Below are 60,948 nucleotides of genomic sequence, written 5' to 3'. Positions count from 1 at the left end.
AGTCCTCGGCCAACCCCTTGAGGGCACCGCTGGGGTGGAGCCCCCACTACAACACATGCTTACTGGGAAAAGACCTGCAGGAAGCAGCACGTTTAGGAGAAATTCAGTCAGAAAAGAAAAATTATTTTGACATGGGCAGAAATGTTTAATGCTGTAAAAACGACCATCTGTAGACTGAGATATGTTAATGTCATCTTAAAATAACTGGATTGACGTGACGTCATAATTATTTATTATATGACAAACTTTCTTGCCATACAGTTGAAAAGGCGCATATGTGCACATCGCAGCAATAATTTAGTGACACCTAGCGGGAAAAAATTGAATCACCTCAGGTTTCTCTAATTTTCTCATATTGAGTTTTCAACGATTTTGCATTGTTAGAAGTCTGTGATGACTTGGCATGTTATTAATTTCTTTTAAGTAGTAACATTTGTAATATTGTTTTAGTATAGGGTGTAAACTTAATGTTGTTACCAGTTTGGGGGTGAAACTTGATGTAGGACTTAAATTTGATGCCCACATCAATTCTGTGATCCGGTCCAGTTTCTTTCACCTGAGACGCCTTGCTAAAATCAAGCATATGCTGTCGAGAGCCCACCTGGAGCGGGTACTGCATGCCTTTGTTATTTCTTGGCTTGATTACTGCAACTCTCTCTACGCAGGGTTGTGTCAGTCAACACTGCGTCGCCTACAGGTTGTGCAGAACAGCGCTGTCAGGCTGGGACCAGGAAACGGGACCACGTCAGTCCAGTTCTGGCCTCCCTGCACTGGCTTCCGATTTGCTATCGCTCACAATTCAAAATACTCTTCTTTGTTTATCATTTCTTCCAGGGTGGTGCTCCCCCCTATCTGGCCACTCTCCTGAACAGACACTCCCCATCACGCGCTCTGCGCTCCTCTGACCAAGGCCTGTTCGCTGTCCCTCGGTCTAGGTGTCGTACCCGTGGGGACTGGACTTTCTCAGTCCTAGCACCGTTACTCTGGAACCAGTTGCCACCCTCAGTTAGGCTGTCCCCTTCTCTGCCAGTCTTTAAGAATCACCTAAAAACACACCTCCTCCGCTTGGCGTTTCCAGATCATGTTTGATTTTGGCCCTCTATTATGTTGAATCCATTCCACAGTTTTCATTGGTACACTCAATCCATCCACTCAATCCATATGTGTTTCACACATTTGTCCTTTACCGGACTGTTTCATCTATCTTGTAATTTCCATTTTGTACTTTGTAATTTGTATTTTGTAATTTGAATTTCTTTTATTGTTGATTTATTCAATATATTTACTTAACTGTACCATGTTCAGCGCTTTGGGCTTCCTGACAGGGTTGCGGAAGGCGCTTTATAAATAAAGCTTTGATTGATTGATTGATTGATTGATTGATTGAAAACTGGAGAGATTTGAAGAAACAAGGCAAAACAAAACAAAACATTTTCCTCACCCTATTTGGTATTTTGTTTGTTGTTGTTTTTTAAAGATATTAGATGTCTGTCCTAAACCCACCAGCTGAAATATTCAAAAGGTCTTTAGAAAGTGAAGCTGTGTAGGCAAACAACAGGAAAAAGTCTGAAGACAAGGGAGAGCTGTGGGAGTTTTCAGGCTGATGCTACTGTTTTTATTGGGGGTTGGCGTAGAAGATAGCCATGGAGGATGAGGAGAGGGACACATATCTGGAGATCAGGCTGTTGAGCATTCCCTGGTTCCGTTCTCAATGTGACACTAGGCATGTCTCCATTACCAGAACTTCAGGGTAGTTCCTGGGATAGGGAACTTGACCAGGAGATAGGATGTCCCATTCCTCTCAGCTGTTGTGTCTCCATTCAGCCCTTTCAGAACTTCCACAGACGTCGGCATATCATGACTACTTTGGCAGTGAGTGATGTCACTGATCAGCCCCAAAAAGCACCCAAAGTAACATTAATAATAATTAAAGCATTTATTTTATAGAAGTATATCATAATTTTAATCCATTCAGAGGACAAGAGCAGCTCTGACTTTTGTGAGACAAGCCCCGTTAATTAACTTTGTATGTCATGACTCTCATTTTTCTGCCTTCATTCAGCTCACCTGGTCCCTCACCAAGCTCTTGACAAGCCCTGTTTCCCTGGCAACCACCATCAAGTCATGGATTTTATCAATAGGTTTATCAATAACCCATTTCCTATAGTCGGAGAGAAAAAGGAGACAATGAACAACAAGTCAAGCAATTATAACTGTGGCAAGATGCTCGAGGCAAAATGCACCGAACATCTGGTCACAGAGTTTATTTATAGAGAGAGAGATTGAGTGTGTGTGTGGGAAGTCAAGAATGTGTGTGTGTGTGTGTGTGTGTGTGTGTGTGTGTGTGTGTGTGTGTGTGTGTGTGTGGCTTCTGTGGTTGTGTCTGAATGAGTGAGCAGGCAAAGAGGCATAGAGCAATACATTTACATTCAGTTGATTGAGTCAATGATCAAGAAGTAATAAACATAAAATTTTCAATAACACACGCGTAGAGGGGAAAATATTGTTGCTTTTAAGCTTAGGATATTACCTTTACTTATGACCAATAAGATGTGATATTCTATATAAATATAGGACATCAACCTTATTGGTCTTTGAATGTTGAATCAGAAGATTCAAGGGTTCTTTACTTTTTCAGTGATCAAACACACTTTGTATTAATTCAGACAGAGTCACGTTTACAAAAATTGAAAAATTTATTTTCTAAACAAATTAAAACGTGACAACTATGAACAAGACGAATGTGATGGGTGAATCTAAGTGGATGGAATTTGATGTATGATGACTGAATGGTGAACCTTGTATCTAGAAGAAACTGAGTTCTGGGTGTTAAAAGAATTTGGTATGCATTAAACTAACAAAGTTGGTTCTTATCAAAACAGCATCAGACACAATCTTGTCGTGCCTACGTACCCAGATAGGAACCCCTGTGGTAGATCCAGAATGTCGGGAATCTGTGTGGACCCCCAGGTACCGAAGTCCGCAGGATCAACCGCAGTACCACTAGACCGGTCTCGAGTTGTTCCCAGGTCACAACAAACAGGTTGGTTGCGTCTAAGACGGATGTTTCTGAATAGCTGAAGGAACCATTTTGCTGTGTCAGCTGCAGCGGGCAAGGTTTTGACAGCTTGTCAAGAGATGCAGTGGTTACAGAGTTTCCCTCGGTGGCCAGTCTGGAGTTCTGCTCAAAACTAGTGATTCTGTTTTAATGTTCCCATATTATGATTACATGGCCAGTCAGGACAAAAGAGGTTATGAGGTGTTTAACAAACAAACCTCAGAACACACGTCTTTTCCAGATACAAGAATGTTCTAGTTCTGTGGATAAAGGATCTTTATGTGCAGTGACGTTAACTTTAATTTATATCTTATGAACATTGTGTATTAGTGTAGATAGTGATTCACCTGTTAAACCAAACATTACTGATCATAAAACATCAAAATGTTTCATTGTAACCACAAAATTCATTTCTACTTCATTGAATTAGGCACAGATTATTCAAACATTAATAGTATTATTCAAATAACATTTTCTCATTCAACCATATGTTTATTTAATGATTATTTAACTTATGAGTTGTAAAAGTTCATCTTTCATGAGAGTGTGCAATCCCACAGTCTTATCAAAAGAAGGGCTTGTTTGGGAACATAGGCTGACATCTTGTACCCCCTGAAATGTCAACAAGGACTGCAGAATCTTCTGGCTTGTTGGAAGATAGAATGTAAAATCCACTTTAGAGAACGGAATTATGTCTGCAGATGACCGGTGGCACGTAGGTCAATATGTAGGTGAAAACTGACCATTTCTGGACATTACATATGGAACTGAACTTCAGTTCAAGCAAGGTTTCCAAGCCTTCATGCTAAATTAAGCGCTTGTTGGGGGATCAGACCAGATCTTTCAATGGAATACTTTTAGCTGCACGAACCATCCTTTTCAACAACCATTATTTGATGGTGGCACAGGAGTTAAGTGCTCGCCCCGTAATCGGAAGGTTGCAGGTTCGAGCACCACTCAGTCTGTTGTCGTGTCCGTGGGCAAGACACTTAACCCCCCTTGGAGGGACCGGTGGTGCCAGTGCTCGGCAGCCTCACCTCTGTCAGTGTGCCCCAGGGCAGCTGTGGCTACATTGTAGCTCATCCCCACTAGCATGTGAATGTGTGTGTGAATGGGTGAATGACTGACTGTGGTACTTGGTGCAACAAAAGAAAGATAAAAATAAGAGATAAACAAATATAGGAAGTAAGAATATAATCATGATAAAAATAATAATATGAAGTGGCATACTCAGAGAAACGTATATTGCTAGCCTGGCAAGCCAGACTAAGTAAATGTATTATTTAGTCTGGCAACGCTCCATTGACGGCTCTCGGTTGTGGGGCGAGTTCTACCGTTGTCTCTCAAATGATCTCCGCATGCTACTGGACAATGAATGTGACGTACTCTTGTTTCACTCTGTTGCATCATCCCACCCACCAGGCATATAGAGTGCCCTGATTGTCCCACAAAGCGGATAAAGCTCTGTGATTTGTTCACTAAGCAGATAGAGCACTATGATTGGCCCACCATTATGGACCAATCACAGCTCTTTATGTGTTTGAAACCCCTCTAGAGAGCTGTGATTGGCTAGCCAGAGTCCTGGTAGGAGCTGCGGAGGTTCCAATGGAGCGTGCCTAGACCAAACTTTGCAAAGCAAGAATTTGGTCTAGTTCACTAGGCTAGGCAAATGTAGGAATAATTTTTATTTATTGTTTATTTAACCAGGAGGATCCCAATGAGGGCTGCGCAGTGGCCAAGTGGTTAGAGCTGTTGCCTTGCAGCGAGAAGGTCCTGGGTCTGATTCCCGGCCTGGGATCTTTCTGCATGGAGTTTGCATGTTCTCCCTGTGCATGCATGGGTTCTCTCCGGGTACTCCGGATTCCTCCCGCAGTCCAAAAACATGACTGTTAGGTTGACTGGTCCGTCTAAATTGTCCTTAGGTGTGAGTGTGTGTGCATGGTTGTTTGTCCTGTGTGTCTCTGTGTTGCCCTGCGATGCACTGGCTCTCTGTCCAGGGTGTACCCCGCCTACTTGCCCATTGACTGCTGGAGATAGGCACCAGCCCCCCCCCCCCCCCCCCCCCCCCCCCCGCGCGCGCGACAAAGCTGGTTCAGAAGATGGATGGATGGATGGATCCCATTGAGATTAAAATAAACCTCATTTTCATGGGAGTCCTGGCCAAGAGGCAGCAAAAGTTACAGTTACAAAATTTGCAGTTACACACTGAATGGGCTAAATATTAAAAAGAAAGCTATGCAAATAATTTGCACCAGAAATTTACACTTGGCATCCCATAGTTTTCACACTTTTGGAGTTCTTGTTTTGCTAAATCAGTTTAATTTAAAAATGAAGATTTGTCGCTCTCCAGTGTCAAGAAGCTGGAACTACTTTGTGGTTCTGGTACACCATGGAGTAGAGAACATTTTAGCCTCCTTATCTCAATAAAAATGGAAAGAAAATGTTTTGCCCTGTTGGGAATTATAATGTGAAGGATGAGGAGTAGAAGGACAAGAGGGAACTACATTTAAAGTTACTTAGTAGTCATAATCCTGTAAATTATTTAAAGAAAGAAACAACACCATGGTGTATTTTTTCGCTACGGGGAAAACTCACTCTAATCGTCTTTTTCTCTTTTTTCTAGCTTCTTTCGAGAACGGTTATCTGGGTGGCGCTGACTGTAAATTGACTTTTGTTGCGCCAATTGCGTATCAATAGTTTTACGACAGTAAATCGCTTTTGACCATGTTGCTAGGATACGCCTTCTACTCATCAAGGTTCTACCGTCTTTCCTGCTGGGAGGAATGTAACTGTATCGAAGTAAACGGTCATTATTGCACCATTCTCACGTGTCTCCCTTTAAGAGGGACATGCTTGTAAGTTGAAACGCATTTCTATATTTAAATTCAGGCTTTATTGTTCGCTTAATGGTGCTCCAAGTGCTGTTTTACAGTCATGGCTAACGAATAAAGGCTAATAAACGCTAACAGTGCAATGGATGGTAGCTCGCTGTTATTATTAGCTCTAAATTATGTTTACGGGTTAATTTGAGGTTGTACGAGGCTAATATTTTAAAACATCTACTGCATCACAATTTACCCATACGTGTTTTGTGTGTAGGTGATGAAATGAGTGTGTTGTTTGCCAAAGAGCTAGCTAGCTTATCTTAGCTATATAGATTTTTTCCTGTCTGTCTGGGCTTGTACTGTACTATCCAAATTAAACTTTAGATAAGACACTGAACAGACATCTTTTGCTTCATGAATCACTCGACCTTTAGAAAGGTAGGTACATTTTTATTATAGGCTCAAGGTCCAGCTTACATAAGAAAAGGACAATAAAAACATGAAAGTAATAGCAAAACAATGACGGTTCAGTTTAAAACATGGATCTAAAAATCTTCAAGTGTTAACAGCTTCAGCTCAAACTGATTACAAATTGTAATATTAATGTTTGACAAAAGTAAAATTAATAAATTTGTTGATGCATTTAATCTGCGGGCGCATTAATGCATATACTCAAGACAGCCTAGTGAGAATGTTTAGTCATGTGAACAGTGAATGAAATCATCTCAGAAGCGTAAACGTGTTGTGTGAACATAATAACGTAAATTCAGCTTTAATAATTTTCATTCTATACAAAATCTGCTGCGTTTAGAAGCATTAATGTCAGTATATCGGCATCGGCAAATATCGGTTATCGGCCATGACGGTGATCTTAATATCGGATATCGGTATCGGCCAAAACATTTCATATCGGTGCATAACTACTTAAAGTTATGTTGGAGCTTTTATTTTATTTTATTTTATTTCATTTTTGCAGTTCAACCTGATTCACTTTGTATGACCTGTCAAAGAAAAAGTGATGGATTCTCAAGAAAGGTAAAGCATGCATTAAGCACACCAAAGTTTTTCATTATACCTGGTAATAAGTATTTCAGTTATAAAGTGAAGTGTCATAACTATCCTCTGTTACTCTTTTATTGCCTTCTTTCTGTTTTGTTGCAGTTTGTCTGATGAAGTCAAGTCAGATGATGGAGGGAATGAAAGGCGACAAACAGATGAAAAAGAGGAACTCTCTCATATAGCGCAAACATCTAACAAAACTAAAGACTGTGTACCAGTAGAGAGTATACCAGATGACCTAACTTCTCAGAATTCAGTGATCTGTGGTTCTGCCTGCAGAGTGGAGGAATCTGTTCTTGCAGACAACAGAAGTAACCCAGATCTGTCCCACAGCTCTAATGGACAAAAATCCAAAAGACCCAATTCACCTGGTTCTCCACCAGTTAAAACAACCTGTGTTGATACGCACTCCCCAACTCCAAAACTCACTCTTAATCTTAGTAGTAGTCCCAGAAAAGCTGCAGGCACACCCAGTGACGTGGAGATGATGAGTCCTGACAGTCCAGGTTGTAAAATCACAATTAACACCTCTGCACATACATTTGTTGATGGAAGCACTTGTGCAGAAGAAACAACGCAGACAATGGAGTTTCAGCTGGAATCCCAATATTCTAACTCTGGAACTTCCGCCAAAGAAAGAGTCCGTCCAACTCCCACAAGCAGCGGAGGTGTTGAGATTGTAGATTGCAGTGGCCCATCTAGGATGAGCCCAGACCCAACTGAAACCCAGTCAGATGCAAGTTTAAAAAGGTACCTTTAAACATTTGTACTTCTCTGTGTCACTCTTTAATCTCTCATGGCGAGTTGCTGTTTATTTAACGTCACTTACACACTGATCGCTGTGCTTCAGCAGGGATTTAGACAAAGCGTGGCTGGGGACGCCCATAAGTGAGTTCAACCGAATACCTCAGTGCGCTCCTCCTCTGTCGTACCTGAAAGCAGCACATAATCACACTGTCACAATCCGGGTGAGTCACCAGCACTTGTTTAATTTTATATCTTTCTCCTTGGTAGAGAATTTCATTGTTTTAATTAGAAGGGAGAGGTGAAATGACATGGTTCATTGGAAATTTATTTGGTGTTTTAATTAAAGACAAGACAGTGTAAAACATGTACTGTGTAGATGTGGACAGCATGAATAAGGAGACGGGAAATGGTACTAGGTGGAGCTGAACCGTCCTCTGTTATTCCCTCTGGGCCTCTTGTCAGTGGAGATTCTATCAGCCTGTCCTCCCCTGGTAGTCCCACAGGAACACCGTCGATGCTCAACAAGCTCACATCAGCAACCATTACCATCTCACTGCACTCATACCTTTAAATCACAACAATAATTATGGATGTTTAACTATTTTTTTTAAAATAAAAAATCTTATGAAAATATTTTTTACCACTTTTTAAGCCTGAATACTTGTTTTTTTTAATGGAAAATAAGCCTTAAAATGAGGCATTAAGTCCTTTCCACAGTTCAGTATCCTAAATTTGAGGGTTTGTTTGGTTAAAAAGCACAATTTTTTTAGACAGAAAAAGTAAATATGTTTTACTCCTTTAATGCAAAGAACTGTCTTGTTTTTTTAATTGCCTGTTACAGACAGATCTATTGAGAGAGGAAGATGTCCTTGTCTCTTACCCCACTAAGTTCAGAGATGCGTGGGATGACGGGATGGTGAAGATGCCCTGCTCTGAGAAGAATCTTTTTCCTGTGGAGACTGAGGTATGCTTGTTAAAGTCTTGTGTTTTTACTGAATCACAGCTTTTGTTTTTATCAGATTAAAAAAAAAAACGTTTCTGGGGACAAACACTGGAATCAAACATTTTTCTTTATGTGCTGAAGGATGGAAGTGGTGTCCAGAGTCGGTGGGATCTAATCAAAACTGCTCTGACGAGAGGGTTCAAAAGTTGCCTGGATGTGAGGGTAAGACAGCTGCATCTGACAGTAAGACAGCTGCATGTCTGTCTGGCTAATCCTACCCTCCAGAACTCTTCAAATAAAGCATTTCAAACGCTGAATAACACAATTTCCTCTCCACCTATCCTGCAGAGCTGAATAAGTGTTCATAACAAAAGATGGGCAAAAAACTAAAACATTATCTTCATGAGCAGAATTTTACTGATAATCCCCTCAAAATCGTTCAAACATACAAAAAACTGTTCCATAAACAACCACATGGTGGCAGAGTAGACAACCGTTATGTTTTAGATTAAGAAAGAAACCATAACTAGTGCCTGAAATCTTTATTATGCTGAGCCTTCATTAACCTGTTATTAAACCACTTGCATTAAGTTTTTTTTAATTAATAACTTCCAGTTGTGACCCACAGGATGCAATTTTGAGGTACCACACGTCTCACGCAAAGAAATGGGACTTCACTGCCTTGAATCTTCTCTGCACTGAGGTAAGCGGATCGGAATACATGACGCACACACAAAGCATTTTTAAAATGAATCGTTGTTACAAGCTGTGGTTTAAGAAATAAAAAATGAAAAACACTTGAAAATCAAAGTAATAAAAAAAATTTACTCTGACGAAGACCGTAATGTTGAAACATTAGTTTTTTTTACTTGCGCCTATTAAATATACCTAATTTGACCCGGGTGCTTCAGCTTCCTTTTACTTCTCTTCAGGTGGCAGTCCCAGCTGTTGAGCACTGGCACTCATTTGGATGATGTGCCTATTTGTCTCTTCTAACTAATAATGAATTAGAGTTGATGTTAAAGGGATATCTGCTTATCTTGTTCTGAATGAACAAAGGAATCCTTAGGCTTCTTACATTTCCATGAATGATTCAGTGGGACTTGATGCATCTCAATGCATCTGTGCCCTCCTCACCTCCCCTTCTGGGACTATGTTGCACTTTTAGGGCAAAGTATTTCAAACTGGCCCAAATGAGTTACTTTTGATTATTTATATGAATAAAAACAAATAATCTTTCAGTAGGAAAAAGCTGATTTCTGCAATGAAAGCACAGCTTTTGTACAAAATTACGCAATTTTTAAAAAAATAATGTGAAATAAAACACGAGGGGTTCACTTTGACAGTATTGGTATCTCATAGATTATGAAGTACCATAGAGAAAAATAGATTAATAGATTTAATAGAAATGTTTGTACTAGAGGTCGACCGATATAGATGTTTTGATTGCAGATACCGATGCCCATACGCAGGAGACCTGGTCAGCTGATGGCCGATTTGTACTGCAGGTTTTTATGGTTGATATCGAGATGTTTTCCATCTTATTTTCATGCTAAAATGTCACTAATAACATCAGTTGATGCAAACAATTTCTGAAGATGAATCAGTTTTTGAATTCTGAATTTAACTAAATGTTAAATCTTAACTTTGTGCACTTCTCAGTGTTAAAGTCAGAATGGTTTATGCTTGCTTTGCCATGCACTGAAAAATAAATGTTATGTATTTATTCAGTCAGTGAGGGACAGTAGAAAAATTAAATTCAACTTTATTTATAAAGCCCCTTCTTACCCCCAATCAAGGGGACGCAAAACCTTAATAAATCATTGCAATCTTTCATTCTTTCAAAATAAATATTTTTTAAAATTAGTAGAGTTTTACTTTTCATGTTTTTTTAAATCCAGTTGTTCATTATAGTTTTCTTTCCAGCAGGGTAGTTTTATGCTTATTATTTTATTTCTGGCTAAGTTAGTTCCCCGTTTGGTAAAATAAATAGTCATTATATGGTTGTCATATCTGACAGCACACTATACTCGTGATAAAAGATAGTTGAGCTTAATGTCCATGTTTTCTCATCACAAGTTACTTTACTAAATTGAGATAATTTCTCAAGGCCTCCCCCCTTAAAATACTTTCTCCGAGTAAAGCAGAAAGCTTTGTAGATCGATGGTTTCGCCTTTTATAGCTGAAGTTAATTTAATTAAAACCACCCATTAAATCTGTAAAAACTCCAAGTAAAGCTGGCTTCCATGCTGCCGTTTTGTCAGTGACTGTTCACTCTCAGCACGGAACAGAGTGGATGCATTTTATAAAGCTGAATCTGCTCCTCAGGAGAAGGACAAGTTGAAGTGTGTAGGTCGCAATTGAATAATAAAACAAACAAACAAACAAAAACAATAAATGATGAACAAGAATGTACTTCTAAACCTGCAGAAAGATGGAGAGAAGGCAGTGCAGGCATTGTCTGGCCTACAGCTGGCACCAGCACACAACTACAACTGCCCCCCAGAACCCTCAGTGTCTAGGTGCAGAATAAAATTAGAAGTGGGCACAGCACTCGAGGTGAGGCAGAAAGATCCCCCCGCCAGGTGCCATTGAGTGTGCTTACCCCCAAGGCATTAATAGGCCTTATCCATCACCCAAACTGGCATGGAATGGGACGGATCTGGTCGCAATTTTTTTTTGTTCCGATTGTAAAACCGGTCCAGACAATCGACCTTGACCTCGCCAGTCACGGAACTTTTTGGGCTCCCTTCTGTTGTAGGTCCAGAAATTCCTGGAGCGGTACGGTTAGGGTGGAGCAGCAACACAGTCTACTGATTGGTTGACAGAAATACATCACTACTTGCAACAAGGAAAACAAACAGAGTTCCGTTGTTTGTATTTTCGTTAGCTGAACATAAATGTGAAAAAATTGCAGCAAGTAGCAGCAAGTGTTGGTCACCTTCAGAGTTCCATACATTTCTCACCTTCATCGTGAGAGTCCACAGGAGCTAGAGGAATCGGTAGTTTTTCTCTCAGTGGATGGCAGCTGAAGGATCAGAGTCGGCTCAGTGTCGGGCCAAGATGAAGAAATTAAAGCCTGATATAGTTAATGGTTAAGGACAGAAACAGCCAGAATGGATTTTTTTTTGTTTTGGATGGGATAATACACGACGTTGCTACGACGCGCTGAATGCTATTTATAGACGAGGCAGCAGAGGCAGGCTTCTGGACTTAGCGACTGCACTCTGGAGTCACATGTGGAAGCATTTTGTTTTTGTCTTTAGCTCTGTAGACCAGTTATTGCTGCACAGAAATACTGAATAGTTTCACAACATTTAAAATTGTGGATATTGTTAACCCCGCCTGCCGACAGGATGGCCCAAACTGCGATCGAAATGCTCGTCTGAAAATTCCAGACCCATACTGGAACATATCGGTCCAAAAATAACCAGACCTGGCTGTTCCAGACCTGGCAATGGAAAAGAGCTGTAAATGTTCATTTGCGTGGAATGTCATTGGTGGAGGTGATTAATGTGCGCATAAAATTGGGGTGCAGGCCGCCTTGGGACTGCAGAAATGGCAACCTTACCCACACCCCCTGACTTACTCACTCCTAGGGCTGGGTAATATGACGTAAAATCAATGTCACGATATATTGAGGATTTCACCTCTATAACGATAAATGAACGATAACTACAGGTATGTGCAGAAACAAAGGTTGTCTACTAGATGGGGCTGTTACGTGTATTACGTTTGGTCAAAATTTTACTTGACTCAAGGTGGTACAGCTTCTTAGAGGGACACGAATGTTTCCAACCTACACACATCTTTTCATTTTTCTATTATCAAATTTATTGACATGGGAAAAATGATCTCGATAAGAGTCAGAAATTTCGATAACGATAAATTTTAGGTTTATTGCCCAGCCCTACTCACTCCCTAAGACCCTATGTACATGTTTGTGTGGTGATGTAAAGGAGCTGGAGGAGGAAAATGTCTGATGAGGAGGAACGACTGGGTCCTGAGCCCTCAAGGGGGCCAGTTCCTCCACTGGCCCCAATAGGCACCCTCGTTCCCAAAGTCCATCTGTGGCATGGAGACCCCAGCTCATCCAGTCAGGGCCCAAAGCAGCAGCATTGCAGAACCCCACAGAGCCCCTGGGCCACCAACTCAGCCCCACCCCAGTGGAATATCTACTCCCATCCCTGCATTCGTTCAACGTCCAGACTACGTAAGACATAAGACACCTAGATAAAGTTAGGTCCTCCCCCCCTCAGACATCCCCTTCTCTCGTGATGGAATGGAATGGAAGTGTTCCTACCAGTTCAGGTGGAACCAGGGTCCAGCCAAGACCCCCGAGCCAGGGCCAGACACCGCTGTATGCCTCTGTCAATGCGCCCCAAGGCAGCTGTGACCACATCGTAGCTCATCCCCACCAGCGTGTGAATGTGTGTGTGTGTGTGTGTGTGAATGGGTGATTGACTGAGTGTATTGTGAAGTGCCTTGGGGGGTTGTAGAACCCTAAGAAGGCGCTACACAAATACATGCAATTTATCATATATTGATAATCTTTTACGATTCTGTTGTTTCACATATGTTTTGGAAAGAGTTTAGCAATTTTGTTGTTAAATTTGTGTATCTTACTGCCTAATGTTTTTGAACGTGGTAACGTTAATTATATAAATTGTACGTCCAGCCACTGATCTAGTGTGACGTCATTAACAGGCTCAAGACCCCGAGCTGGCCAGGAAAACGTAGTATCTAATATGGCGTTCCCCAAAGATGCGCCCTATGTATTTTAGACACGATTTTAATGGTTATATGGTACAAAGCCACCAATACAACAACTGGATATTATTTTATTCATTTTCAACTATGCTTCAATATATATTTCCATGGATTAGAATAGAAGAATAGAATAGAATAGACTTAATTGATCCCACAGCAGCACCAACTCTTAAGGGAATAATTTGAAGAAAAAGAATAATAAACTGTCTTTTTAATAATTATACAATTATTATATTATTACTATTATTAATTTACATTCAACTAAAGCTCTTATTGCTCCAAATAAAAAAAATCAAAAGTTTAATTTATGTCATTGCTTCTTTCTTGGTGAGGAAGTTAAAAGGTTAAAACAAGTGAATGGGACCTTTAGTAACGTTTCAAGGGATCAGCTGTTTGTTTGCATTAATTTTAGTGTTTTTTACTGCACTTTCTTTTTATATGAGGCAGTTTATGAAACTTGGGTAATAGCCAAATTTGTCCTCATCTCACATATTGTCGAACCTTGGTTCCTTCTCCCTGTCAAAATGCAGAAGTGATTAAATAAACGAGATAAAATAAAGAGACAGCCAGAAAGTGTGCTATCCGAAACAAAAAAATATATAAATAAATGAAAAGAAATGCTGTGAAATGGGATACCTCAGTAAATTTCCACTCTTTCTTTTTGCCAAAGTTGTTGAAAATATTTTCCTTTAAACATATTTATTGTGAGTTTGACTTATAACCATTGTATATCCTAGCCAAGACCATCATATTAAATTTTGAGCGACATTTTTGTAGCCCAGAGGTAATTGTATGGAGGTACATTGCCCCTGGGCCAATGATTGGCACCCAGCTCAATGTGTAGTAACCATAGGGGAAAAAAATTATCCAAATTATGGCTTGTCTGTAAATCGTCTTAGTGTTTCCCTCTCAGCCAAATTAAAATGTCACTTGTGTCACTTTCTGATGAATGTCTGCGGGCTGTACAAGATAACGGTTCTAGAATAAGTGTTAGTGATGCTCCTCTTATCTATCAACATTCAGCAGCAAGACAAAAACAAATACGATTGCTCTCATTCACTCGCTTTATCTACCACAGTGGTTTAGAAAAAATAGTAATAAAACTTCATTGAGACAACAAATGCATTAGAAAAAAAACGTACCTCTAAATTAAGCCTTGAAATCAAGAATTGTGGACCTGTGGCTGCCAATAAATACAATTTATCTTGAACCAAAAAGACAAATGTGTTATCAGCCATTAGTCTTTCAGTACATTTGGCCTGTGGCCAGCTTGTTGCTTTAGCAGTGAAAATGCTGTACTATCATCTTTCTGACCTTATCCTGCTGCATCACCAACTACCATCTATTAGTCCCACCGGAGCACTTTATGATGTCTGCCAGCTCATTACTTCTGACAGCATTTAGTCAGACCTGCTCTGTAGCCTTATAAATGCTCCAAGCCAAGTCAACCACAGAAGACTTCCTCTTGAAAATCCAACCAGCCTGCCACTCTCCCCACAATTGGTCATTTGCATTTACTCTAGAAGGTCCATTTAATCAGCGCATGCTCCTCTGCTTGCCTTGATAAAACGAGACAGGTGATTGATGACGGTGACATTCGAAGCCAATAAACTCATAAATGATTGTGTTGTAAATCAGGGTGTATGATGAAAAACCTGGGTGTTTATTTTAGAGGGAATTGCCCGTGGATGCTGAGGTAAGCTGCAGCTGAGGTATGGATGCCTCAGTCATCGCAGTCATTCTCAGATTGATGGTGGTTTCCACTAAATAAGGTTCTGCCCAGTCAGTGGCTCTGCTGCAAGAAAATGTTGAGATGGTTGACATCTCAGATGTAAAACATCACCTCATTACAACGACAAACCCTCCACACCTTCACAGAAACTGAGATTTTGCTGCTTGAAAGAGCATTCAGTAAATATTCCTGTTACTGGGTTATGACCCCAGACTTGCTGTCATAAGGCAACATTTATTAGAAGTGTCATCTAATAGCTGTCTTCTCATCCTGTATATGTGAATATATAGTTTGGCCACAAGTCATTGAAGCAACCCGTTCGTGGGGTGGAAGCTATGGTTATCTTTAAACTGTCTCTGCACACATTTAGACAGCGCTAGGACCAATCAGAGCTAAGAAAAATGGGAAGTATTCATCGCTATGGAAATCAGTAAATGGGACAACCTGCCATACACCATCAAAGAAGCAGAAGAAGAAGCTTAGGTGTTACGCTGGCCAAATAAACACAGAGCCTTGTGATTGGCAAGACACCGTGTGGGCCACAGGTAGACTTGCTCAGACTACAGTGGAGCGTGACTAGACCAAACTGCAGAGCTAAATCTTTTGCAACGGTTGGTCTAAATTTCTGGGCTGGTCTTCTCATGGCTTTTGCCACATTGGTATATTATACATATTTAGCAAACCTATTTATTGTAATTTATTGTAAATGTATTGTACAGGATTGGGCAAACTTTTATATCACACTTTGATTTTTGTCATTACACTATTACATAGCAAATAAATTAATATATTTGAATTGTTAAATAATCTATGTAATATTTAAATTAGTGCTGCAAACTAATTATCATCATTATAATCAATAATCCCACTGAAAACAAATGACTGTGTTTTGTTTCTCTCCAGTATCTTGAGCATTGCGAGGTGCAATACCTTTTTGACACCATACTACCTTCCATGGTTAAACTAGCTTTGAGTGCTCCCCACCTCTGCACGATGGTAAGTCTAGCCTTTTTAGTCGTTGAACACTTTTTGTGAAACCATATTTCATATTCACCCTGATAAACCTCAGAGGACCCTACGTTAATTCAAATTGAGCCGGTTCACGTTACAGGTCATTCTAAATGTCAACTCTGTTTGTCTTTGTTTTTATTTTATAGCAAAACAAGAATTACAAGATTGGTATTTTTCTAATTACATCATCTGTTTCAGAGTCTCCAGTTTAATTTAATTTAGGAAATGTAACTCCCACTCTTGGGAGAATAGGAAAAACTCTCTTGTAGCTTCCTGAGCAAGTAAAGTGTGCACCAGTGTAACAAACGTAAAGAGTTCCTGAGAGAGATTTCACCTTAAAAAGCAGTGCATTTTTGCTGTTAAGTGTTCTGGGCTTGCTCTGTGGTGTTAGCCGTGAAGCCCGATGTTTATGTTTGTGTTATTAGAGCTTGTATTGATTTGCCAACTGGGCAGCCTTGGGAGACTCTTTAGTCCTAATCAGTGAAGATAGATGGGCCTCGTGTATCTGCCTGAACAAACCTGATGGGGAGCAAGAAAACCGGAACCTTAATTACTACCACCCATTTACCTAATGGAACCCTCCTTATCTCCTGTTTGCTAGATCACTAAACTAATTTTCTACCCTCATTAGCCCTGCAACCTACACTTCTACACCCACACAACCATTTTCCCAACATCTTGGCTTGTTTATGTAAAACTCAGCATTTTATTTTTAGAACTGGTCTTTTACTTTTATTACGTTTGTGTTTCTCTTTCTAGCCAATCCCTTTACTCAAGTCAAGTATGAATCATTCCCTGACTATGTCTCAGGAGCAAATAGCCTGTCTTCTGGCCAATGCCTTCTTCTGCACATTCCCTCGGCGAAACTCCCGCAAGTTTGAGTACAGCAATTACCCCGAGATCAACTTCTACAGGTAAAGGTACACTAATCTAAAAAGGCATCAAACACTTCTTATCTCACATTAGGTGGATTAATTAAATTTATTAAGAAAAATCAAACTGTAAAACACACATTGACAATAGAAATTGTATATTTATGCATAATTGTTAGCAGTGTTGGGAACGTTACTTTGAAAAAGTAATTAGTTATAGTTACTGATTACTTTGTCCAATAAGTAACTCAGTTACTAACTGAGTTACAAGATCATAAAAGTAACTAATTACCAACTAAAGTAACTACTTAGTTACTTTTTTCATTAAAGAATGCAAGAATTACTACAATAGTAAAATATAAATGACTAATGACTGAACATAATAAAATGTATGTCCAAATGTTTTTATAAACCTGAATAATTTAAACAAATAAGCACTTAACAGGAGGAACTACTAATAGGAGCATTACACTAATCTAGACTATTAATAGGTCACTGTGTGATATTTAACAAGACCCCAATCAGCTAACATTTAAAATTGCAAATAGAAACACCTGTAAAGGTTCCCGAGCCTTTAAATGGTATCTCGGTCTAGTTAAATTACAGAAATAAATGTAATTTTGCATTATTTTAATTTATCCAGCTTCACATAGTTGTCTTTTTTTAGCAGCATTTCTGTTGCTGGTAATCTAGTAATGGTTAAATAAATAAATAAAATCCTTTAAAATGACACTAGAAGAGGCACAAGCCTGATGGAGGACTTACATTTACTAACTTGGGTCAGACCCAACCACAGAAGAGCTGAAGCTGGGTGGTGAACACACACAGGTAGTTCTGATAACACCTGAGCTCCATGACGTTTGAGTCTGATGCATCAGTGTTACAGCGGGACTAAAGACATGATCAGGAACAGGTTACAGCTGGATGATCTAGGAAGGTAGAAGATCAGGACGTCCCGCTGTCACGCTAAGGGCACGGCTGCAGACCCGCAGATTCGCTGCTGCAGCAACAAATCTGCGGGGGGTCTGCAGCCGTAGACTATTCATCACGTCTTCCTCGTTCTTCACGGGCCGTGATGCTCTTAAACATCTACCTCTTTAGCTCCTGATCAGCTGATGACCGCTTCAACACACCGCGCTGCTTAACGCATGCATTTTCTTATCAGTAACAGAAACGACGTTTTGATAAAAGAAGACGTAATTAATTAGTTTGCTCGTTACAGAAAGAAATAATTTTATTAACGCGGTTATTTTAAACAGAGTTATTCCCGTCATTGCTTTGTTGTGTCTCCAGCAGCAGCGACAGAGACAGTGAGAACACTGAGGGTCTCCGCCCACCCGGCCAATCATCATGGTGTTTGTAAGTGCGTTAGGGTTAGGGTTACCGACACCTCTCTCTCCCTGGCTGCAGCTGAAGTGTGGCGGTCAGAAAGCCTCACACTGCTGATCAACGTTCGACAAGCACAGAGTAACGCACAACCTTCCGTCCCCAGTAACGGTAACGGCGTTGCAACGGCGGGAAAAGTAATTAATTAGATTATTCCGTTACCTATAAAAGAACGCCGTTAGAAACGCCGTTATACTTAAACGGCGTTACTCCCAACACTGATTGTTAGGGACGTCCCGTTATAACTTTTTCACTTCCGACACAATACCAATGTTGCAGCCTTCAGTATTGACCGGTGCCGATATCAATCTGATAGGATATCTGCACAAATCATACATACATTTATCTATTCCCTAGTGTGGAATGTATGAAATGCTTGCTCAGGTGATATTACTCAATTGGAGAACAAGAGCCAATAACAGTAAGTATGAAAAAAATGACAATTTTTTCTTAACCATTGGTTGCAAAAATGTGAATCTTATTCTGCTTATGTCGGATATTTTTGATGCCATCCGAAATAATCCGATACACTGTTTTTGGGCTGATATCGAATTACTTCCGATATCGATATCAGAATGGGACTTCCCTAGTAATTATACTGAAATGTACAAAATATTTTGGTTTAGGAGATGTCTGGAATGATCCTGCCATTCAAACTAAGCTGGTTTCCACCAGGGAGTATTACTGACTTTAAAAGCCTCAATAGATAAATCTGTGTTTATTTTTTGTTGATGGCCTGTAAGTTCGGTGTAGAATTTAGCGATGGTGTTGGATAATAAAAGTACCAAAAAGCTCCTTTTTCATTTTTATTTTATTTATAATTTTGGCATCTTTCAGTGGAGTTCTTTAGAAGAGGTTGACACCTTTCGCTGGTATGCCCCTTTGGTGGGATGGAGATCAGCATAGTGGAGTAAAAATTATTCTTTCTGTTTCTATTATGATTTTGAGGAATGCTAGGATGTCTAATTTGAAAAAAAAAAAACTTATTTATTTACCATTTTATTTTTGGTTTGCTTACTCATGCCTGTTGGTCTCTGACGTAAGGTCTCTAATGGTGGAGAGAGGTTGTTGAGATGTGTGTGTTACAGGTGAACATGTTCAGTGACTGTTGAAATGAAGGTAGAAGCATTTATTGATGTAGTACATTTCAATAAAATTCTTGACATGTGAATTTATTTGCACCACACAAAAGACATATAGTAAATGTTACTTTGCATTTAAATTCTCAATAAGAAAATTGATACACTGCTTTTAAATATCGATTCAGTATCATTACATGAGTTATTGTGAAATTTCAGTAAATTCATAGTTTTAGGAAAAAGCTGCCTAATGGGGATATATAACTTTGTGTTTACCTGGGTTTTCACATCCATAGTAGTATTTGTCACATCTAAATGTTGCCTCGCTGCACGAAGGTTGCAGGTTCGAAACTCGGCTGCGGCCTTGCGTGTTCTCCCCATGCATGCGTGGGTTTCCCTCGGGTACTCCGGTTTCCCCCCAGATCACAACATACCCTATAGTTTATAAATTGTAAGTCGCTTTGGATAAAAGCATCTGCTAAATGAATAAACATAAACATAAATGAAAATATTTAAAGTAACACAGAGCAGTTTTCTGCTCCTCCTCCCTACTGATTGAAAGTGGAAAAACAACTGTCGTAAACAACCCTGCTACAGCCTGCTGTGGCTAGTGCTAACAACAAGCTAACACTAACATGAGCCAACTAATACTAAAACACACAAAGTAAAAGGATCCATACTGTTGGGCAAAAAAATTATATTGCTTACATGTCCAGTAGCAACAAAGCCACAAGTCTGTGATATTGTGCCTCCTTTAGCTCCCTCAAACTAGTGTAGGCCCAAAGAGCCAAAGCTATTTGCTTTGCCTCTGAAGACATTACTCTCTGGCTTTTACTTCGAGGCTGCACCATGATGCCAACAAAAAAGGAAACTCGTATCTTTTCTTTGTCTTGTGCTTTTAATTAACGATTAGCAAACTGAAAAAGCAAACTGCTAGCATAACAGCTAACAGCTGGATAAAGCAGGCAAAGACCTTCCCCTATAGAACACCTACCCTCTCCACAAAACTGTTAAGTGCAGTATGGGGCCAGTAAAGAGCTTCAGAGTGGTGTCAGAAATTAAACCAGCCAAGTTTTTAACCCAATCACTGAGGTCCATGTTAACGTTGTAGCTTACAGTTTACAAACTTTACTAACTATAGCGTTACTTTAAAGCTAATTTCAGTTTATATGAATATTTCTGTAAGGTATTTTTAGATGAACTGAAGGTAAAAGCAGATAATAAGAATGGCCAAAGATTGCTCAAGTTTTATACTGCTATTCTGAATACAAATAGTTTCAAAATCTAAATACCTTGTTCTCATAACTAAAGTTGGTTGATTTTGACCTAGCTAGTTTATGTAACAATGATTAATGAAAATGACAGGAGACATGCCATCAATAAGGGCAACATATTACTCAAACTGTAAAATCCTGATACTGTGTTAAATTCTTGAATACTTTAGTTAACGTCTTTCCCCAAACACTTGAATTAGGACTGAAATTGTAGAAGTCTGAAATATAGACTCAAATTCTAAGTGTGTGGCTCAGAGATCAATAGCAAATGAAGGCAAGAGTGAGACACAGGGCCTTTAAGAGAGCTATGAGATATTGTTACCAGCTTCATTAATGGTGTTTTGGACAGTAAAGGCCTCATTATAACCAGCATTTTGTCCAGATTTCACCCCAAATCAATTTTCTCTTGTTTCATTATGCACCTTCTTCTTATTAGAGACAAAAGGGTTTCTGAATCATACTTTCCAGTAATTGCCTGATATACGGGAGTTGTTTTAGTAAAACTGTAGTGTACCAGCAGTGCTGCCTGTTAGAATATAAGTACATTCTCAAAGTGGCTGTTTTTAAATTATTTGTTAATTTGCAAGAGTCATAATAACTTCCTCAAGTTCACAATGGGAATTTGCATTCTAAAGAGTGATGTGTGTAATTTTATTGTATTGATATCATATTATGAAGTCCCCCTTTTGTATTTTTTGAATGTAAACCTCGAACTTTCACTCTGTAAGAGTGCCATAATAATGTAAACACTCATTCAGTTGCAAACTTGGCTTTTTCAGAGCCACTTGAGCCTGTTCTCAACATTTTTGCCTGCAGCGAAAAACAGAAAAGAGCAATGGTGAGGGTGGGTGGATGGAGGGGGAGCTGTGGTGTGTCTGAAAAGATGAAATAAGACAACCACTGCAGTCTAAAATTGGCCCAGGATCATTACTGGCCCTGTCTTTCTCTCTGTAATTGAGGGAGTGTCCGTCACTTTGCTTATTGGCTACAGTAGCTCTCTGTCTTGGACACGCAGGGCAGCAAGCAATCTGCTGATTGCTGTTTTGGCAGAACTGTCGAGGTTTGTCTTCAGTTAAGTGATGGATGGATTCAAGGAGCAGCGTAGAAGGCAGGATACTTCTGTAGCTTGTTTTTTCAGTTTGAGAAGAATGCGACACGGATCCTGTTTAACAGATTTGTCAGCAAGAAGCCCTTTTTGATAATCATTAGAAAAAGATCAGCTGCATTTGCAAAAACAATCCCACACAAAACACCGTATCCATGTGGTTGATAAGTGTTGGCAGATATGAATCAACCGTTATTCTTTAAATGGAAATTTATTTGTGTTTGAAAGCTTTAAATAAACTTTTAAAGTATAAAAATGGTTTATTTTATATGCAGGAATTGTTTTTCATAACTACATTTTTTTTATTTAGTTGGCTGATGGGCTTTTAGTGCACCAGATTTTTCATTTTATAGTTTCCCTTTGTTTTAATTCTTGACCGATTGGAGCAGAAAGCAGCAGGAGTCAGAACAGAAAGGTGGACTGTAATTAGTCATCAGCTTTGGTTTGTTTTTAATAGGAGGGTGCCTGCGTGGGCTGATTGAAGCGACCCATCCAACACTTTCCCCCTGATCTTCCACTCGTTATTTATTTAGTAACCTCAGTGAACTGAGACGGCGCCTCGGGCAGTGACATGGTCGAGTTGGAAGAGACATCACGCTAGTTAAAAAGCTCGACTTCACTCATGTTGCTGTAGTCTGGTTGTTCAGTGACTTATGGATGATAACTGAGTGAAGCATGAATGGGTTTTATCATTAAACAGTTAGCTTCAGGTTTTTAAAATATAAACTTGTTTAATTTCGAGTTTCCATTTTCTTTTTTTCTCAGGTTGTTTGAAGGTGCCTCAACAAGAAAAATTGAGAAGTTGAAAACTCTACTTTGTTACTTCAGGAGAGTGACGCAAACAAGTAAGCTCTAAAAATGTCTTCTTTAAAAAAATCCTGTTAAAAGCTGTGCTATTGCACCTGTGACGTTTTTGTATATTATTTTGTAGAACCCGAAGGTCTTGTTACATTCACAAGACAAACACTAAACCAGCCTCCAAACTGGGAAAGGTAATCACCAGTTTAAGATTTAAATAGTTATTATTTTATGAAGTCGTTTTTTTGTCTGGATGCACCAATGGTTTATGTCTTAGTACATCTTCAATATTTCTTTTTTTTTTTCAGCTCTCAGATTCAGCTGACACGTCTACATATCACCTGTGAGGGGACTATTGAGAGTGAAGGATACGGCATGCTCCAGGTAAGATTTGATTTTTAAATTAGTTTTTTTGTTTGAAATTAGGGGTAGACAAATATTGGTCAGCCGATATATCGGGCTGGTATTTACTGTTTTTTTATACGTCCGTTTCGGCCAAAAATTGTCCTTTGAAACGCCAATTTAAAGTCAGGCATATCCTCAGACAGCCCAGTGCTGTTGCAGAATTTGATTTAAATATATTTTTACGTTCACGATTAACATCTGCATAATACATACGTACTCTAAATTAACTTTATTTTAATGTCTGACTTTAACACTGAGTGAACTTTAACACAAAGTTAAGATTTAACTGTTTGTTAAATTCAGAGTTCAAAATGTGATCCAGCTTCAGAAATTTTGTGCATAACTGATGTTATTAGTGACATTTTAATAAGGCTGGGCGATATGGCCTAAAATCATTATCACAATATATTGAGGATTTCACCTCGATAACGATAAATGGACGATAACTACAGGTATGCACAGAAACAAAAGTTGTCCACTAGATGTTTTACGTTGAGTCACATTTTTACGTGACTCAAGGTGGTACAGCTTCTTAAAGGGACATGAACAATGCCAACCTACACACATCTTTTCATTTTTTTAATTATCAAATTTATTGACATGGGAAAAATTTTCTCGATAAGAGTCACAAACTTCAATTACGATACATTTTCTATTTATCGCCCAGCCCTACATTTTAACATGAAAATATGGTGGAAATTGTCTGGATATCAATCATGAAAATCGGCCCAAAAAATCAGCAGTAGATATCAGCCATCGACTGACCATATCTCCTACATATCGGGATTGGTATCGGCAATAGAAAACCCCATATCAGTCGACTTCTATTAGAAATATTAACCAGAGAAATCAGGGAACACATAGAAATATGACTTGGGTAACGATGATTATTATCCAGTTCAACCTGGTCTTGTTTTCATCTTAACCCATTAAAAAAAATAAACCTGCCTTTGACCAGTTTGCAAAAGTGCAAATTATTTGAATCAAAATTGATTGTATAATTTAGTGCCTATGCATTTAAGTAAACACTTGATTCATCCTGTTGCATTAGCCCCTTTATTCTCTTGTATGACTGGTGCTTTTGGTGAAACTCGTGTTGACAGCATATGTACACACATGAGTAGCTCAGAGTGGCAAGGGTGGAGGAGAGGGCCCTTGGGTGCAAAATAAGAGAGGAAGGCACATGAAGGGAAAAAAACGATGAGGGCGAGGTCTTTCACCGGGATGACCCAGTGGGCCAGGAGTCCTACAAGTGGATTGACGGCTACCTTTGCAGGCCGGATGCTGGTTGTGTGTTGGGCTTCGATAGGGCAGAGTGGGCTGTCATCCTGTCACCTGGTGAGATTGAAGGGTGGGGAGGTGAGATTAGGGCTGAACCAGAGGGGGAAAAAATAAGTTGGGTGACTGGTTTGAAAACACACACTCTTACACATACAAACACACTTACTGTCACACAGATTGACGAAGCTGTGGGCCACCGGGCAGAATCTTCACCCCTGACGGGACGTATAAGTATCAGCATCGTGACTGAATAGACTGCTCTTTTATCTGTGCCATGAAAACAAGTACAGGGAATGAACGACTTAAAGTCACACCTAAATTTTTCCTGTGCTGCGACAGCAGATAAAATACTTAAGCAGCTGAAATTCTACCTGGAATTTGTAGAATTTGTTTGGCTTTAGTTTTTTGGATTTTTATGACGGTAATTAGAAATAGTACAAAGATGTACAAAAAGCAGCTTTCATACAAATGTCAGCATTCTGCTAATGCTAGACATTTTTGTATGATAATAGATTGTAGGCATCTAATTGGGTTAATGCTTTAAAGGTTCATGGGTCACTGATTCTCATTCTTTCAGGTTGATGCAATCCTTAAAGGTACACAGAGGAATAATTTTACAGTGAAATAATCACAAAACTATCTTATGTTGCAGTCATGTTTAAAGGAAACAGATTTCCTTTTCAGCCACTAGAGGGTTGTCTGTTTTTCTCCCTTTAAAAAAATCTGAAAATGGACATAGTCTTTGTTTGCAACCTGTGACAAAATGCTGCAGCATCTGCCTTTGTAACTCAACACCGGCCTGCAAAAAGATCCACAGTGGTGGGCAGTATATTAACTGGTAAATGGAGCAGCCCAGAAGTTGTTTCCTGTAGGAGGATCTTTTGTGACGTCAATGTTTGTGTTTCTTGCATTGCATGATGGTAGTGTGTGGCAAGAAACAACATATTTTGCCTATAATTCGGTTGTTTTGCACGTTTGAAGAGGATTTAGCAAAGCAAATGGATCATTCTTGCTGTGTGGTTGGTTGTTCGGCCCGTGGGACGCATGATAAAAAGTTTTATTGGAATTTCCTCCGTAAAACGACTGTAAAATATGAAAGAGATGATAGGAAGCGACCCAGAAGAAAGCCAGGACTGCTGCAGCAACAGTTTGTGAGGCTCATTTAGTTCATGGTAAGTCCTTGTGGCTAAGTATTTGTTAATTGGAGAAGATGGGTTTTATAAACATTCATCATTGTGTATTTTTAAATCCACAGAGTCATGCTTTTTTCCCCATTCTGATTCAGGCATCTCAACCCGCGATCATTATAATAATAAATAAAGAAATAATTAAGGACACAGATGAACTACTTTGCAGTTGCAGTGAGGATTTATCTGTTTTCTTTGACTTTTAAAAAATGGGACCCAATGCCTCCCTGCTTGACACTCAGCTTTAAGGGGTGGGATTGGGGGTTAAACCACCAAATAGTTTCAGAGTGTCTGCAGCTCTCGGCTCCCCATGGAGATGGGTCGAATGCGGAGGACAGTTTTCACCACACTCCAGTGTGTGTGACATCTATGGGACTTTAACTTTGCCTCTGGAAGCTAATCTGCCAGCTGCTAATCCTAACATCAACACTGAGCTACTTGCCGATATTGATAGCCTTAATAATAAAAGTAGTGATTGCGATTTCATTACCTTTAGCATATGTGTGTCATGTGTTTACTGGAATGTTACAAACACTAATGTTTTTTAACACTATGTAACAGCTGCATGATGATTGAATTAGCTACCATTTACACATAATCTGATTAGTTGACTAGTTTCCAAAATAACTGGTGTCTAGCAGTTATCATATTAATAATTTGTGGCAACTCTACAACAAACCTCATATGTAAAAAAAAATACTGAGGATTAACAAAGGTCAAAGTTTATTTCTATAGTACATTTTTAACAGTTCACACAGCCTCAAAGTTCTGTACAATAAAACATAAGCAATAAAAACAGTAAAGGACTAAAATAAAAACAAGACGCACAAAAAAATAGTAAGAACAAATAAGCTAAAATCGATTTAAAAGAAAACTCAAATGCCCGAGTCAACTCACATTAAAAGCCAGAATAAAAAGATTTGTCTTCAGTAAAGATTTAAAATGCTCAAGACTGTGAGCGGTCCTTAAATGCAAGGGCAGGCTATTCCATAATTCCATTAAGGCCATGTCACCAAGACAAGATCTTGGAATGATGGACAGGGCCTGGAAACTAGAACCATGGTTCTGGTTGGAACATGGGGAGTCAGCAGCTCAGAGATGTAAGGATGTACCATTCATTAATTTAAATACACTCAGTGGGGTTTCTTTTTTCCTTGTGGACCAGCGCTGAGTATTGACTGCAGGGTCTGTCAATCATTTGGATTCTGCACAGCTGCTCTGTGCTTTGTTAATTGTGGACTTGTTTGTGTTTTGTCATGACAGGAACAATTGTTGTTATTCTTAGACATTTATCTTCATCTAATGCGTATTGTGGCTCATGCATGATGAGAAAATAACAGTTGTTTGTTCAAATATTGGGAGGGACTGTTAACAGCACCTCACAGTTGTGCTCATCTTAACTGAAATAATGCTCATCTTTACGCCAGAGTTTGTGGTCACACTCAACATGCCTGCATCATCTTTATTTTTTTTTTTTCTTTAGGTGGACTTTGCAAACAGGTTTGTAGGTGGTGGGGTCACAGGACACGGACTGGTCCAGGAAGAAATCAGGTTCCTCATCAACCCTGAACTCATTGTTTCTCGCCTCTTCACTGAAGCTCTCGAACACAACGAATGCCTCATCATCACAGGTGTTTAGTCTTTTTCCTTTCTCTCTCTCTCTCTCTCTCTCTCTCTCTCTCTCTCTCTCTCTCTCTCTCTCTCTCTCTGTTACAAACACACACACACACACACTCTCTCTCTCTCTCTCTCTCTCTCTCTCTCTCTCTCTCTCTCTCTCTCTCTCTCTCTCTCTGTTACAAACACACACACACACACACTCTCTCTCTCTCTCTCTCTCTCTCTCTCTCTCTCTGTGTCTGTTACAAACACACACACACACACACACACACACACACTTACACACACGTACACACACACACACACACACACACACACACACACACACACACACACACACACACACTCTCTCTCTCTCTCTCTCTCTCTCTCTCTCTCTCTCTCTCTCGCTCTCTGTCTGTTACAAATACACACACACACACACACACTCTCTCTCTCTCTCTCTCTCTCTCTCTATCTCTATCTCTCTCTCTCTCTGTTACACACACACACACACACACACACACACACACACACACACACACACATACACACACACTCTCTCTCTCTCTCTCTCTCTCTCTCTATCTCTCTCTCTCTCTCTCTGTTACACACACACACACATACACACACTTACATATATATACATTTATATTGTAATTTACATGAAATCAAAGCACCCTTGACTTTTGCTGTTTTATTTATGCGGTTTACTCAACAAATTTTTTTCTTCATAAATGTTTTTGTGCTTTCTAATTTTTACCTTAGACTATATTGTGTTTCTCAGTTATTTTCTGTGATGACCACCAGGATACATGTAGGTTTTTGCCCCCCAGCTGGAAAATGTGTGGGGGCGTGTTCTTCATCGGGTAATGGACTAGATTCACATAATTTGTTTTAGATCATATTTATTCTTTAATTTTTCCCAAGCAGAACTGCCCACATAAAATTTATTTTGTAGATATTTATTAGGCGAGGCCAACATTTAAACACATATACCCTGTTGCTTGCATCTCCCAGTGAAAAAAATAAACTTTGGACTGACACAAGAAGCATCGTTATCCTGTTTGATGTTCTCTGGTCTTTGAAATGAAAACATGTATTATAACTTAGCTGTGTGTCAATTCAGAACTCAAGAAATGATTTTATGGATTCTCTTGGTGGAGAGTTCTTTGAACGTGCTTTCATCTGAAAGAATGCCTGATACATGAAAGTGATTAGACCAGGATCTTGGACCTCTTTCACTGATTTGCGCCGCTGTAGTTGGTGTGTCAACAATAAAAATGAGTAAACTAGAGCTTTACGAACCTCTCATCTGTGTTGGTGATTCCCATTAAGAAACACACCATGTAAAAATCAACTCTTTACTCATTGACGTCCGTTTCACATGACGCCAAGTTGTCTCACGTATCTCCAAAGTGACCTTCATTGGTAAGTCACTGTCCCTCTTCTTCCCTTCCATTATTCGCCTCCCTTCTTTGTCCCCCCTCCTCTTCCTGTCCACTTAACATTATTACATTTGGACAGAAAGGAATTTATTGCCCAACTCAGGTCATCGCTCCACTAATGGAATGAGCCCATTGCGCCATAGATTCATTAAAACCTTAAGAATATTCTCTGCACGTAAGCAGTGTTTCCTCTTAAACGCTTGTCTCTCTTTATGTTGGTCTCTGTTGCTTCTTAACGTGAGTCCTCAAGTGCATTTAAAACTTAAGCTTGACGTTACTTGAAAGATAAAATGTAAATGTGCGTGTCCAGGGGGAGGTTTTAGATCGGAAGGTAGAGATTTCTGATGTAATCGAGTGATGGAAGCTGGTATGGCAGGATGCTGTCATGGATATTTGCCAGATGAAATTGGTTTAAGGTGAGGGAGGAGGTCAGTTCCATTGATGGATGGAGTGATATAGATAGCCTGTTCCTAATAGTTAGAGGTCGCTTGCGTTTTAGAAAGCCCCCTAACTGGATGAGTTTGCAGTGTTGCAGTGACTTGTACCGTAAATGTGTGTTGTTGTTTTTTTTTTTACTTAATCGTAATTGGGTCTATTTGCAGAAAAAAAGATTTTGAGTACTAGTTTTCGTGCTGGAAAATAACAACATTAAAAACTCTTCAGGGTTTACTTTTCCCAGAGAAGTACCTGATATGTTTTATAGTATTTCACGTCACATAGAGTAAGTAGTACATCATGCCATACATCTGACTCCAGTTAAAAGTTTAGACACACCCATTCATGCATTTTTATTTGGGAGGGGTGTCAGATGTGCACAATGAGCACATTTTAATTTCAAATGCTGTAAACATGCAATTAAGTTATTCCTTGAACAAAAATCCATTGGATTCTTGAAATCATAGTTGCTTAGTTTTTTTTTCTTTCAATACTTTAGTTGCTGGTGTGAACTCCATTTGGCCCTCTTTAAAATATCAGCAGCTCCAAGCAGAGAAAGAACTGTCATAATTCTCCAACTTTACCAGTTGGACAAATAGGTGGGAGAATAAATTTTTAGTACAATCAATACAAACACACTAAGAATAACTCATATAATTCTCCTGAAAGCAGTGGGTGCTGTTGGCGGTTTTTCAAATTCTTAGTAGAGTGTTTATTTATTGTTCTGGATCAATTTTGTCACTGCAGACTGAGAGACAGAGAAAAAGGTGCATTTGAATGTTTCCTTTATAGACCTTATCCTGTTGGAAATCTGCAATGTTTATCATCTTTGATATACATTAACATAATTCAGGCTCTATATAACGAGAACAACATAAATGCATATTTCTAATTTGTCCAACTTACCTGAAGTCCTTGTTGAACTCTGTGAGGATAAGACACATTTAGATGTGAAAGTGGAAACTACTAGAAATGTCATTACTAGTGAAAGTTCAAATATTAGCTGTATTTTTATTCGTTCTTTAAAAAAATACTTGAAATGTAATGTTCTGGTTGTCAAATCTTTCTATTCATTTTCAACTGAAATATAATTTTCTCCTCTCTACTAGCAATACTTTGAGCAAAATGTATTGAAAGAAAATTACTCATAACATAACTTTACACCAGATGTATGAGCAGCATGTTATGGTATTGGCTCAGTATACACACACAAAAAAAAAAACATGGCACCTCTCAGATGCCTCCAGAACAGTGTTAATGTGCGGCTGAAGACAGGCTTGGGTTCTAGTTTTGAAGCACCGTGCTCTCAGAATGCATCGAGCTCTGCAGTCAACATTGAGATAAACAGATTCTTACATAAACTGTTAGTGCAAAGCGTCCAGTAGATTTGAAAATAAAGACAAATGCAGAGTACTCCTGGAGTGTGGGGTACCAGGCCCCTTGATACGGGCTGTTGGGTCCCAGTATGACTGGTCTGCATTGCCGACAGTCGTACTTTTTCCGGGTGAGAGTTTGTTTGTAACTGGTGCTGTTCATCTATTGCTCCTCTGCAATGAGAGCAGCCAGTTGAGGTGGCTCAGGCATCTGGTTAGGATGCGTACAAAATGCAACGACAACCTGGAAGTGTCCCTGGTGAGGTTTTCCGAGCCTATCCATTTGGGAGGAGACCCAAAGGAAGACCCAGGACAAGCTGGAGGTACTATGTTTCTCGGCTGGCCTGTGAACGCCTTGGGATCCCCTCGGAAGTCTGGATCTCTGCTTAGGCTGCTGCCACTGCGACCCGACCCCAAATAAGAGGATGAAAATGGATGGATAGATTGGATGGACAAATGCAGAGTTGCGATAGCTTGAACGTTACGTCTTTACGGTAACCGAAGAGCTCATTTGCTTGCTGCATCTTTCAAGGAGAGCATTGGTTTGTTATTCAACATGGATGATGAAGCTTTTATCCTGGCAGTGGAGAGTCACAACATTATATGCATGAAGTTTTGAGTTTCCAGAACAAAATTACATCACAAGAGACAAAATTTTGCATTTGTAACACTGAGCTGATAACAATAGATTTAAAAAAAAATTTAAAAAATCAATTCTTGCCAATAAAATAATTTACGGTTTATCACATTTGATAAATGTTTTACAGGCGTAACTATGGTTGAATTATTCTGCACTACTCTGCACTTTTGTGCACTATTCACATCTATTCTTATTGTGGCTAGAAGCTTTTAATTTCAAAGCCTAAAGCAGATTACTTATTAAATCAATGGGGTTTATCCAATAGAAGCCGATACTGTATACTCACATGGGGAGCATAGAAAGCACTAAATCTGATTTAGGAAATAAGGCGCTGAAACAGATTTAGACCCGCTGTGTGCTCCGACTGCTGGGCGCTGAATAACATAATGCCACCCCCTGGCTTTGTCTTTCCTGTCCCCTCAGGATCTGAACAGTACAGCAAATATTCTGGTTATGCTGAGAGTTACAAATGGGTGGAGAGCTACAAAGATGAGACACCCAGGTATTTTTCTGTTCCCATGACGAATTAAAACATTTGACTTACTCTCTTGTAAAAGGAAAAAGTGTTAGAGTTGAAATCAGATGCTCTGTTTTTGTTTTATTTTCAGGGATGACTGGCAGAGGAGGTGTACAGAGATTGTGGCCATTGATGCTCTTAGATACAGACACTTTCTAGAGCAGTTTCTTCCTGAAAAGATAACCAGAGAGCTAAATAAGGTGAGAAAAATCCACCAGTTGTGACTCATATAGGACTCAGAAGTGGAAGAAAAATTGGCCAAAACTTTACAACTATGCATTATTTTTTCCAGGCGTATTGTGGATTCTATAGAAACAACGCTAACGTCAAGCACCTCTCTGCGGTAGCTACAGGCAACTGGGGCTGTGGAGCTTTTGGTGGCGACACAAGACTCAAAGGTACCTTTGGTAGACAAAGTGCAAAGAAAACAATAATTTTACATAAAAAACTGGAGTGTAAACCTGTACATCAGAATACTTTGGATTCTTAATTAGCAGAAAATGTTTGTAACTCAGACATGATCATCCACTCATTTGTTATGCTTGTCCAGTCATCGGCGCTCCTGCTGAAGAGACGCACAGATGCTGGTATGTCTCAAACCCTGTTTAGTCATTTAGGAGCTATCCCAATGAGCCAGTCTCCCATACCTCGTCCAGTGATTGATTATTGAAAAGGGACGCCATAAATTTCAGCTGATACATTACTCTGTGGGCTTACACAACATTACTTTTCATAAACAGAGGGTGTATGCTGTCTGCTTGAATGCATAGGGGACATTATTGCCATTGACATGATGGGACTGTGTTGTACTGGAACACAAATCTAAGCAACATATCGCATATTTCCAACAAATCTAACATAAAATTAGAGTTACTTTGCATTAGGGCTGCACGCTTTAGACAATGCGTGATAACAGCAATTAATATTGTGATGATGATATGACTTGCAATAATCAAACAAATAATTAACATTAGTACAAAAAAATCAAAAACAAAGAAATTAAAATCAAAAATTACAAAAAAATATAAAGAAATAGGAAAAGCAAAAATTGTAATGAAAAGATGTGAAGAAAGGGGAAGAAAAAAAAACGAACAAGAAAAAGCAATCAGTTGATCCTGGAAAAACAGAATCAGCAGAAAGATCAGAACAAAGCTAACTCAGGTGTTTGCTAACCATCCAAAGAAGTGTGGTCCACCTAGGGGGTGTGTATCTAACATACCTGATTGGAAGAATTCAATCAGGTGAAGAATTGTGTTTGATTTGTCAAAAATGTCACGCTTCCGTTTGATTGACAAAATGCTTTATGTGTAGCAAACATTTGAGCTGGCCATTCATTGCAGTGATTTTTGTTCTTTGCGAAAATCATGTAGCGCCTGCCAGTGTCACGATGGCGATACATTTGCGATGTACTGTTCAGCCCTACTGTGCATACATTTTTTGGTAAACAGAAAATATAAAGTACCCTGTAATCCCTGGAACAGCTTGAGCTGGTATTTTAACTGTAACTGTATTTTACATACAATTCCTCAAGCTGACCTGAGATATGTGAGCTACGTAACACAGAGTTGTTGTGGATATTAAAAACATTTTGCAAATGAGTTGTATATCTTGTATGCTTATCGGGCAAAAATCTCTAATGACTATTTTAAATATTTAAAAGCTCTGAGAGCTCATTTTCCATAGACTCAAAGATTGAGTGCTGTTAATGAGGCTGTTCTAGCAGCGGGATATTATTTACTCTTCTGAAACAAATAGCTTTTACTGCTCATTTAATTTCTACTTGAAACAATACCTTATCTTGTTGATTGACCAATTACTTAGTTTGACATGAGTTTCACTGGTCAATGATGTCTTTATAGTCAAATTCTGAAGCTAATGATGCTAATGCATGTGAATAATGTTGGATATATTTCCCTTTAGCCTGCCACTTCTTTTCTTTTCAGCTCTGATTCAGATGATGGCGGCCGCAGAGGCTGGGAGAGATGTAGCATACTTTACATTTGGAGATGCTCAGCTCATGAGAGATGTCCATGAGATGCACACTTTTCTCACTGAGAGACAAGTCACTGTTGGTAAGACACACAACAAAAATATTTACAATTGGGGATCTTCTAATCATATTGTTTTGACTCCAATCCGAGTCTAGACCATTTGATTTTTTTGATACCGAATCCCTATCCGATACTTCAACAATGTATTGAAATAAGGAGAATACGTCCAAGTTGTCATTTAAGTTTCTTATGTTGTTATATATTATTTTTTTATGAATTTCATTTCCTCAGTTTATCTGCCAGAAATGTTTTTTTGTTGTTGCTCTAAATAGACTTTCTCGCCCAGATTTAGTGAAAAATCTAATTATCCTGTAGACACCTAGAAGTTCATTGCATCTTTTTTACAGGTTTCAGGAAGGTTTTCATCTTTGAATTCACTTAATTCCTGAAATGTTGAGTTCTTCCAGTGTCACAAAAAGCAAGGCAACTCTACCACATCAAACAGCACCATGTTTCCCTGTTATTACTGTATGGAGCTTTTTCTTGGTGTAAATAACCAGATCCATGTCAGCTTTGGTTTCTTTTGTCCAAACCACAGATCCCAGATGATCGCAGCTTTTCACTCCCCTGCTGACCAACATTGTGCCAAAGACAATACGCAAATGCTCTAAAAATAATCGTATCAGCCATGTTAGAAATGGGAATCCTTCAGGGCTTTTACACCGCACACAGGTCATGCGTGTGGACATGAATACAGAGACAGTGTCTATAGAAATAACAGAATGCAAGTGATTCCACCTCATGAACCATAGCTTCCTTCCCTGCCATAGCTGTAGAGTAGATTACTGCCTGAACTGACCCCAGCCTTGCCTCTCCCCTCCCCCTCTCTTCATTTTTCTTTTCCTGACATTTATTGAAGCCTTTCAGAGAAATGCCCCTCTAGCCATCCATTTCCTAAAGTGGAGCTACAAAGGGGAGAAAAAAGCTATGGCATGTGCGTGTATGTGATTTATAAATGATCCCAAACTCACTTACATCCCCCCCCCCCCCCCCCCCCCCCGGTATAGTTTTAGTCTTTACTTCTTTGTTTGTCAGCCTGTTCGTGTGTTTAGTTTCTTTTGCCCAAATTTTATGTTTTCCACTGTAGCACGATGGATTGGCCACAATTTTGTTAAATGATCAATAAGCTGTGATATTCCATATAAATATGAATTATCAATCTGATTGGCCTTTGAATATTTCATTTAATATTACCTTAGGTTCTTTGGACTATTCAGGGAACACACACCTCATATTAGAGTTAAGGACATAGTTTATAAAAAATCAATTCACTCTGTCTTTCTAAACTAATGATTATACATGACAAATTATGAATAATAGTTGTACAAGATAACAGACAATGAATGAAATGTATATGTTTATGTAGCAAAACCTTATTAAGTATCTGAGAGATCTTGTGATGTCTGGGTTGTAAAATCTGTTTCACTGTATGGTTTATCAAGCTATCAATTAGTCATAAAACCATCCGACACCAGTGTGCCAATCTATAAACTCTTTGTGTCGAAGGCCCTCGTGGGATCCAGGGAGTCAAGAGGTTGGTATGGACAATCTGCCGGTAGCGTGGACCTCTGGGTAATGGAACCCGTAGTTCAGTTCTGAGTATGACCCGTCTGCTCTGAGATACCCTCCAGGTGACAGCAGGAAGCTGTCGTATCTATTTTGCATCTGATACCACTCACAAGCGTGGCAAAGAGGCTTGAGTTTGAGTCAAAAGAGAGAGTGGTTCCAAATGCTTGCTCACCCGGTCGGCCGAACCGGGAGGCGGCTGAGAACTGGCTAGATCAGGATGTGACCTAGCCTTTATTAACAATTGTTGACAAATTTAGACAAATCAGAATGTGATAAGTTTAAAGGCGTTACCAAAATACCTCAGGAAATAACTCCTTCACTCAGATACTAAGAGATTTTTCTTAGTTTGAAGTTAAAATGTTAGATTATGTGAAGCACAAATGTTTAACCATTAATGATAATATGATGATATTACTGTGTTCACACCGATAGATTAAATGATTCAAATCAACAAATACTAATCTGGTGTAATTTCAGATCTGGAATGAGTCATTACAGGAAACATTCATTTTAACCATTAATATAAAGTAGGACACATTATTAAAACATTTTGGGTTTAAACAAATTGTCATTTCAACAAAATATGATTATATGAAGTTTTAAAGTCATTATATGAGCCAGGGACGATGGACTTTATTCAAAGCAGATAGATGAGAGGTCCTGCGTCTCTTGCAGCCTTGATGATGTTCTGGCATACCACGGAATAAATTAAGAATATCTGCTTAATTTCATAGACTTCATATTGGCACCACAGTGTCAGATTGACCTGTATGAAGAAGTTTGGCCTTCAATTTAAAAGTTAACTTCTGGTCATTTTGGTGAAATACTTGGCCATTTGGTACGCTACACTGCACAATCCATACATTTTCCTTCTCTTGACCCCTGCATCTCATCCTCATCCTGTCTGTCCTGCTCATCACTGTTCTCTTTTCCTATTCCAGGCCAGCTGTACGTCCTTTTTGACCACTACTTCAATGAAATGTGCAAAAACTGCCACACAAGTCGACCTGTCGTCAGCCTCTATGAATTCATCTACAGTAAAGTCTCCTGTCCTGCAATGTTCAGCCCCGCTCAGAATTCTGGGATGTCGCCTTTGTCATCAGATGCTCACTAACAGAAGGACTGCTGTGAACTTTGTTCCACTTTGTGTTTCTGTAAGACAGATTCCAGGTTCTCAAACTGTACCATGCTCTCTCTCTCTCTCTCTCTCTCTCTCTCTCTCTCTCTCTCTCTCTCTCTCTCTTTCTCTCTCTCTCTCACACACACGCACGCACACACACACACGCACGCACGCCCTTTAAGTTTGTGGTTCCAACTCACAAACTACCAAAGCAGGACTTTGCCTTTAAAGCTGACAGTTTTACAGGAGCCTCATAGCTTGACACAACAACTGATCCTATAGCAATAGTAAACTCTTGTTGCTGTTAGCGGCCTCTATTTAATGTAAATCTGATCTTGAATAAAAAAAATAAAAAGATAAACTTAAAATGGCCAAATATTTATTGTATGCATGACTGCGGTGATGTTTCACCATTGATGGATTGATGAAGACACGATATTCCTTCCAGGTTATCTTGTCCTACTTGGTCATTGCTCCTGCTTTTGGATGATTTGTTGTTTGTGGTGACCGTACTCAGGCTGTGGTGTCAGTGTAGAGAGATGATGCCATACTGTAGTCTATGCATGGATAACATTAATTTATCAAGTAATCTCCAAATATTGCTATTTCTTTTGTATCCTCTGTGATGTTTTAAGTTCAACATATATGATTTTTCTGGTTTGTTTAAACGAGGAAAATCACGTTCCACGGCTATTAAATCCATCTCAGATGGAACATTTACGGTCAGTTCAGGTTGACCTTAATTTATATTCAGAGAAAATGTAAAGTTATCAAATATAATTAGTGGTAACCACATTATTATTACTGTATAGATGGGGAAACAAAAAGAAATGCACAGGAATCATCATTTTTGTTAGGATTTTTTCCTTATGTGGGTTTGTTCTTCATTTACAGTATTTTCTTACCAACAATTATGATTTATTGAGTGATTGGTTTTAAACTAAGGCTGTAAATGTGCTGCATAACTGTACTTTAGGTTTTTAGGTTGTGCTATTTTTATTGTAATTTCTCAAAGCATAACCTGAAAAACTGATTTTTTGTTGAAATCAATCTAAAACTAAACGATGGAGATAAAACAATCTGTGGATCTCATGTTTTTATTTAAATCTTTTTGAGGTGTCACTCATTGGTTCATTTCAGTAGATGTGGTTGTATGGATCTCACATCAGCGGACATAAATCAAGAAAAAAGATCTCAAGGTTTTTGTAAGTGAAGTTTAATTTCTTGGACATGTTCGTATCATACTGTTGATTATCGATCAATCTATCTAGCAATCGATCTATCGATTTATCTATCAATAATCTATATCTATTAGTGTGTATATATATATATATATATATATAAGAATATATGTATATATGTATATATATGTATATAGGAATATGTATATGTATATACATATGTATATGTATTGAAAACTTATTTATTTTTGATGTGATTGATTTTTGTAATAGTACACATATCTAAGAGCTCTCAGATAAATTTCATTCAACCTTCAGACGTGCTTTATTAGATTAATTAAGGTTCCTGAATAACCTCATGACGTGGACTTCCATAAATGGTGTCTATGGCTTTGCTGAGGTAATCAGATTACACATTATCTGCCTCTCCGACTCTTTGTACTGGGTCCTGCGTTGACCAAATGAGCTGTGGTCTCATAAGTCAATTTAGTTTGGCAGACCTCACAGTTGAAGTCTGCTTTGAACCTTGTTTACTTGGACCTGAACTTCAGACGAGCCAGCCAGATTAAAGATTTGGACACCGAGCATCGACTAAATATGAAGGGAAATGAATGCTCTACAAAACAATTTTTATATTAAAACTTAAAAAATCAGCTTTTATATGACTTACTTGAAATGAGTGTTGCCTTGTCAACGTCATTAATGTCACATTATAGACCGTTTCAAAAGCTGGTTAAGTTTGGTCCTATGTAGTGATCATTCTAAAAAGGATATCAAACATCACTGTGTAATATTACCCAGCGTCACCTTTGTTTTTGTCGTTGAACATTATTAATAAAATGCCAGAAAGCAGCTGGTTTTTACTCCATCTCTGTCAGGTTGCAAAGTCGCTACAACAAAGTGGCATTTCAGCTCATAATTGCGTTCTCCAGGTCAGGTTGTAGAGCAGGCACAAATGAAGGACTTACAGGAACATTGAACCTCATTTTTGCTTGTCGGACAAAGGGGAGAAAAATGCAAATGATGTGGTTTTGTCTTCTAAGTATTTTTCTGAAGTTTAAAGGTGACCCTGCATTCAAGCTTGATGTTCTAATTAGTGATGCTGATATTTAGATCGTCACTGTTCTGCCTGTGACTTGTTGCCTTCACTGTTTGGTCTCTCCTGCATTTGTCAGGATTGATGCTTTTGTTCTGAATGCTTCAGCAAGTATGAATGATGAAAGTCTAAAATAAGGGGGGGGGGGGGGGGGGGGGGTTGGAGCGATGAGAGAAGAGCTGCTGGAGTGGAGGAGGGAGGGCCAGTTATCTTATTGTTTAACCTGCTCAAGGTAGAGGCCCATCAATCTGAAAACACTTGCTAACATGACTCATGTTCAGCCTCTATAAAAGTTTAATTGGCTTATGTAATTAATACTGAAGGGAAAGACAGGATGTATCTTGAAATAAAGGAATGGCTTGTCCTCGTAGAGAGTGGCTCAGCAGCAGCAACTATGTTATTTATCTTTTTATGACCTTGAAGATGGGGAAAGATGACACCTCCAACTGGGGTTACATTTGGATTTCAGCCATAGATCGAAACATGTGTTCACTCTACCGTAAATGCAAATGACAGTAAAATAAAGTCATCTTTCACTGTAACAATGTTGTCTTAGAGGACATCAAATGGTTTTATGCTGATGTTGATGGATTAAACACCAAAAGTGGTTCAGAATGAATGCATGTTTTGTCACTTTTTCCTGTGCAGTAATTGCTCTTCAGTCAGTGGTGCCCCCAGAAGTTTTTCACGAAGGGCCAGTAAAAAGTTTGGGGTGGAACACCAAATTGGTACCTTAGGAAAGTTTGCCTGCAGTAGTGCATTACCCCTTTTAAAAATGATAAATAACAGGCCATTGCATCCAAAACATTTACCTCTTTACAGAAAGACAAAAGCTCAATTTGTAAAAAAATTATATATATATATATATATATATATATATATATATATATATATAATTTTAACATGTTGGCTTAGTGGTAGAGTGTGTGCTCTGGAAGATCGAGGGTCAAATCTTTTGGTTCATTTGCTCGTTTTCCTCCACTTTTTCAGGTCCGGGTCATAGGGGTAGCATCTCAAGTTGGGTATCCCAGACAGCCCTCTCCCCGGCCACTTGCCAGCTCCTCCGGTTGGACCCCAAAGCGTTCCTGGGCCAGATTGGAGATGTACTTGCTCCAATGTGTCCTAGGTTAACCTGGGGGCCTTCTGCCAGCAGGATGTGCCCAAAACACCACACCAGGAAGGTGTCCAGGCGGCATCCTGACAACCTGCCCAAACCACCTCAGCTGGGTCCTCTCAATGGGGAGGGGCAGCGGCTCTACTCCGAGTCTCTTCCGAATGTCCGAGCTCTTCACCCTATCTCTACGGCTGAGCCCGGCCACCCTCTGGAGGAAACTCATTTTGGGCGCTTGTATCCCTGATCTTTTTATTTCGGTCACTACCCAAAGCTCATGATCATAGGTTAGGTTTGGGACGTAGATCGACCGGTAAATCGAAAGCCTTGTCTTCTGGCTCAGTTCCTTCTTCACCAAAACAGACCGGTTCATCGTCCGTATCACTGCAGATGTTGCTCCAATCTGCCTGTCGATTTAAGGCAGGACATCACTCCAGACCCGAAGTTGGCAAGCCACCCTTTTCCATGGTCTCAGATTTGGAGGTGTTGACCCTCATCCCAGCGTCTTCACACTTGGCCGCGAACGCACCCAGCAAGACCTGGAGGTCAGAGCTTGATGACGCTAGGAGGATCACATCATCCGAAAATAGCAGAGACGAGATTCTCCTGCCATCAAACTCGACACCCCCCATGGCACCAGTTTTGTTCAAATCCGATCGCGTAATACCAAAGATTTAAAAAATGAAATCCAATGCTTCCCTGCTTGACACTTCGCTTTAAGGATTGGATTGGGGAGTTAAACCAACAAGTAGTTCCTAAGCACAGCCAGTGCTGCAGCTCACTATTCCCTATGGGGATGGGTATGGAGGTATGGACAACAATTTTCCAGGAGTTGCAATACCCCCCAATTCCCCTCCCACCCCCCCACCCCACCCCGCCAAGCGGTGGCACCACAGTTTGTTTTTTTCACTGCGGGTTTAAGTGCATCTTTGCTCTTCTGAAGGTCGGGTGATTTTGAAGTGTGGTGTGCTTCCTGCTTTTCCATTACTAAGCCCAATCTACCATCTGTGATCCATATGTAGAGATGTAGCTTGTTAGTTTCAAACAGATAAAGAATATTTATTAGTCAAGTGCTGGCACTGTTGATGGAATACACGTCTGTGTGTTTTGTAGCTCGAGGGGACATCATAAATTATAATATGCTGTTATTATGTTATTATTAGTTCAGATGCTTGAGGCATGCTGTAACTGCAGTATCCTGATTTCCTGTCCAGATATTTTCTATCTTGTTTTGTAATCAGTTAACAGCTGGGATACATGTTTGTGATTAAACCTGTTTGCCTCTGCTGGAATTGTCTCTTCCTGTTTTCTAGTCTTGAGCTGGATGCTTCCATAACATCCAATCCATCTGGCGAGGCAGCTGAAGGATGCCCCTCTGCTCCGTTTGGGGTGCCAAGTGCTGCCCCAACCACCAGACAGGGTACAGAAGGTTTTGCAGGACCAGCTGGCTGTGGACACCCTCATTAGTGCCTACCAGGTACTCTACTTTCTACCAGCACAGCTGTGTGAAACATACATTTGCATCAGCTTTTGGGGTTAATTGGATTTATAGTATTTACCAATTAAAACATGTATTTTTTTGCCCCGTCAGTGTGCAGTTTTAAACTGTCGTTCTTGTTGAGCTACAGCAGGCCGACAGTATCTACATGCCAAATTCTCTTGTCCATACCGTTCATACTAAAGCAGATGCAAATCTGTTCATACAGCTGTTCTCGCATTAAAAAGAATACATAATTTGTTTGTCACTGAGATTACGAACCTACCCTGAGTGCTTCTGAGAATGGAAATATCAAAGAGACTCCTTAAACAAAACAGGTGTTAACATTTCCCCCCTTCAAATTAATCTCAGGATTTATCCAAGGGATTTATTAAATTCTGTCTTTTGGCAAAGCTGCCTTTTTTATTCCCAGGTTGTTGCCGTTCGTGTACAAACGTGTGACCATACACAGATAGAAAAACACACACCGAAATGGTGTTTTTTTTAATGAAAGGTTGATCTACAGTCAAACTAAGCTTGGTCTCCTGCTGCGTAGAGACATCTTCACAGTGTTGAGGGCTAAAATCCTGGATGGCGTAGTAGGAGGCAAGAAATTTGCATTAAACCTCTAAAATACACGTATATTAGAAAAATAACAACTTGTAGGGATTTTACAGAAGTCCAAAAGGGTTTGAATGACGGCAACAGAACTTTGGTTTGTTGAAGACGTTTTGCTTCTCATTCAAGGAGCTTTGTCAATTCTGACTGGAATATGGAAGGGCCAGTGTGTGCATTTCTTAGATATGTTTTCCAATACATGCATTGGAAACGACACACACTCCCTTCAGATCTATGAGTGGTAGTAAGTATTTTCAGTATGAAGCTTCCCATCATATTCTCCACTCTGTGTGTGTGTGTGTGTTGGTTGGCCTAATGGTATCATAAATCTTTGACCCAGCTCTTGTCAGTCTCCATTTCATTTAGCCAACTGAGGGTTGGAGGATGTGGGATGGCCACGGAAGGCGATCGAAGTCTACAGTGAGTTCAGAGGAGAGAGGGAGACAATGTTTCTGTTGGCTGCCACTATGTGTGTGTTTGTGTGTGAGTGTGTGTGTTAGCTGGGGCATAGCATTACATTATGTATCGTCACCAGGGCTATAGCCTCCTAATGAAAGCTAACAACCGACTCCATGGTTCCTTGTTTGGTCAGCTGATAGCACACAAGTCTATTCTTATCCCTTTTTTCCCCTCTCTTAATATAATTTGCACCTGTCTCCTCTTATGTAGCAGGAGATCTTGAGCTTCAGCAGCTCTCAGGTGGGCTTTTGTTCGAAGCAACCTACCTGTACTTGGTTCTACTGACACTGTTACTAAGCACTTTGAATTTTACTTACAGGAGCTATTTTAGTTTTTTCATCTCAATCTGAATCTTCATTTTCTCATTAGTCTTTGCTGTCAACTCTGATTAAATTAATCCATTTTTAACAGCTAATGTTCTGATTTAGGAGGCGGTTTCAAGCAGCTAATGATTAGTCTGGTTATCAATCAATCTGTGGGTTATTAGGCTTTGATGGACCGGTTTGTTTCATGAGTGGGTAAAACAATGTCATTAAGATTCCTTGTGGAGAAACCCCAAGGGGATATTTTAATATTGTTGGTTTTGTGAGACCAGTCTAAAAGGACTCAATATTTAACAGGCAAAGTACAAATCATTGATCATGTCTACAAGGAGCATCTGTTAGGACACCTGGGGTCTTGTTACAGACAAAATGGTTTGCTCTAGATACCCAACATGTATATGTTGAATTGGAGGAATCTTACACCAGATCCTAAGCCACCTCAGCTGGCTCCTGTGGATGAGCAGCAGATCTACTCAGATCCCCTCCCAGGTGACAGAGCTTCTCACCCTTTCTCTAAGGGAGAGTCCAGACACTCTGTGGAGAAACTCATTTTGGCCATTTGCATTTGTGATCTCGATCTTTTGGTCCCCATCCAAAATCCCTGAGAGGGTAGGGACGTAGATTGACGAGCGAATCAAGAGCTTCACCTTTCAGCTCAGCTGTCTCTTTACCATGACAGACTGGTACAACCTGTATCACTGCAGACGCAGCACCAATCCGCCTATTGATCTCCCACTCCATCTCTCCCTCACTCGTGAACAAGACCTTGAGATACTCAAAACTCCTCCACTTGGGGCAGGACCTCGTCCCTGACCTGGAGATGACATTCTACCCATTTCTGACTCAAAACCCCAATCTTGGATTTGCAGGAGCTGATTTTCATTCTGCTAGCTTCACACTTGGCTGTGAACCACTCCAGCAAAAGTTGGAGATCATGGTCTGGTGAAGCCAACAGGATTAGATCATTTGCAAGAAGTAGCAAGCTGATTGTCACAGCGGGGCACACCAGAATAAATCCAGATGCAGGAGGCAGAGAGAACTCGGTTTACATCCAGAGATTTAGTAACACAAAATCACCACACCAGTGGGAAACTCAAAAGGTCACTCGCAGAGGAATCACAGCAGTACATCCACAGACTCTAAAATAACGCCACACTGAGTACTGGACCCAACTGCTTAAATAAGAGTGGTGGCAATCTAGGAAACTGCAGTCAGCTGCGACACTCCAAGTGCTCCACAGAGGGGCGGGATACTCAGGAGGAGCCACAGCCACCCTGCACAGAAATAGAAACATAACTTTTAACACAGAAACAATCAAAAGGAGAACACATAATATATAAATAAAACAACCAGAAGGAGCAGCCCATAACACTGATTCCCTGATACCTTCACAGCACCTTGGCTGCACCTAGAAATCCTGTCCATAAAAGTTCTGACCAGAATCGGTGACAAAGGGCAGCCTTGGCCGAGTCCAACTCTCCATATTTTTTTTCATCTAACAGAGTAAGAGGAGCTAGTTTTTACCTTAATTGACATTTTTCGATGTGTACTGCCACCTTCGTCAGAGGTATCACCGATGTTGATGGTGTCACTTCCATTTATCTGCGGGCAGCAGAGGACGATATCGCCCTCTATTGCCCGCATGTCCAGTAACAAAAATAATTCTAATAGAAAACACAGAATGAACTTGGCAAAGAGTCCTGGTTATGAGCCTGACTTACTCCCGGTATCGCAGACCAATCTGACGTTGATAATACAGAGATCTAACCGCCTGTATGAAGGAGCCTGGTACCCCGTACTCCCGAAGTACCCACCCACAGGACTCCCCAACATGGTTGAGGTCCACAAAACACACAAAGACTGATTGGGTACACTCCCATGCACTCTCTAGGACCCTGCTAAGAGTATAGCGCAGGTCCAGTGTTTCACGACGGGAACAAAAACCACATTCTTTCTCCTGAAACCAAGGTTGGACCATTCGGCGGACCTTCCTCTCCAGTATCCCCAAATAGACCATTACAGGGAGGCTTGGAAGTGGGATCTCCCTGTAGTTGGAGCATCCCCTGTAGTCCCCATTTTTAAATCAAATAGAAAAGTCAAAATCATTAATTTTCCCCATTCTCTTTGCCTTCTTGTTCCTGTGCAAGATGTCTGGGAACTGGTGCCTCGCCCTGTTAATGGAGAGAAACCAATTAAACCCAGGACCATTTTAACCAACTTCACCACCATGCAGCCCCTTAAAAATCCAACTCACGTTGTAGTTCATTGATCACACGTAGACTCAGTAAACTTTTTTCACTCTGAAATTTTAGAGTATTGTTCTTTAAGAACCATTGTCTAAATTGATGAGCCCATCAGCATTTATTAGTTTGCTGGTGGTGGTCGGTGGCGCCTGTGCTCGGCAGCCTCGCCTCTGTCAGTGCGCCCCAGGGCAGCTGTGGCTACATCGTAGCTCATCACCATCAGTGTGTGAATGTGTGTGTGAATGGATGAATGATACACTGTAGTGTAAAGCGCTTTGGAGTCCTTACTCTGAGAGGCGCTATACAAGTGTGGGTCATTTATTATTTTTTTGTCAAAATCTGAACTCCTGATTAAAAAAATAAAAACATACTAACAAGAAGTTGCTAAGTGAGCTACAGCTGATACACTCCGAATCAAAACTGCTAACACGCTTGGATTTTTTCTCACTGGTGGTTCATGCATGCAGCATTACCTGATGTGAGCTCTGATTTTGCCAAGCACAGAAAAAGTGTTATAATAAAATGTTCTCCTTAACCATTCAGCAGTTCTACACCAGGAGAATCTGTGTTCTGTGTAACAACAGTTTCTGAGGTTTGTTTCAGACCTTTCAGTTCTTTTGAAAGGAAATTAAAGAGCCGTGTTCACCCAGCCTCTTATGAAACATGCATGAACCACATGTTAAGGTGGGGATGCTGAAAGATTGTAGGGTTTATGTTCTAACTTCTCAACTCTGTATGCTCCTTGCTGCTGTTTTCAGCCATTTTATTTGGTACATCTGCCGAATTCTGTGTATTAAATCACACTGCTCGCACGGCTCTGTGTGAATTTCAATTTACTGCTTGATCTTCATCATCCAGCCTCACAATCCCTCACCAGGGTGTAAATGTTGTTCAGTGGGGGGAAAGTATACCTCAAGATTCTGGCGCCGGTCTATGGAATTGCTGTGGTTCTTCATCCAAAACGCACACTATAATTTTTTTTTATCCTAGAAGCTTTAATGCAGCATTGCTTGGTTATGCTACTGCCAATCTTTTGTTTGATGTTTTCTGTTGTGTGCTCTGCCGCTTATGTTTGTGGAAAATACCCATTTATAACTTCAGTATCTCTAATGTTATTGGATGCTTTGCACCTCCTTTAATGCTCTTTCTTTTAATGTCTTAAGCAGTGCATTAGTTACATTTTTAATTTCTTATTGACTCTACTGTAAATTGTGTTTGCAAGAAGAAGTTGCCTTACATTATCTAGACTGTCAGCTCTGTAATACTAAGCAGTTTTGGCTTACTTTTAGCACTCTCTAGTGTCCGTTTAGTAAAAGCAAAAGTGAAACTTATTTTCTTGATGTGTGTTAGACTTTTAAACACTGTAATCTAACTGTTGAAATGTCTCCTGAGTTTTCATTAGTTTCCACTGAAGTGATTCATCACTAAATCAAACAAATCAGCTGTGTTCATCATCTAAAACATGCAGGAACCGTGCTGGAAGCAGGCTGCTGCACTGGCATGTCAGTCCAACAGGGAGTGAACCAGCACTCTGAAGTTGCAAGTGCGCTATTCTGGCCACAGAGGGCAGTGGGGTCTGAGTGACATTTCATTAACCCCATAAAGGGTCATTTTAGCACATACTTGCTCAGGAAAATCATCTAAAAATATGACAAAGTTGCAGAGTATGGCTTTAAAGTAGCATTAAAACTCTCATTCACTCATTATTTTGTTATACAGTCATTTTTTAAATGTTTGCTATAAATGAATGCCTTGTGAATCGTTCTCTTTAGATTAAAAGCTCTGGCTTTTCTGTTTTGAGAACTAGAATTTAGCTGAAGGAGTTGGGGAAAGAAAATGGTAAAATTAGAAATCTTACTCATGATATTTGGGACATTTTGACTCTGACTGGCTAACAGCAGCGTGACTCTTCCACTGCCACTGTTCGCTTTGCAGCAACAACGTTTTATCTCCACAAATACCACAAGCATCCCAGAAGTGAAGGGGTGCTATCGTTACATTTTGAGTCTTTTTTTTATGCACAACGCTTCCGGACCTCGTCAACTCTGCAGTTTAGATTGGGCCAGACTGGAAGTCTGACACGAAAGCAGTGTAAAACATCTGGAAACTTTCAAAATAAAAGTCACATGCAGATAAACGTACGCCATTTCCTGTGAAACCCCTGTAGCTGATGCAAACAGAACAGAAAATAAACCACTAGCCTTTTCTCCACACTTTTATTGGGTGGACTTCTGAAATCACGTTTGGTGTTGCAATTCTCCTGTGATTTTGTCACATTGTGACCCCACCTGTGTGGAATGCTTTCACTCCCATTTCACATCTGAAACACTCCCAGTTGGAAGGGAGCTTGTGGGTAAAACGCCACTATTATTTTACACGCCACTTTCACATCTGGTGGAAAAGAGGCTTTATACCTGTAAGAAATGGTTTCTCAGTGAACTTTCCCTTTAAAATTGACTTCATTGTTTTAGGTCAAAGATAAATATTTCACATGCAATCTAAACTACATAAACACAAACTTCTTCTGAAGGATTAGTTGAAATAAATGTGCATTCATGTTTAAGACTGACATGAAGATTCCTAAATATTTTTTATCTAATATGTTGTGGGGAGCTTTTGCAAAAGTAGTTTAGGATGATGTAGCAATTTTTTACTCAAACCGAAATGAAAATGTACAAAACATATTTATTTATTTATTTATTAACTTATATTTTAAGGAGGATAAAACCGCTTGAGATGAAACATCTCGTTTACAAGTGGGTCCTCCTGGAAACAAAGATGCAAATACAAAGACAAAATAACAGAGTGATAAATTGAATTAAAAACAAAATGAAAAATTAACACTACCACAATAAAAAATAAATAAATACATAAAAAATAAAAAAATAATGATGATAATAATAATACAGAAATTAATAAATAATAATAAAAAACTATAATAATAGCAATAAAACAAAGAAGTTGGCTAATCAAATAGAATAACTTGTATGAACAAATGTACTAAAGTACATTTACATAAAAATATGATGACAAACGACGCAACTAAATGGTAGAGAGACATCTAATACACAGCTCAGAGAGATTTAGGATAAAATGTATGACTAAGTGATGGTACAATATGAATTCAAAAACAGCTGCAGATGGGTAATAAATAATCATGAATCAAAGTTTTAAACTGCCTAAAAGAAGTGGTGGATCTCATATTAACAGGTAAATGATTCCAGTCAGATGGAGCTTTAACAGAAAAAGCCAGCTTCCCTGACTCAGTTCTACACCGGGTAACAAAAAGGAGGTATACAGAGCTCTACGAATGTCATAGTGAGACCAGAAGGGTATTAACAGAGTGGTTAGGTAAGAAGGAACATTTAAATAGATACTTTTAAATAACAACAACCAGTGACACTTTCCTCCTAGACTCAGCAGAGAGCCAGGACAAACAATCGTACATATGACAGTGATGAGTAAGAAATGGACAACGTAACACAAAACGACACAAGCTATTATAAATAATATCAACAGAGTGGAGACAGGAGGCTGTAGAATTCTGATAAACTATGTCAGCGAAATCCAACATTAAAAGGATGCTAGTAGTTAAAAAGCTCATGAACCATCCATGTCAGTGCCAGCCCACGTTCTTTGACATTAAAATGCTCCATCTGAGACATTTATATCAGGTTTTTTCTGTGAATCTAATTTTAGTCAGAAAACAGTCACAGATTCCTACTGGAATTAGATTTATCTTTCTTCACATTGATCATGTATCATGCTCTATGTAAATGATGACTGAAGACCATGCTGTTCTGTTATTCCTTACTGCTGACAAAAACTGTCTGCAAACTGAAAACCATTTCATCACCTGTCAAGTTACTCTAAACGTGGGATTGCGGGTTCCTCCATGAACGTATTTGCCTTGATGGCACACAGACTGACAGACAGAAGTAAAGATACAGCTGTTGGACGTTAATAGTGCATTAGACTTATTCACAAGTAAAATCTGGAGTACGGTTCATGGTTCTCATCAATTTTTCTATGCAATTGTATGTATTGTACCTACTTGGAACCTCTCATCAATCATGTTAACACATAAAACATGAGATTTAAATTTTTTTTTCCTACAACACTTAATAAACTGCAGGGATTAAACCTCTGGATTGCCGGATTAATGCTCTGAGCTACTGTCAGCTAAATAATGAATATCCTGGTTTCTACCACCCAGCCCTAAAGCCCATATGTGTTAGTTTAAAAAGAAACAGTCACTGATTCCTGTCATTATGGGGCCCGACTTAAAGGGTAATTGCTGTTTTTTTTAAAAGATAGCAAACAAAGTAACTGTGGGTGTGAGGAGAGTAGGATCATGAGTCTAACAGACAGAAGACGTCAGCCCAGTCTCCAGGGAGCTCTGGAGCCCACATGGTGTTGTCATGGTATGGAGGGAACGAGTGACACATGAACAAAACCAGCCCTCCTTTTACTGTGCCTGTCTCATCTGTCCCCTATCATTTCTTTACCAGCCCATTTAACTGACAACAACTAGCCCCCCACCCCTCCCACCATTTCACAGCGACATACATCACAGGAACCAACCAGAGGCTGCTGGGCTTTTTCTCTTCACTCACATTCAGCGCTGACATCTACCTTTCCTGCTCAGCTGTGCCTTCTTGCAAGGCCATTTATTCAGATGAATAAAAATCTGTCACCTGTTGTTTATTCCCACCCTCTTTATTTATTTCTGTGGGATTCACTTATTCTTTTTGCTTCTTCTTACTTTTTTCTTAACTCCACACCTCTCATCCTCCACCACTTTGCCTCTCTTCATAGTTCTTAGAGGCTGAGCATATTGGCGTGTTCCAGCTGAGTGGGCCTGCTTGCGTTTCGTGATGTACATAACAGCATGGACTAATGGATTCAGTCTCAGTATTTGGATGGGGTGCACGTGCTGCATCGTGCACCCCCTTCCCTGACTAATGGGGCCCCCAGGCAGAAGAAGAGTACGTGTGTTTATGACTTCTTTTTTTGTTTTGTTTTTTAAAGTGTGTGTATGTAAAAAAAAAAAAAAGAGGAAGCATGCCTTTTATAGCCTTTTCTACTCTAATGATTATATTTTCGTAGTTTATTTTATTTATTTAATTTTTATTGAGTCAATTGTTTTGATAAAACATAATAGCAACAACCAGACTTGATTAAAGTGCTGTATAAATGAAGAATAAGTGTTTTTTTGGGGGGGGTGGGGGGTTCTAGGACTCCAGAAGGCACAATATACAAATACAGGCAAACAAACAAAATAATTGAAAATAAAAAAGGCTTAAAAATATAAAACCAAATAACTAAACAAACTACACATTTGTCTCATTTTGGATTGGGTGCATGTTATGGAGAAAAGCTAAATTGTTGGTAAAACATGAATACTTCACATTTTATTCAGCTAGTCTCACTAAATGGGTAACTGACTTAAGCAAAAGAAAGAAAAACAAAATGAAATATAAAAAAATTGAGATATTTGAATAAATAAATTCTGTTCCGTTGTTATCATTACTGCCTCAATATAAATATTATTTCTACATTATTGTTACGTGGTAAGATATGCTGTATTGTTCCAAATGAGAAAACCTAAAGTCCATTGCATTTTCCTTAGTGTGGACAGTAAAGTTTTAAATCATTTTCCTCCCTAAAAAGAAATAAATACATAAAAATATTAATTGCAACTTAAAGGGGACACATTGTGACTTTTTTCTTAAGTTTAAATAGATGGTCGATACAGAAATTGTACACAATTGCACAAAATCCCTCCCACATAAAGATTATGGAGACAACAAAACTATTATTCAACATAAATATATCCATGCCACTTAATAACCATACAATATATCACTTCAACAACTCCTATTAGTATAAATGTAATTTATCTAATTTTAGTAAACAATTTAATATATTTCTGTATGTGACAAAACTAGCAACTGTGTGTGTGTGTGTGTGTGTGTGTGTGTGTGTGTGTGTGTGTGTGTGTGTGTGTGTGTGTGTGTGTGTGTGTGTGTGTGTGTGTGTGTGTGTGTGTGTGTGTGTGTGAGAGAGTGCGTGTACGTAGTGTGTGGATGTCATCAAAGTGATGTTAAAAGACTTTAAGTGATTGTCTGGTCGGGTGATTTCTGATTCGCTCCTTGGAGCGAGCGAACTGGCAGGGCTTGTTACCACTTGGCTCTTCGCTCACATCAGCTCTTGTAGCCTCGTTCTGACTGAAGATCATGGGAGGGGGGATGTCTTTAGAGGCAGGAACCTTTGAGAATCATTTTTTGTTGGATGAAATACTCCCAACTTCTGAGTATCCCTGCATTTTTTCAGGTCAAAGAACGCAAGCAAATGTAACCCAGGCCCCAGTCCTTTATGAACACATCTACAGATCACAACACGGTTTCACTTTTCTCTTCCTTTTATGTCAGTCATTTTAGGCTGGTGTAAAGCACACGCCACAGTGTGGTGCATGCATTGCTGTCACAACCACTTAAGAGATAGGCTTAATGATGACGGCATATTTTATCTAAAGCTAAAAAAAGCCTCTTGATTAACTCTAAGTGTTCAGCATTATTTCATGTCCCTAAGGGTCAGCTATTCAAGGAGAGGAGCCACAGCAGGCTACATCAGCACAAGTCTAACAGATTTATCCTTAAATGGAATATTGATCAAGCTATCAGTAGATGCACATCGAGGAATCAACTTTCTCTGTCCTCTGTGCGAGGGGGACGCAATGGCACCTTGATGTTTTGACTGTATGCTAGTGCATATTTTCTGATGAAGCTGAAGAAAATGTGGCTGCGAACAAAGAAAGTTAATTTTAAGGACTGAGCAGATATGTTAACGTATGAATGGATTGTGGTCCTACGCTGAATAACGACCATCGTGTTCTCAGATGACAGATTTTAGTGCTGTTCAGAAAAATCTACAAACTGTAACCAGATTACTGAAGAACACAGTAAAAAATGACTGAAATTTACACACACAAAAAAAAAACTGGTGTAAATACACAACAGAAAAGTACTGTCAACTGAAAAACACATTTCTGTTGTAATCACAGTAAATGTTTAAAAAAATCAAAAACAATGTTTATGTAATGTCTACAATAACATTATGTGAAAATAACACATTTATTAAAACAAACAATAGTAATCAATACAGCAAAACTCTGTAATACTTAGAACAAGTTTTAACAAGATTACATCAAAATATTGAAAAAAAAAAACATTTTATGCCAGTTCTTTTAAAAATAAAGAGATCTGCAAGTCAATTTACAGGTTTAAGCTGTACTTTTAACTCTATTGATTAAATTATGCCAATTCTGATTACAGAAATATTTTCAGTTAAAAAATACTTATAATTGCATCATGTAACTGAGAAGTTATCGTGTGCTGTTGGGATCATGTGGGAGTCAGGAGAAATATCAAATGACTACTCTGACAAATGTCTAGTAGATAGCTCAACTGGTAAGTGTTGCAGACCCACTCCCCACCCGTCCTTCCAGGTCAGGAAGGTGAGAAGGTAGTAACAAGGCAACCATAAGGAATGACACTCCACACACAAACTTCAGTTTATCACAGCTTTTTTATTGCTGTTCTGTTTATGTGGATGCTGCAGGTACCACTGTGGAGGGGGGAAGCCTCCTTTTATCCTCTGCCCTGCTCCACAATTGGTCCAAGGTGAAGTTAATCAGCCAATCCAGGGCCGCCACACCTAGTCTCTGCATCCTGTGTGAAAAGGGACAGGGAGAGGGGAGAGAACGTGGAAAAACAAAGGGAGAAACCCATACCCTGCCAGTGGTACTGGCATGTACCCCCACCCTTATAAGTCCAAACAAAGTGTTTTGGACAAAGAGGAAAAAAGAAAAAAAATCATTCAGTAACCAAAGCCTAAAACGCACGCGATAGTGTGTCAGCTAAAACATTCTCAGACCCGTTTTTATGGTGTATCTCTTGAGATTATAGGCTTGGCTGATCAACGCCCACCGCATGAGTCGTTGGTTATGATTATACATCCTTGAGAGAAAAACAAGTGGGTTATGGTCGGTGAAGACCAGTACAGGTTCCACAATTAGGCCAAGATAAATCTCAAAATGCTGTAGGGCTAAGAGAAGAGCAAGTGCTTCCTTGTCTATGGTAGAGTATTTGCTCTGATGTGGGCTGAACTTCCTTGAGAAATAGCTCACAGGATGGTCTATACCATCTTCATCTTCTTGCAGGAGAACAGCACCCACTCCTACCGCACTGGCATCAACATCCAATTTAAACGGCAGTTTAAAGTTGGGGGCAGCAAGAACTGGCGCACAAGAAAGCAGCCCTTTCAGATTATCAAAGGCACGCTGACATTCTTCAGACCACACAAACAACTTTAAAGGGCTGGTCAGGGCAGTTACTGGGGTAGCCACCGTTGAGAAGTTCTTACAGAACTGACGGTAAAAACCTGCCATTCCTAAGAAACGACGCAACTCTCTTCAGGTAGCAGGAGTGGGAAAGTTAGCAATGGATTGGGTCTTAACATCCACAGGACAGACTGTGTCACCACCCACCTACTGACCAAGATAAGTGATGGTACCTTTTCCAAACTCACATTTTGCTAACTTAAGCGTCAAAGAAGCTGAGGAGAGGCATTTAAAAACCTCCCGTAATGTAGCCAAGTGGTCACTCCACTCACTGGAAAAAACCACCATGTCACCTAGGTAAACTCGACAATTCGGTACTCCTCCAAGTCCCTTATTTACCAGTCTCTGGAAAGTAGCCGGCGCATTACACAGACCAAATGACATCACTGTATACTGAAGAAAGTCATCCGGTGTCACAAAAGCAGAGATCTCCAAAGCTTGAGGCGTCAAAGGGATTTACCAGTACCCCTTTAACATATCCAGCTTAGTGACAAACTTAGCTGGACCGATTTCATCAATGCAATCGTCAATGAGCGGCAATGGATAGGCATCAGGAACTGTAACAGCATTTACCTTACGAAAATCAGTACAGAACCTCAGACTTCCATCTGCCTTTACATCCAACAAGCAAGGAGAACTCCATGAGCTTGAACTGGGAACAGCCAGCCCATTGCTAACCAGATATTCTACTTCCTTTTTGATTGCTTCCTTCTTCACCGAATTAACCCAGTACGCACGCTGTTTAATAGGTGCGGGTTGTGTTAGAAGAATATCGTGGGAGATTACCGTAGTTTGGGTAGGGACGTCCCCCAACAGACCACGGAACTCCAAGATGAGCTTCTGCACATCTGCAGTATATCGTCTGTTAGATGTGACAAATAGTGGGACAGGTTAGACAAAATCTCACTATTGCTGAGGCTTGCCCCAAGGGGGACCTCCATCTGCAAGCTTTGGTCATCTCCACCATCCTCAACAGTTTATTCAGACACCACACAAACCCCAGGGGAAATAGCTTCATTCCCACTCTGGGTGGCTGGACATTCACTGTCCCTTGAGTGACAACTCTTCATCATGTTGACATGGCACATTCTAGTCCCACGACGACGGCGATCAGGAGTTTTGACAACATAGTTCGTCTCACTAAGCTTCTGCTCAACCTCATATGGACCAGAAAATTTTGTCTGTAAGGAGGAACCAGGTATTGGTAATAACTCAAGTACCTCGTCTCCTGGGCAAAACTTAAGCAGCACAGCTTTTTGGTCATAACGTGTTTTCATGTCACTTTGCTTGGAGGTTAGAGACTCTTTAGCCAGAATAGCTGCAGACTGGAGTCGTTGCTTCATCTGATTCACATACTCAGGAATACTTTTAAGAGTTTCTGAGGGCTGGACCAATGTCTATTTAAGAATAGTCAAAGGTAATCTCACCTCATGTCCAAACACTAGTTCAGCTGGACTATAGCCCTAACCCCGGGTTTCCACAGGAGCCGTCAGCAGCACGTTACTGCAGCAGCACGTCTTGCTCGCGTAAACTGCTGCTTGGCCCTTCCCACGAGACGCGAAGCAGCAGTGGAGCAGCTGTCACCGACCGAGCACGAAGTCACACGAGTGACTTCGTCAGTAAACACAACAACAAGCAGGAGAAAACTACAACATGGCTCCAAAATGTTTGTGTTTTTATGTTCTGTCCGTTTTATAATCGCCAATACGGACCTGAAAAACAAAGGAGACCGCTAGCTAGGTGATAACTTCTCACGGGGCCGCACAGTTAGTAACCTTTTTTAAAGTAAAGCAACCGGAAGGCAGTACGTTCTTTATTCTGAAAATCTCGGGAGCTTCTCTCCATTTCTGCGTTCGATTTCCTGTCTTTCCTTCCCCAAAAATGTCGAACTTGACCCGTTTCAGAGGCGTCACGCGTAGAAAATAGAACCGGCGTGTAAAGGCCGCGACATGCTGCTCCTGAGACGCGGCCGACTCGCGCTGCTGACGGCTCCAGTGGAAAAGGTTCTGTTGACCACAGCGGTTCCTATCAGCAGCTATGACGTGCTGCTGCAGTAACGTGCTGCTGACGGCTCCGGTGGAAAGCCGGGGAAAGACTCTTAAACTGCCTCCCAGGCTGTGAACAACAGAAACTGTATTCCCTCGTCCCATTCATTTCCAGTGTCCATACAATATTTTCGCAGCATTGCCTTAAGGGTTTGGTGAAACCTTTCTAGCGCCCCCTGGCTTTCAGGCAGAGGCGGTTTTACCATTAGGCATAGGTAGGCGGCCGCCTGGGGCCCCCTTGTGTTGGGGGGCCCCCTAGCCCTGACCGCCAGCACCCCTCTGTTAATGCCACAATATTCTTATTACCAACCTGTGGCCGCAGACAGGATTGGACATGCGCACTTCTCATTACCATAATTCCTGAACCGTTCAAGATATCATTAAAATTCCAAAAGTGCTGAAAATATTAAAAATGGGGCTTTTCATGCATATACAATACATTACGGTAGCCACCGGGATTCCCTGTCTTGAGCGCACCGAATCACAACAAAGATTCAGAGACGTGCTGAGTTTGACATCCAAAATGCTCCGTTTCATAACTTTTGAAGGGCTGATCAGATCCAGGAAATTACAACGGTTCCTAAAAGTACATAAAAGCAGCTTTCCAACGATCTATAGCATGAAGCAATCAGAGTTAGGGAAATTATTGCTACGAGGGGAAATCCTGCTGTACAGCCTGATTGAAACGGAGCGCAGCGCCGCGGTGAAAGCGGATAACGGAACGGGGAAGCTAATTAGCATAAAAAGCCAGCATGAAATTATGCAAATGCCTCAAAGAAAATCAACACGATCTATTAGGTGTCCCAGAAGGCTTATATCTGAAGACAGTGACCACGAAGAAGGACAGATTTCCAGTGAACCCGGATATGAACGTTTGTTCAGTCTTTATTTTTAATTTTTTTATTTGAACAACCCTCAACTATTTGCTAATTGTAAGATTCAGCATCATTCCAGCATTATTTATCTTTTTACAATAAATAATTATTTTTGCTAAAACAAATGTTTTTGGTATAGCAGTGCACGGTGTGCCAGAGAAGCCCCCCATGGCAGTGTGAGGTGTGCAGGACTCTGCCTGCAGCTGGAGAGAAGCTGCTTCAAGGTCTACCACATCAAATAAAAACGTCTGAAAGTTTACAAAAATAAAGTCTTAAAAACTGCTACAAGACACCAAGGTTCAAACTTTTTTAAGAATAGATGCATTTCAGTTCAAAGTTTAAATTGTTTGTCCAGTAATTTTGAAGTTCCAGTTCAGTAATAACTGTAAAAAATTCAAATCCGTTTTTTGCTTTTTTCACTTTTAAGCAGATTTTTTAAAGGCCGTAATAGAAATACATTCTAAGAAGAAGAAGAAGAAGAAGAAGAAGAAGAAGAAGAAGAAAATATCATTTCTATACCGCCTGCAAGATAAAAATCACGAGGCGCTTCACAAAAACAAAAATATAAATATAAAAAAGCATTCAGAAAATGTTTAAAAATATATTTAAAATGAGCAAAAATAGGCAATTGGGATTTAAAAGAAAAAATGTTAAGAAAGAGAGACAGTGAATAGGAAAGAGGGAAATCAGTGAGGAAGGTGGAATAGGTGGGGAGAGCAGAATAAAGAGAGAGTGGTGAAGAAGATCATACAAAAGCTAGCTTGAACAAGTGAGTCTTCAGCTGCTTTTTAAAGGAGACCACTGAGTCCACTGATCTCAGGCTCAGGGGAAGAGAGTTCCAGAGTCTGGGGGCCACAGCAGCAAATGATCTGTCACCTTTGGTCTTTAGCCTGGTGCTGCACAACCAGTAGGCTTTGATCACTGGACCTCAGGGACCTGCTGGGGGTGTAGGGACTGAGAAGATCACCAATGTAAGATGGTGCTTGTCCATGTAAGGCCCTATAGACCAGAGCCAGGATCAAGAAATGAATCCTAAAGTTGACTGGCTGCCAGTGAAGCTGGAGGAGAAGCGGCTTCACGTTTCTTTTCGTGAAATGTTATAGTGGTTTGGAAATACAAACCATACACTGAAAGCTGAGGTTGTTCTGAAAAAAGGAGAAGAGTTACAAACACTTTGCACTTTTTATTACAATTTTACAGCCATAAGATAAAAAAAAAATACCAGGCGGCCCTGTTATAATTATGATCATAAGAGGGTTAGTAAGACTGCGATGCACAAACAGGAAGTGATTGGTAGTCATCCCACTCCAATCCAGTTGGTGGCAGTAATGCACCAAATTGTTGTTTGCCAAGTGCCATAAGACCACAAATAAGAATAAGAAGAGAGGCGGGAGCATTCGTAACAAACTCAAAGCGATAGTCAAAACATTAAGCATGAAATGGAGTTATCCTAGTGGCTCCAATAAGAGAAAGAAGCATCATGCTTCATAAAAGCTTTTATCTTCACTTCTGAAAGTGACGTTGTTTTTCGATGTAAACATCAAAAGGAAGCAGAAAGGAAAGACAATGGAAAATGTTTAAAGGGAGGAAAACAGACCAAAATGTAAAATAGAAAACAAATAACTAAGGCTAAAGCACAGGAGCGCTGACAGAAAAAAGAAAGCAGAGCAAATATTGAAAGCACTCAAAGGGAGGGAAATACAGGAAAAAAAGAGGAGGACTAATAAAAAGGGAAAATAACTCATGTCAGAAGAGGGGAGAGTTTCGCAAATCCAGTTAAAGGTAAGATTGTCGAAAATTTAGTGTAAGGGGCCCCATGTCTGTGTTCGCCTTGGGCCCCCAAATTGCTAAATCCGCCCCTGCTTTCAGGGTGGTATGCACTTGAGGTCACATGTTTGATCCGTAAGCCTTTGAGCACTTGAGCAAAAGTTCTAGATTTAAAGTTGGTCCCTTGGTCTGTTTGAACCACTTGAGGAAGACCAAACACAGAAAAAAACTTCACCAAGGCCCTAGTAATGATGGGGGCTGTGGGGCAGCAGTAGCTCAGGTGGTAGAGCGGGCTGCCTCATGATCGGAGGGTCATGGGTTCCATTCCAGCTCCCGCCAGGGGTATCCTGCTGTTGTGTCCTTGGGCAAGACACTTCACCCAAATTGCCTGTGTTAGTGGTGGTCAGAGGGGCCGACGGCGCCGAATGGCAGCCTCGCCTCTGTCAGACCTTCCCAGGGCGGCTGTGGCTACAAGTAGCTTACCATCACTAGCAGTGTGTGAATGTGAGAGTGCATGAAAGAGTCTTTGGGGGTCTAGAAAAGCACTATAAAAGTTCAATGCATTATTATTATTATTATTATTATTATTATTATTATTCGCCGCAAGATAATTGCTTCTGGAAACCTTGTTGAAGTACACATGATGGTTAGTAAATACTGGTTTCTACTCTTAGAACATGGTAAGGGGCCTACACAGTCCATGATCACTCTCAAGAATGGTTCCCCCATTACTGGAATAGGTGACAAAGGAGCTGGAGGGATAGTTTGATTAGGTCTTCCAGCCACTTGACACACATGGCAAGTCCTACGGTAACCAGAAACATCAGACTTCAGGCCAGGCTACAAGAAATGGTGGAGCACTTTATTATACGTTTTCGTTACACCCAGATGCCCTGACAATGGGTTAGCATGAGCTAAACTCAATACCTGACTCTGAAACACTTCTGGGACCACCACTTGATGAACAACGTTCCAGTCACTTTTGGGATCACCAACCCAACGTCAAAGTAGTAGACCCTCATCCACAAGAAAAGCCACCTTTTTCTTTTTGGCTTCCTCCTGAGGAAGAACAGCAGACCAACAGTTTGATAGAGACATCTTTTTTTGTGCAACAGTGAACTCTTCCCTAGAAACGGGCAAGGTGACTATCACTGGGTCAACGGGAAAGGAAATACTCTTTTTCGACCTTTCAGGGCTCCCTCCAACCACGGCAGCCTTAGCCGTCACAGGGGACTGTTCAGACACAAGAAAAGAGTCAGACAAGCCAGACCCATACTTTCGTGTGTGGGCCCTCGTCACCACACAAGCAGGAAACACATCTGAAGATGGGTCTGGTTCTTTGATTATGCTAACTTCAGGCATCCTCAGAACCTCAAGCACAGGGAAAACCTTTTCACCAGCCAAATCATTCCCCAGAATGAAATCTATCCCTTTTATGGGCAAGGAAGGAACAACTGCTATTCTGTAAAAACCCTGGACAAGGGAGGAAGTCACATGCACATTATGTAGAGGGGTACACAACATGGACTTACAGCACCAGACTTACATGCAGGTGCCTTGACGCGGGTTCAAATCCAGGCTGGGACAAATACCAACAACCAGTCTAAGTCATTAGGTAAGACCCTTGGTGCTACGTACTTCCTCATACCATGATGTACAAACTACTAGCTGCAGTATCACCTGACTAAATAACTTTTGACTCAAGAAAGGGTTTATTTATAAACAAAATTGATATGCACAATTAACAAATACTTTTTGTAGATTTAACAGATTTTTAATGTGATTTCAATCACTGTAAATTAATTTACTGTTCTTCAGTAAAGGTATTTACTGTGCGGCTGTAAAATCTACATTGAAACTCTGGTAACCACAGCTGCCAGGGATTTCCTGTAAAAAAAACTATTTATTTTTTTACAGTGTATGATGAGTTTACGCATGGTTGGGTTTGCTCCTGTTTAATTGTTTTGTCTAGACATGTAAACATTTGTTTACGTCAACTTACTTAAGAATCACACAGTGGTTGGTCAAAACTTAAAGGAGGCTCTCCTCCAACAAGCCACACTGATATCCATCCATCAATTTTCGTCTGCTTATCCGGGGTCGGGTCAACAACGAGGTCATTTCTTTTTGTTTAAATGTTCAAAGGTATCAAAAACTGATCTTGTGTCTTACCCACTGTTAGTGCTTTACCAATAAAGATACTAAGATACAATTACAGATACAAGACAACCACAATTTTAAAAGAAATCAAGTTTCCAAACACATCTATACTGTAAAAAAAGTATATGTTAAATTTACTTAACCAAGTTACGTCAACTAAGTTGCTTAAATGTAAAGAGTAATGTCATAGGCAGAGATCCCAGGGGGGACGGGGGGGATGCCCACCCCCCCCCCCCCCTCACACAAAGTTGTCCTCCCCACAAAAGTTATTGTCTTCGTCTTCCTCCGCTTATCCGGGTCCGGGTCGCGGGGGCAGCATCCCAATTAGGGAGCTCCAGGCCGTCCTCTCCCCGGCCTTGTCCACCAGCTCCTCCGGCAGGACCCCAAGGCATTCCCGGACCAGATTGGAGATGTAACCTCTCCAACGTGTCCTGGGTCGACCCGGGGGCCTTCTGCCGGCAGGACATGCCCGAAACACCTCCCCGGGGAGGCGTCCAGGAGGCATCCTGACCAGATGCCCAAACCACCTCAACTGGCTCCTTTCGATCCGGAGGAGCAGCGGTTCTACTCCGAGTCCCTCCCGAATGTCCGAGCTCCTCACCCTATCTCTAAGGTTGAGCCCGGCCACCCTACGGAGGAAACTCATTTCGGCCGCTTGTATCCGCGATCTCGTTCTTTCGGTCATTATCCAAAGCTCATGACCATAGGTGAGGATTGGGACGTAGATCGACCGGTAAATCGAGAGCCTGGCTTTCTGGCTCAGCTCCCTCTTCCCCACGACAGATCGGCTCAGCGTCCGCATCACTGCAGACGCCGAACCAATCCGCCTGTCGATCTCCCGATCCCTCCTACCCTCACTCGTGAACAAGACCCCGAGATACTTAAACTCCTCCACTTGAGGTAGG

General features: G+C 40.2%; 1 protein-coding gene across 3 annotated transcripts; it reads left to right on the top strand.

Moving 5' to 3' along the window:
* The first annotated feature begins 5,777 nt into the window (after positions 1-5,777).
* Positions 5,778-36,945, top strand: parga (poly (ADP-ribose) glycohydrolase a). 3 transcript variants are annotated; one of them, XM_070542006.1, is made up of 19 exons: positions 5,778-5,913; positions 6,860-6,918; positions 7,045-7,692; positions 7,793-7,910; positions 8,531-8,653; positions 8,774-8,854; positions 9,261-9,335; positions 16,038-16,130; positions 16,905-17,059; positions 22,627-22,706; positions 22,793-22,853; positions 22,968-23,043; positions 27,016-27,163; positions 31,451-31,529; positions 31,636-31,744; positions 31,837-31,942; positions 32,095-32,131; positions 33,488-33,616; positions 36,106-36,282. In XM_070542006.1, exons 2-18 carry the CDS (start codon positions 6,902-6,904, stop codon positions 33,576-33,578), a joined length of 2,097 nt encoding a protein of 698 aa, XP_070398107.1. In that variant the 5' UTR covers positions 5,778-5,913; positions 6,860-6,901; the 3' UTR covers positions 33,579-33,616; positions 36,106-36,282. The 3 variants fall into 3 exon arrangements, with proteins under 3 accessions (XP_070398107.1, XP_015800240.1, XP_015800239.1); XM_015944754.3 differs by lacking the exon at positions 32,095-32,131 and having other exon boundaries at positions 7,796-7,910; positions 36,106-36,945; XM_015944753.3 differs by lacking the exon at positions 32,095-32,131 and having other exon boundaries at positions 36,106-36,945.
* Positions 36,946-60,948: the final 24,003 nt, after the last annotated feature.

This window comes from Nothobranchius furzeri, chromosome 12 (genome assembly GCF_043380555.1).
Source record: "Nothobranchius furzeri strain GRZ-AD chromosome 12, NfurGRZ-RIMD1, whole genome shotgun sequence".
Taxonomy (NCBI): domain Eukaryota; kingdom Metazoa; phylum Chordata; class Actinopteri; order Cyprinodontiformes; family Nothobranchiidae; genus Nothobranchius; species Nothobranchius furzeri.
Note: the sequence above shows the minus strand (reverse complement) of the source record. Positions and strands in the feature narration are given on the sequence as shown.

Excerpts from the sequence above, each read along its gene's own strand:
- parga (XM_015944753.3), top strand. Across the intron at positions 7,693-7,792 it reads TCAGATGCAAGTTTAAAAAG|CAGGGATTTAGACAAAGCGT; the intron begins GTACCTTTAAAC and ends GCTGTGCTTCAG. Across the intron at positions 8,654-8,773 it reads TTTTTCCTGTGGAGACTGAG|GATGGAAGTGGTGTCCAGAG; the intron begins GTATGCTTGTTA and ends TATGTGCTGAAG.